Source organism: Electrona antarctica (genome assembly GCF_951216825.1).
Source record: "Electrona antarctica genome assembly, chromosome: 18".
Classification (NCBI taxonomy): Eukaryota; Metazoa; Chordata; class Actinopteri; order Myctophiformes; family Myctophidae; genus Electrona; species Electrona antarctica.
The window spans coordinates 43,294,841-43,366,929 of record NC_136799.1 but is presented as its reverse complement, the minus strand read 5'-3'; the positions used below and the strand labels follow the sequence as shown (position 1 = coordinate 43,366,929).

The window sequence follows — 72,089 nt, the reverse complement described above, 5'->3', positions numbered from 1 at the left end:
TCTAACTCATTGGTGTGGGAATTTCTGATGATCTTGGAAGCAATACGGGTAACACTGTAAAGTTTGTTTCTGTTATAGGCATGCATGGACAGTGTCCATGACAAAGAAAATATATGATGTGGAGACAATAAAGACTATTATTATCATTATTATTGAAGGTGGTAACAGTCCATTTGCTCAGTACAATATTTCGGGGGCATATTTAGAATGTGTGCAGGCTTGAGCATGTTGAATCTAGTTTGCAATTAATGAGGATTTAGTTGACACAATGAAATAAAATGGCGATAGTATTCCGTGTGGGGCAGACGGCCTGTCACAGCCAGATTTGGGAGAGCAGCAGCTTTGTTGTTAAGAGGAAAGCGGTAAAATGAGACTTTCGTGGTTGTTTTCGTCTCAGATTTAGTCTGACGGAGCGTCACAGTATAACTCTATAGAGCACCGAAGTCTGACGTCACTTTCAGTAGAGGGCGCCTATACACAGGTTCATGTATTTTTTTATTTGCAGTGAAATCTCCATAGGGCGATTTTAGGTCGCTTCATAGCCTATAAGAACTGTGTTTGAAAAATAAACCGACCACCCCGGCCTTTCTGTCAGGGGAGTGGCTGTGCGTCGTTAATGATGTCCATTCATATTTGATACAGCCAGTTTCTGGAGAAAATGGAATTAATGTGGCCGCAAAAGCCTTGAAACTACATATGAAGGCAATGTCGCTGCTAATATACGTCATGCCCAGCTGTCAACACATTGCGTTCCTGAGATTCCTCGTTGACGTTAGCTCAACTGGGGGTGACTCGACTCGTACTAACCACGAAACATTAAATATCAATAAAATTAAAATAAACGTAATTAACATTCAGTTTCTGTTGTGCGACGGCCCAGCCTGGAATTTCATCATTTTAGGGGCAAGGCCACTTGGCCTTTAGTATGGTCAACCTTTTGAGGGCACAAGGCCAAGTGCCAGGGCATGAAGGCCATCAATTAAAAAATGATTTTAAGTCCCCGGTCATAATTATTTTAGCTTAAAGGTTAAGGAAGATTACTTTTTATTTTTATTTCAAGGCGAACATTGGTTCAGAACAGTGCTTCTTAAATAAATAATCACAGCTTTAAATAACAAAATATAAGTAGCTACTGTTGTAAAATATTGTAAACATGTTTTGGGGTCCCAGGCCAGAGATGAAAATCATAATGAAATGTCCTAGCTAGGACCCTGTCAGGCTGTCACCCTAGGCTAATTCATATACATTTAATTTGGGGGTCCTTGAAATTGAAATGGCTGAGGATCATTGGGTTAAACTGTGAGTTAATTCACAGAAAATACAATGACAGCCTACATAACTTTTGAATAAGGGCTTGGTTTAGAAAAGCCTATATTTTGTGCTAAACTAATATATTGAATAACATGGCATTGTAGAGAGGTTAGTGACAGAAAAGATAATTTCTCCATTGTGGGGCTGCACCGCTGCAGGACTGAGGACTCAGTCAACACAAAGTGAAAGTGCAGCTTCAGTAGCCTACAGTTTTTTGTTCTTACCTGGAGACAGTGTGTGCTGTGCACAGGGGAACAATTGTTGAATTATATCCATGGTATTTTTCTGTCGCTATCCATAATGCGACGCAAAAGTACATTTATGTTTGTTTTGGTGGGCTAGATAGATACGGTAGGGTAGATCATATCTCCTCCTCCTTGTATGGACAGCCACGCTGTTTCGCATTAGGCAAAAATAAATCAGCTGGACCATGTCCGACCAGCGACCGACGTTAATGCATGTGACGTAGGACCGCCACACTGTCGCAACTGTAGAAAACATTATTTTGTTTTGAGTGGTAGTTGCAGTTTGACCGGATAGCTAGATTAGCTACACTAGTAGGCAGCGTGTGGGCTAAATGCCCTCTGTTTACTCTGTCAGTGCGTGTATGTGTGGCCCGGAGGAGGAGGCGTGCGGGTGTGTGTGTGTGTGTGTGTGTGTCTGCGCGTGCGCGCGCGTGCGTGTGTGTCATGACGACCAGCGGCAGCGGGGGTAGTTATTAATAACCTGACTCCGCCAGATGGGGCAGCAGAGAGTACACTGGGTTCCCCCCTCCTGCTCCCATCTGGGAACTCTCAGGCAGACTTGATGCCCGGCCACAAAACGGCCTGGCCAATCAGCAGCAGCTAGAGGCGGGATCAAGGCAGTACTGTGTATGCAAAGTACCGCAAAAGAATCAAACCACTTGGCACAGATTTGTTCTGCGCGGGACGTGAGGGGAACATTGGTTATCGTAATGACTGGAAAATTGCGCAGAGGAAAAAACGGTAAAATGAACTTCTGTGGGTGCCGGTCGGGGCACCACGGCCACTGTGGCCGTATGGGCATATACTTTTTCGAGGGGCACACGGCCAAAGAGAGGGGCAACGACGGCCATGGCCGCCGTGGCCGCCGTGAAATTCCTGCCCTGGCAGATGCAGCCACCCTGCCTACCCGGAAATGTAGTCTCTGGGTTGTTTGAATCGTTTCTAACGCTTATTTTGTTACTCTTTGGGTATATTTGTACAGTTCCACCTTCAGTCGATGCTTATATGAGTGAAAAGGCCGGGTTATTTTTCAAACACAGTTCTTATATGAGGCGATCTAAAATCCCCCTATGGAGATTACAATGCAAATAAAAAGTACACAAACCTGGGGACTGACGCCCTCTACTGACAGTGACGTCAGGACTTCGGTGCTCTATGGGGACACAAAAGCGACACAAAAGTGGGACCCGGAAGTATCTCAGGAGGGGGCGCTCACGTCACGGCTAAAATACTGGATAGAGCGTCGCAGTCCCGCCCCCTACCAGGGCCCAAGAAATGATTCCCCGTTCATTTTCCTCATAGATATTTCAAAACATATTTATTTAAAGACCTTTTAAGCCTCGTACAAAGCCAACTCGAGTTGTGAGAAATCATGACAACAAACAAAAATTTTCGGGCCGAACAAATAATTAGAAAGAAGAAGAAAACGGCAGGTTACAACACATTTTTTCTTGTTTTTCTTCTTTGTAATTATTTGTTTGGTCCAAAATATTGTGTTTATTGTCATGATTTGTCACAACTCGAGTTGGCTTTGTTCGACGCTTAAAAGGTCTTATTTCCTGGGCCTGGCATCGTCATGAAAGGGGGCGGGACTGCGACGCTCTATATTGCACATCGATTATAGACTCAGCTTGCTATTGCATAGCAGCTGGTAAAAAGTAATATATATTTTGCTTCTGAGATGTAATGGTCCTCACTAATGTTCATGATAAAATAACACAAAGTCTGTGTATCATAGGAGGGCTATGGGCAGTTCAGAAAACCGTCCACCATGACATCATTGTCAATAATAAAATATTTAGATTTGTATTATGATAAGAACCATGGCTTCCATTATCGCATTGCAACTTTTCAGGAATACAAAGCCTGCAGTTTCTATTAGCGGTACAAGCTGGTGGACGGGTTTCTGAACTGCGCACAGCCCTCCCATGAGACACAGACAGCCTGGGCACACTTGAACTTCCATGCGCGGCCAAAGGAAGCTGTATTTTGCGTAATTTCCGGGTTTTTAGACAGCTGGTGGATGGAACAGAAGCTCCACCCACACGGCAGAATGCCGCTGGGGCAAGCTCTTCCGGGAATCTGCCGCGTGGGTGGAGCTTCATTTCCATCCACCAGCTGTCTAAAAAAATCGGAAATGACGCAAAAGACAGCTTCTTCTGTCCGCGCATGGAATCTAAAGTGTGCTCAGACCCAGACCGATAGAAAACATTTGTGGCATTTGTTTTATCATGAACTAATGTTCATGTTGAGGACCAATTATATGAAGGTATAGGTTGAAAAGTGGTGAAGTGGTCCTCTAGGTATACAGTAGGCTACTTGAGTAAATTAACTGAATTGCCATCTGTACCACCGTAATTAATTCAGTTAGCCGGCGCGACATCTTTATCAGTGCACTGCAGTGTGAGTCATGCACTTCCTCTCGGCCCCTTCTGAGCAGAGCCATCTAATAGAAGAGTTAGGAATGGATATTGAGGGGGTGGAAACCGAGCGCTGTTCATGTAGCCTGAACTGAGACAAAGTTTGTCTCAGTTTGTCTTGTTTTCAACAAGGGGCGGCGCAAATAACTATACTATTTTAGGCACGTGTGCAACATGACAACTGTTTTAAAGTAATGTACAGTGACAACTAAAGTGTCTTTAATGTTTATGTTGTACAGATACTACAAAACAATCTAAAATGAAGGGATTTAAGATCATTAAAGCATGTGCTGTTGCCTGGGTCCCATGCATTTCTGCCTACCTCCGGTCCAGGACATGTCCCAGTTGGTTGTCACCATTCTCAATAGAAGTCCATGTAGAAGAGCCGCCATTGGACTGAAGCCCCATGAAGTGAACGCAGTTTGTGTAACTCTGTCTTACTCTATGGCCCTGCTTCTGAGGACCTTCCGACTTCTGCTGCCGTCCTCTTTATACATTTCAAGTCTAATGATCCCAAAGCAGTTTGTTTACAAAAAGCTTAATAAGGTGGAATGCTTCGCTGATGAATGCTAATGCAGGCGGGAACGCATAATTCGTCATTATTATTATTATTTCTTTGTTTGTTTAAAAAAAAGAGAGAATAAGCGAGAAGGCACATATCATTAAGGAAATGAGGCAGCGACGGGCGACAGTGATGACAGCCTCTACAGTCTGTCAAAGCGGGCCGATTATTCATTCATTGCCGAGGCTTGGTAATGATTATGTTCAATGCAGTGGGATGCAGTGTTGTTTTTGTCAGCAAATTTTTATTTTAGTTTTAGTCATATCTTGAAACGTTTTCATTTAGTTTTAGTCACACTTTAGTCACCTGGAAGGTTTTAGTGTTAGTCTAGTTTTAGTCGACTAAATGTCATATGATTTTAGTCGACTAAATCTACAGTTGATTTAGTCGACTAAAATGTATTTTGGCGGGCCTTGATGTTGTTGTAATGACTGTTTTTTCACTTTCTGAAAATAGCCGATCTACAAGCTCACAACGTGTTGCAGCGCGACGTGTTGTGAGCTTGTAGATCGGCTATTTTCAGCATGCAACCAAGTGTAAAATGACTTATACTGGATCTCTTGTCCACTAGTCCCTTCCTAACATTTTAGTCTAGTTTTTATTTGTTGACAAAATTGCCAGTATATTTAGTCATAGTTTTAGTCATCATGGCTTAGTTTTTATTTCGTTTCTATGTAGTTTTTCGTCATAGTAGTATTAGTCGACGAAAACAACACCGGTGGGATGATTACCCCATGCATCCAACGACGTGTTGAAATCACCCCGCGCTGCAACGCCAATGTGAGAGGTCACTTTGAGGGAGGAGCTACAATATGGAGACAGACGGGAGACATGTGGGACGAAGGGAAGGGATGTATGGGTCATCTGCCGGGCAGCTCTTATCTCCATATCTTTCGTGCTTTTTCGTAATTTAATGCGCAAGTAGCAGATATACAGTATACACAAGCTTGACGCGCTGCGCGAAGCGATGCACTTTGGGCTTGTATAGATCTGTCCCTTCATGTGGTTTTTGAATTTGAATTCTGAAAAGTAACGGTTTTGGACGAAATGAGGTTTCCACCCGACAGAGACCATAATTAAGGTCGGGTCTATAATGCATTATAAGCACATGTATAATGCTTTATAATGCTTATGTGACATTCCAACACTCATTACAAATGCATGACAACTTATAACAATGTTTATGATGTACTATAAGTGATGGTCATGATGCATTATTTGCTCAGTGGATTATAATGCATTATAAAATGCATAAACGTTGGTAAGATTGACATAATTTTGGTTGTAGGCCTACTACTATATGCTCTTCCACAGCATCTCATCGTGCTTTCGTCTTTCCTACTGTATATGTGCCCTACCGATAACAAGTATATTTGTATGTCAAAACGTGTGTGTGGTATTGCTAGTAAGTACTGCATGCGTGCGTGCGTGCGTGCGTGCATGTGTGCGTGCGTGCGTGCGTGCGGTACTAACCAAATTGTAAAGTAATTTTCATTGTGAGGTCCACATTCCTGGTCCTCACAAGAAAAAAAAGTTTGTATTAAAAAGATTATTATAATTTTTTTTAGAGAGAAGTTAACAATTAGAAAAAGATTCATATTGGGGTTAGGTTTAGGAATATACATTTAGGGGTTGGAATTATATTTTTAAAATGCTCTGGCGTAGAGTATAGCCTAATGTAAGCATGTCTCGCGTATAGCCAGACAACTGTTGTGTTTGTTTTTGTTCTAGCAGTTGGCCTGTCCTTGGCAGTATGGATGAGCACAGCTTGAGTAGCAGACGTTGAACTTGAACTTGAACTACGAAAAGTATCGGTATCGGCCCTTTTTTGGTCATATTGGGTCATATCGGTATTGGTGAATATACCAGTCTAACCACCGATCCGACACAGGGGTAAGGGGGTGACACTATGGCAGGTGAATAAAATGTTGGGGCATGTGGAGTTTGCTTTGGAGTTGCTCAAACTTCATGTGCACATTTGAGTGAGGAGTCTGCTATTAACAACACGAGATAAAATAAGTAATTTTCTTTTTTTATTATTATAAATATTATTATCTGGTACCAGTATTCGGTGTCGGTATCGGCTAACACAGAAATCAAGATCGGATCGGGAACGAAAAAAGTCGGGACATCCCTAAGCAGAACCACTTCTCAGTTCTCACACAGACAGATATTTAAGTCGACTAAGACTAGACTAAGACTAAACCATTTCAGATGACTAAATAGGACTTTTTGGAGTATTTGCATATTTTGAAAGCTTCACTCTCACAAATATTATGTGATTATGAATCAACCACAAAACAGTCACGCACTTAAACCCTTCGAATAGCGTGGAAATAGCAGATGTAGGACAAGCACACCATAGCAGAAGGATAAACTATAGGTCATCCAAAATGTGTAGACATTTCAATACAGAAATGCATTGATATTAAAAATAATAATAATAATTGTAGCCTTGAATAGGCCTACTTAATAAAAACAATGTAACATATTTTGAATACTTATAGGTATACATACTGGTAAGTACTCTGAACCAATATTTACATTATACATACATTAATATATTACACTTATGTAATATTTGACCAGGAGTATATACTGTAGGCTACTACAACTGATGACAAGACAGTAGGGCCTTACCTACTGCTGAATATGTTACATAACCAGTGTTGTTTTTGCCAGCAAATTTTGATTATAGTTTTAGTCATAGTCTCTTGAATAGTTTTCATTTAGTTTTAGTCACATTTTAGTCACCTGGAATGTTTTAGTGTTAGTCTAGTTTTAGTCGACTAAATGTCACGATGTTTTAGTCGACTAAAACTACGGTTGATTTAGTCGACTAAAATGTATTTTGGTGGGCCTTGATGCTGTTGAAATGAGTGTTTTGAACTTGTAGATCGGCTATTTTCAGCATGCAACTAATTGTAAAATGACTTATACTGGATCTCCACTAGTCCCTTCCTAACATTTTAGTCTAGTTTTTATTTCTTGACGTAATTGTCAGTATATTTTGTCTTACTTTTAGTCATCGTAGCTTAGTTTTTATTTAGTTTTCATTTAGTTTTTGTCAGTGAAAAAAGGCAGTCATTTTTCGTCTTAGTTTTAGTTGACAAAATCAACACTGCACCTAACTCCACCACCTCTCCCCCTCTCATGCAAGTAATTGACAATATATAAAGTCACAACACCAACATCGATGAGGCTGTATTGCTTTGTTTTCAAAATAATAAGGTTTTCTTAATTTCTTGAAAAAGAATATATTTTGCTAAAAAAAAAATACGTTTTGGAGTTTGTGGTTTCTTCCCGACAGCAGAGATATGCAAAACCAAAAAAACATGTTGATGTTGATCAACAAACAGCTGCACAGTTATAGTATAGCTTTCTGTCGCAGATGGTATTGGTTTAGCATTTTCACGGAATATGCTTTTTTTTCACCCTGAGGCAGTTTAGGAACTGCTCTGCTCTGCCACTTGTCTCTATAGCTGGGACTGTTTTCTTCTTGAGTGCAATCGAAGATAATCTCGGCACGCTCCTCCAATGTCAATGACAAGATTCACTCTCCGTCTTGCCTGGCTCCAGCCCCTGAATTGCTAGTCACGCCTATTAAGCCATTTTGGGCGGGAACCCCTTTTGGTGTTTTAAGAATTATGTTATACTTTAGCTATTGAAAAATAGCAGATATACAAGCTCACAAGCTGTACAAGCTGTACAAGCTGTACAAGCTGCACCGAGTGCCGCACTATGAACTTGTAGGTCTGCTATTTTTGAAAAATCGTGAAAATGTGCCTCAAATCTTTGAATATATATTGTTACAGAGTGCACATTTTAACTTAACTTAAGCTTCTGGGGAGGTCCCTGGAACAACATATTTTCAGATGGCGGGCGGAGGCATATTATACATATAATTTTTGGGGTCCTTGACATGAAATATTTTTCAGAAAACTGTCAGGACATTTTGGGTTCAATTGTTTTTACATTTCGACGTCAGGAACCCCTTTTGGTGTTTTTAAGCATTATGTTATAGCCTACTTTAGCTATTGGAAAAATAGCAGATTGGTTGGAATAAGGTGTTTCTTCCACGCGCTATACGTCCTAACGGGGAAACTCCCCCCTGCCAGGTGAGACGAAGCGGCTTGGACTCCTCATGCACTGTAAGAAGCATGAGGTAAGTCCGTTGCACTCGCCAGGTTGGCAGAGGGAGTGTAGAGCCCAGGATTACATTAGATAATTGACACTGAAATGGGTTACAAAAAGTTACGTGAAAATGTATAGCGCAAATCTTTGAATATATATTCTCTCAGAGCGAACGTGTTCAACTCAAATCTTTGCTTGGGGGGGGGGGGGAGGGTGTTCCTGGGACAACATATTTTCAAATGGGGGTTGGCGGCAAATGTCATAGAATTTCTGGGGCAGGTTTTTCAGAAAACTGTCATGATTTAGAAGACATTTTGTAGAATCTGGTCTCAGTCCTAAATGGGTTAAAAAAATGCGTCTGCGATCTCAGGGTCTAGGAGGATGGAAGGAGACTGAAAAGATGAAGTGAAACAAAATGGAGTGTCATGCAGTCTCCACCGGTGTTGATTTCGTCGACTAAAACTAAACGAAAAATGTTCGTCGACTACCTTTTTCCACTGACAAAAACGAAATAGAAACGAAATGAAAACTAAGCTATGATGACTAAAACTAAGACTAAATATATCGACAATGTCGTCAATAAAAAAAAACTAGACTAAAATGTTAAGAAGGGACTAGTGGACAAGAGGGTTAGGGTTAGTTGGTTACTTGGTTGCAATGCTGAAAATAGCTGATCTACAAGCTCACAACGCGTCGCGTTGTGAGCTTGTAGTTTGGCTATTTTCAGCAAGTGTAAAATCAGCCACTAAAACTAGACTAACACTAAAACATTCCGGGTGACTAAAATGTGACTGAAACTAAATGAAAACTATTCAAGAGACTATGACTAAAACTAAAATAGAAATTTGCTGCCAAAAACAACGCTGGTCTCCACAACAGAAAAACAAAAATCTCTCACACAAAGACGACGTGCGAAGTCAATGTTGCTTCACCAACATGTTCTGGAACAGGGCCCACTTGAAAAATATTGTCCGTGGCCCACCCATCTGATCGTCTCGTATCTCCTAATCTAAGGAGCTCTCCGTGGTTTTGATCAGATGGATATACTAAGCTCTTCATTTCAGACTTCAACATGCCTCTCGTTCAAAATATGAACGCGAGGGATTATTCAGCGACTTTATCGTAATGATAGCGAGGTAAGCAAGCAAAAACACGTTTTTGTCCGGAACGGAAGGAGGGGGGGGGGGGGTTGGGGGGGGGGGGGGGGCTCGATCGATCGAATGCACTATAAAAGCGCAATTGCCATTAATCAACGGTGTAGTGTAGTATTAAAAAATAGCCTTCAATTGACCTAGATGAATGGCAATGGCGGTGAAAGAATTAAGGTCGGGTCTATAATGCATTATAAGCACATGTATAATGCTTTAAAATGCTTATGTGACATTAATACTCATTACAAATGATTGCAATCATGCATGACAACTTATAACAATGTTTATTATGTACTATAAGTGATGGTCATGATGCATTATACGCCCAGTGGATTATAATGCATTATAAAATGCATAAACGTTGGTAAGATTGACATAATTTTGGTTGTAGGCCTATACTAAGTATATTTTTATGTCAAAACTTGTGTGTGGTATTGCTAGTAAGTACTTCTATCACTGGCGAGGATGTACACACCTGCTGCCAATCCACTCAAGCGACAGGCCCCACATCCACAACTTGAATGGCCCTGTCGTCCATACCAATGTCTCGTAGTGTGTGCGTGCGTGCGTGCGTGCGTGCGTGCGTGCGTGCGTGCGTGCGTGCGTGCGTGCGTGCGTGCGTGCGGTACTAACCAAATTGTAAAGTAATTTTCATTGTGAGGTCCACATTCCTGGTCCTCACAAGAAAAAAAAGTTTGTATTAAAAAGATTATTATAATTTTTTTTAGAGAGAAGTTAACAATTAGAAAAAGATTCATATTGGGGTTAGGTTTAGGAATATACATTTAGGGGTTGGAATTATATTTTTAAAATGCTCTGGCGTAGAGTATAGCCGCCCTAATGTAAGCATGTCTCGCGTATAACCAGACAACTGTTGTGTTTGTTTTTGTTCTAGCAGTTGGCCTGTCCTTGGCAGTATGGATGAGCACAGCTTGAGTAGCAGACGTTGAACTTGAACTTGAACTACGAAAAGTATCGGTATCGGCCCTTTTTTGGTCATATTGGTCATATCGGTATCGGCGAATATACCAGTCTAACCACCGATCCGACACAGGGGTAAGGGGGTGACACTATGGCAGGTGAATAAAATGTTGGGGCATGTGGAGTTTGCTTTGGAGTTGCTCAAACTTCATTACATGTGCACATTTCTCCAAACTATTCAAGAGACCATGACTAAAACTAAAATAGAAATTTGCTGCCAAAAACAACGCTGGTCTCCACAACAGAAAAACAAAAATCTCTCACACAAAGACGACGTGCGAAGTCAATGTTGCTTCACCAACATGTTCTGGAACAGGGCCCACTTGAAAAATATTGTCCGTGGCCCACCCATCTGATCGTCTCGTATCTCCTAATCTAAGGAGCTCTCCGTGGTTTTGATCAGATGGATATACTAAGCTCTTCATTTCAGACTTCAACATGCCTCTCGTTCAAAATATGAACGCGAGGGATTATTCAGCGACTTTATCGTAATGATAGCGAGGTAAGCAAGCAAAAACACGTTTTTGTCCGGAACGGAAGGAGGGGGGGGGGGGTTGGGGGGGGGGGGGGGGGCTCGATCGATCGAATGCACTATAAAAGCGCAATTGCCATTAATCAACGGTGTAGTGTAGTATTAAAAAATAGCCTTCAATTGACCTAGATGAATGGCAATGGCGGTGAAAGAATTAAGGTCGGGTCTATAATGCATTATAAGCACATGTATAATGCTTTAAAATGCTTATGTGACATTAATACTCATTACAAATGATTGCAATCATGCATGACAACTTATAACAATGTTTATTATGTACTATAAGTGATGGTCATGATGCATTATACGCCCAGTGGATTATAATGCATTATAAAATGCATAAACGTTGGTAAGATTGACATAATTTTGGTTGTAGGCCTATACTAAGTATATTTTTATGTCAAAACTTGTGTGTGGTATTGCTAGTAAGTACTTCTATCACTGGCGAGGATGTACACACCTGCTGCCAATCCACTCAAGCGACAGGCCCCACATCCACAACTTGAATGGCCCTGTCGTCCATACCAATGTCTCGTAGTGCGTGCGTGCGTGCGTGCGTTTGTGCGTTTGTGCGTGCGTGCGTGCGTGCGTGCGTGCGTGCGTGCGTGCGGTACTAACCAAATTGTAAAGTAATTTTCATTGTGAGGTCCACATTCCTGGTCCTCACAAGAAAAAAAAGTTTGTATTAAAAAGATTATTATAATTTTTTTTAGAGAGAAGTTAACAATTAGAAAAAGATTCATATTGGGGTTAGGTTTAGGAATATACATTTAGGGGTTGGAATTATATTTTTAAAATGCTCTGGCGTAGAGTATAGCCTAATGTAAGCATGTCTCGCGTATAACCAGACAACTGTTGTGTTTGTTTTTGTTCTAGCAGTTGGCCTGTCCTTGGCAGTATGGATGAGCACAGCTTGAGTAGCAGACGTTGAACTTGAACTTGAACTACGAAAAGTATCGGTATCGGCCCTTTTTTGGTCATATTGGGTCATATCGGTATCGGCGAATATACCAGTCTAACCACCGATCCGACACAGGGGTAAGGGGGTGACACTATGGCAGGTGAATAAAATGTTGGGGCATGTGGAGTTTGCTTTGGAGTTGCTCAAACTTCATGTGCACATTTCTCCAAACTATTCAAGAGACCATGACTAAAACTAAAATAGAAATTTGCTGCCAAAAACAACGCTGGTCTCCACAACAGAAAAACAAAAATCTCTCACACAAAGACGACGTGCGAAGTCAATGTTGCTTCACCAACATGTTCTGGAACAGGGCCCACTTGAAAAATATTGTCCGTGGCCCACCCATCTGATCGCCTCGTATCTCCTAATCTAAGGAGCTCTCCGTGGTTTTGATCAGATGGATATACTAAGCTCTTCATTTCAGACTTCAACATGCCTCTCGTTCAAAATATGAACGCGAGGGATTATTCAGCGACTTTATCGTAATGATAGCGAGGTAAGCAAGCAAAAACACGTTTTTGTCCGGAACGGAAGGAGGGGGGGGGGGGCTCGATCGATCGAATGCACTATAAAAGCGCAATTGCCATTAATCAACGGTGTAGTGTAGTATTAAAAAATCACACCCGTGTGAACTGAGTGGTGTAAGGTTTTATATAGCATGATCAGCTGTGGTCTGACGTAATGTCTGACGTAATGAAATCACACAAAATATGTTAAGTAAAAAAAGCTATCATTTTTGATAAATGTATGTATCACACCTGGATGTGATTTCACAACTGGCTGTTTTTGCGCAGAGAAAATGACCACGGTTGCTACGGTCATCCAGTTCACCCGGGTGTGATTTAATTACGTCAGAAATTATTTTGAACATAGCAACCATGGTCATTTTTTTATGCACACAAAAGCCAGTTGTAGGAGTGGTTTACACCACTCAAAAATAGCCTTCAATTGACCTAGATGAATGGCAATGGCGGTGAAAGAATTAAGGTCGGGTCTATAATGCATTATAAGCACATGTATAATGCTTTAAAATGCTTATGTGACATTAATACTCATTACAAATGATTGCAATCATGCATGACAACTTATAACAATGTTTATTATGTACTATAAGTGATGGTCATGATGCATTATACGCCCAGTGGATTATAATGCATTATAAAATGCATAAACGTTGGTAAGATTGACATAATTTTGGTTGTAGGCCTATACTAAGTATATTTGTATGTCAAAACTTGTGTGTGGTATTGCTAGTAAGTACTTCTATCACTGGCGAGGATGTACACACCTGCTGCCAATCCACTCAAGCGACAGGCCCCACATCCACAACTTGAATGGCCCTGTCGTCCATACCAATGTCTCGTAGTGCGTGCGTGCGTGCGTGCGTGCGTGCGTGCGTGCGTGCGGTACTAACCAAATTGTAAAGTAATTTTCATTGTGAGGTCCACATTCCTGGTCCTCACAAGAAAAAAAAGTTTGTATTAAAAAGATTATTATAATTTTTTTTAGAGAGAAGTTAACAATTAGAAAAAGATTCATATTGGGGTTAGGTTTAGGAATATACATTTAGGGGTTGGAATTATATTTTTAAAATGCTCTGGCGTAGAGTATAGCCTAATGTAAGCATGTCTCGCGTATAACCAGACAACTGTTGTGTTTGTTTTTGTTCTAGCAGTTGGCCTGTCCTTGGCAGTATGGATGAGCACAGCTTGAGTAGCAGACGTTGAACTTGAACTTGAACTACGAAAAGTATCGGTATCGGCCCTTTTTTGGTCATATTGGGTCATATCGGTATCGGCGAATATACCAGTCTAACCACCGATCCGACACAGGGGTAAGGGGGTGACACTATGGCAGGTGAATAAAATGTTGGGGCATGTGGAGTTTGCTTTGGAGTTGCTCAAACTTCATGTGCACATTTCTCCAAACTATTCAAGAGACCATGACTAAAACTAAAATAGAAATTTGCTGCCAAAAACAACGCTGGTCTCCACAACAGAAAAACAAAAATCTCTCACACAAAGACGACGTGCGAAGTCAATGTTGCTTCACCAACATGTTCTGGAACAGGGCCCACTTGAAAAATATTGTCCGTGGCCCACCCATCTGATCGTCTCGTATCTCCTAATCTAAGGAGCTCTCCGTGGTTTTGATCAGATGGATATACTAAGCTCTTCATTTCGGACTTCAACATGCCTCTCGTTCAAAATGTGAACGCGAGGGATTATTCAGCGACTTTATCGTAATGATAGCGAGGTAAGCAAGCAAAAACACGTTTTTGTCCGGAACGGAAGGAGGGGGGGGGGGGGGGGGGGGGGGGGCTTACAGAGTAAAAGCGGCCATGTCTGCGCGGCACCCCGAGCTGTTATTTTGCAAGAAATCCCGGCGCTGAGGAAAATCAACATTCTTGTATGTATTACGGCAACAGATTGTATTCTTCAAGACACATGCTTTTTCATCGGACAGCAGCAATAAAATATCCCTTGCAGCCTGCAGGGGGATCTTTACCCATTTCGGTAACACTTTATATTAAGGTCGTCTTTATAATGCATTATAGCGCATTTATAATGCATTATAATGTGCTTATAAGGCATTATAACACTCGTTATAAATGTTTATAATCATGTATAACAACTTATAACCACCTTTATAACATATTATAATGCATTATTATGCTCAGAGGAACAGCACATTCTAACTATTATAACTGGTTATAAAGGCACATAGAGAAGTGCTGTAATGTCTGTGTCATAAGGCATTATAACCATTGTGTTTATTAATTGGAATAAATTCTTATAAACATCAATAATATGCTATAGCAGGACTTTGAGACCTTTAAGTAAAGTGGCAACATTCTTTAATGGTTATTAGCAGTTGTATCATTTTATAATACCATATAGCATGACTTTGTGACCTTTAAGTAAAGTGACAAAACCATTGTATAATACTAGAATTTCGCCGCCCTTCGGGCGGCTCATCCTAGTTCCGTTGCAGCGCAATGGGAAGAAGGAAATTGCGAGATTTGACAGACTCCACTTCATGTTTCAGCTGTGTTTTTAAACCCAGTATTGTGCCCTTCACATGTATTAACGGATGGGTATTATTATTATTTGTTGTATTTTATTTTCACATCAAAGCAAATTCAATTAAATTAAAATAAGCACACATGAAACTGCTTTTTACTGTTTTTGTTTACTTACAATAAGTTACTGTTTTTGGAAACCAAAAGATGTTGAGAATGGAGCAGAACATACTGTAGTATATTTTTGTGGGGACCTTGACTGCATTATAGTAGGCCTACAATCTTTTGGATTGCAGTGACCCCACATTGTTTCTTCGGGAACAATATTTGTAGTTACAATGAGGGCTACATGAGCCGAAGGGAGAGAAACACGTCGCCTCTCTCCAGTCCGTGCGTATGGTGCTGCTGGTGGCTGAATAACAACGGATCGCATCGCTGACTGACATAAACGCACAGTTACAATTCAGAGGCACTTCAATAAGAAAACTCAACTAATAACGCTTGTGTGTGTTAATCTGCCCGATGCTGACGTTAGTATATAATGTTTAGATTGTTTTCCTCTTGTACATGCGTTTGTGGGCACAGTGGCAGGGGGTGAAAAGCCGATTTGTCCCATGGTGTGCACTGCGCAACTGTGCAGTGTAAAACATGCTGAAATCAAACCACACACACACACACACACAGTCACTCAGTCACAAATCCTCCACAGTGTGATTACGTGTCTGCAGTGACACTGATGCGAGGTTACAATGAGTCCGTGGTGTGGTGAGACTGGGAAAGGAATAATGCGCGGAAGAGCTTGAACGAACTGTTCAAGTCTAGGGGTTTTACTGCCCGTAACATGTATGAAAGAACAACACGGCTCATAAAAGAGTATCTGCTTTAATACTCAGTTCACAAATAACTTACAAAGTGGCATAGTGCATGATGAATGATAATGACAGAGTGGCTCTGTGAGCCCAGAATGAATGAACACTTACATGACTGAATGAAGTGGAACAGATGACCAAACAACACAACCTAACAGACAGACAAATAGAACTACAACTAAACCGGACATGAAACACATAAGCAGTCGGCTGGAGGGAAGGCCACACGCTGGAGTGCTCCCACACCACACGCAGCAGTGTTCCCACCCCGAAGTCCAGGCACAGAGTGAGCTTTATAGTCCAGGTAGCGAGGCCTGAGCTGCCACAGGACCAATCAGAGAGCTGATCAGGCTCCAAGCCAGGCCCTCCTCAGGACAGCAACACATTAGGGACAACAATGCTCAGCACCTGCAGGGGACAGAAGCAACCCAGGGATATACACAATATGACCCACAAGGCCATAACACCTCCCCCCTAAGATCAAACATTTTACCCTTAACAAAAAAAGTTTGATTATTCCACTTTCACATCACTACAAAAAAAAACACAAAACATGCTGAATATACTCCTTCCTACAGTATCTCCCCCCCACTAAGACCCTCTCTCCTAATGTCTCGACTGAGACCTCTTCCCCATGTCCACTGAGATTCACTCTTCCTACTACATTCTCTTCTGAGAACCCTTCCCAAACCTCCTCTGAGATTCAATCTGCATACTACATTCTCTGCTGAGACTCTTCCCAAATCTCCACTGACATTTCCCTCACTCCTAACGTCTCTCCTGAGACCGCAATCAAAAACTTAGCTTAGCGAAAACCAATTCAATTTGGTACGTCAGGTTACCACGTAACCCTTCTCATGTTAGAACTAGTTTAATCACTACACAGACCAATATGGTTTAAGCAAACCCACATGACAGATTAATCACAATACATTCAGATCACCACCCTTCAAAATCTCAACCCTTTTAGTGCGTAACAAAAAAGGATATCCAAGGATGAATCTGATTTACATGATCACTAAATTTGATTGGATCCACAATCACTTAACTTGTACGCCTGGTCCTACTCAGGACCCCTAAATGAGCAATCCATTGAATTTGGAGGTCTGCCACACTCACAACGCCCACACGAGGGCAGCGTTTAACAACCCTCAAATACAAGTGCTCTAATACTCTGTAGAGTGGAATAAAGACGCTTTCTCCACAATACATACTGAAACGTTCAACCTGTTCAAGGCACTAGCCGACACAAAACACAAGCCTTTACACCCAAATGTGTAAAGTGACAAGTGCTATCGAAAAACCGTGGCAATAAAAACACATGCCTGAATTCCACTTTACGTCAGGGCAATGGCTCACCAAACCCCGTCACAAGTATTTATGAATCCACGAAAAAGTGTAAAACCACCGGTTTGCAAAAACGAATTTGGTTTCTGCTCGCAAAAATCTGACTATTTCTAAAAAAAACAGCGGCGCGGACGCGCATCGAAAAATGCTACAAATATAATTTAAAGAAGCCTCTGAAGCCTCTACAACATCATGGCAAAAATAGACACAACACGCGGCCTGTCAAAAGCAAAATAGCAGCGACAAGAAGCAAGTATAGTACCTGAACAGTTTAAAACACCATATATCGACATCACATTTAGTTGTGGTAAATGCCTTGCCAACTAACAAACAAATACCCAAACTACATTCAACTTGGTACGTAAGGTTATAACATAACCTGTCACACTTTCAGAACTAGTTTGAATTACCCACCAACGGACCAAAAACGAGGTATGAAAAACCCACTCTGTTTAACTAACCTCTACGGTTGAATGCACAACCACTAAATGTACCTGAGTCCAACATAGGACAACTTGAATGAAAACAAAAAAAAGAAACGCTACAAGGTTTGACTGCTGCCGTGGGTGCCAGCCTCCGGAGTTTGCACACACCACGACACGGCCAAATAAACATTTCACCACATTCCATATCCACCCTCGTCCGTATCAGGTTATGGATTTCAGAAATATGAACGGTGCCATCGCAGCACCACTGCATTATATCAAAATTAGTGCGCTTCCAGCACAACTGAACGGAGGGCAAAAGCAGCTATATGACTCGATTTTCTGCACCATTATTTAGCATGTCAAGCTCCTCACGGGTTAAGCCAATCTTCCCGTGGCAGCAACACATTCGACACAAACGCTGAAAAAGCAGACTTCACTCTCACCTTCTCTGCAGCAAACGGGACCAAGGCAATCTCTGGGTGGTGGGGCTTAGAGCAGGAGCACCGCGCTCCAGACCGGCATTTCTCTCCCGTGGCTGTGTCATCAGGCCGGGGAGCAGGCGTCGCAGCCGGCGCCCTATCAGGACTCACCCCCCAAAGGGTTATCCCTAGTTCCCCAGAACCCCCCCAGCCTTTTTCGGCAGGTCAGCACCTCTGGCGGCACCCAGGGAAGAATCTTCAGCCTCCGCTTCATCCTCCCCCCCTATCCAACCAGTTTCACTGACCATCCGTCTCTCAGATGCCACATTCAGAAAGCCACCTCGAACTAACAGCTCCACCACCACCCTTGTCTATATCGCCTCCCAGCAGCCCCGCCATAGAGATTCTAAGAAATTTGGTAATCTAACAGATTTTAGTTTGTCCAATTCACCTATACTAAACTAACCAAACTTAAGGTGCAACAAAATACGAGCAACATACCTACCAATAGCAACTCCAGCCGATCACAAACGGGACCGAAAAAAAAGAAAACATCATGTTACTTTCTTTTAACAAATGCAGGTTCACCAAACGAATATTACTAAAAAAAAGACACCATATAGGAGTATGGGCTCAGTTTTAGCAACAACCAAACAAGAAAGAGAGACCAAATGAACACAGTACAAGCTCAACTTTCTTTTGGAACAACAAACTGACAAACAGCCACTTAATATTCACTTAACATGGGTAGGCTACTTTTGAAAAGCCAAAAAACCAGGAGAGATCCAAACTAATGGGTTAACTTTTAGAAAAAGAAATCCCAATTAACAGGTTCACTTTTGGAAAAAGACAAAAGACCGGACGAGATCCCAAATAATGTTACGAACTGTTCAAGTCTAGGGGTTTTACTGCCCGTAACATGTATGAAAGAACAACACGGCTCATAAAAGAGTATCTGCTTTAATACTCAGTTCACAAATAACTTACAAAGTGGCATAGTGCATGATGAATGATAATGACAGAGTGGCTCTGTGAGCCCAGAATGAATGAACACTTACATGACTGAATGAAGTGGAACAGATGACCAAACAACACAACCTAACAGACAGACAAATAGAACTACAACTAAACCGGACATGAAACACATAAGCAGTCGGCTGGAGGGAAGGCCACACGCTGGAGTGCTCCCACACCACACGCAGCAGTGTTCCCACCCCGAAGTCCAGGCACAGAGTGAGCTTTATAGTCCAGGTAGCGAGGCCTGAGCTGCCACAGGACCAATCAGAGAGCTGATCAGGCTCCAAGCCAGGCCCTCCTCAGGACAGCAACACATTAGGGACAACAATGCTCAGCACCTGCAGGGGACAGAAGCAACCCAGGGATATACACAATATGACCCACAAGGCCATAACAGCATCCGACTGCGCGCGTTGTGTCGATGAGATGGGCGCGTTGGGAAATACCGCACCGAAGCACACTCGCCTATTAGTTTGCATTGCATTTGCACAGTGCGCTCAGTGCGATATTTCCGAACGTGGCCGTTGTGTGTGTGTGGGTGTGTGTGTGTGGCTGGCTGGCCTGTGTTTTGCTGCGTGGGGATCGCCATGTGAGGGGGCTAGCCAATAAGGGCCCGGTGTTGCATGTGGAGAATTGTGTAGGTTAGTGTGTGTGGTGTAGCCGAACGGGGTGGTGAGAACATGAGGGGGATGTAGCACAGCAATCGGTGACCCCTACATTAAGCTGTGTTGCTCCCAGCATGCAGTGCAAATGCGTGTTGTAGCAACTGTAGCCAATGGGAAAACAGGATGCAGTGTTGCCAGGTCCGCGAATTGTAAGCGAGTTGTAAGTAGCGTGTTGAATGGCATTTTGTCTGGGCTTGTTTTCATAGACCTGGCAACAAATTAGGCGGGGGTGTCGGTGCTTGTGGCGTGTTTGTGTTTATTATTGATAGTGATATTGTTTGTGAGTCTGGACGGGAGGCGGCTTTAGTGGCAGTGCAATGACAATTTTTACGCGGGTGATGTTGAGTGTGGGCGTGCTGCGCGACATGAGGAGATCGCGGAGGGTCGACGCGGAGGGTAAGTCTGTGACGTGTTAGTGTGTTTAGTGGGTTGTTGCAGTGTGTGTTGCAGTGTGTCAGTGACGTAGTAGCTGGTGCCTTTTGTTCCTGGGTGCGAACAGCGTTTTGGGCACACCTTTTCAATTGTATAATAGATGATATAGCTTATTATTGATGTTTATAAGACATTATTCAATTTAATAAACACATTGGTTATAATGCATTATGACACAGACATTACAGCACTTCTCTATTATTATAACCACCTAAGTTATAATAGTTATAATGTGCTGTTCCTCTGAGCATAATAATGCATTATGACCAGCACTTATAATATGTTATAAATGTGGTTATAAGTTGTTATACATGATTAAAACATTTATAAGGAGTGTTATAATGCCTTATAAGCACATTATAATGCATTATAAATGAGCTTATAATGCATTATAAAGGTGACCTTAATATAAAGTGTTACCAACATGGGTCTAAACTCCTGTTCAATATTAACCGATTAGTTTCCTATTCCTCCCCACCCACCCACACACACACACACACACACACACACACACACACACACACACACACTCAATTTCACTTTTGTTTTTACCGCATCGGAGAGGAACAGCCATTTGTCCGTCAAAGTACTTTGTGATTATTATGGTGGTAAATATAAATAAAAAGCGCATGCTCCCCGACCCCCCCCCCACCCACCCACACGCACGCACGCACGCACGCACGCACGCACGCACGCACGCACGCACGCACGCACGCACACACACACACACACACACACACACACACACACACACACACACACACACACACACACACACCATTTCACTTTTGTTTTTACCGCATCGGAGAGGAACAGCCATTTGTCCGTCAAAGTACTTTGTGATTATTATGGTGGAGTACGGTACACAGTACAGCCGTTTTCCAATGATTCACCCAACCTCTCGTGGTTTCCCAGCTTCATCATGGGACAAAATCACGCACTAAATAAGTTATTGATCTCTGTGTGAGGCCAAAGTGTGAGACTCCTATGAAGGAAGCTCGAAGCCACACGGATGTAATTGGGCCGGCTAGCAACATTTATCTTGATTATGGTCAATTTGAACCCATAAGGACGAGGAAAGTATAAGCCATTTGTCAAAGTCACACGAGGGTCCCCGCAGTATACCTGTGTCATCAGATCTTAAGGTCTGAGCCTGCATGCTCCATTTTGGGATAGACTAAGACTGTGTGTAATGGTAAAGTAAAGTATACTGAGGCTACAGGTCACATCGGCAGCCCACATCAGATTGTTGGTGGATGGGTTTGGATATTATACATGGAGTCTGACCGAACAGCAAAACAGGCCACATTGCAAACGGATTTTTGTGAATAGCATTTGAACAATTTGAACAACATTGCTACAGTATATAGGTTGTTTGAAATGCAACTCAAATCTGACTCCTAAAGATAATATGTCTCAAGTCTGGCCACTTGGACACTAAGCCGGATTCATAGTGTTTCGTATGACCATGTCATGTGCCTAAAAAAAGAAATAAAGTTGATCTGCAAGTGAGCTGGGTAGATAAACATTTTTTTCAGCAAAGTGAGAATACACCCATCTGATCACTTGCAAATAACAGAGTGGAGAGTCATGGATTTAAGAAATGGATCACTGACCATTAAGAGGCCAAATAAGGCCTAAATGGTTATGGCAAAACTTAACTTAAATAATAATCACTATTATGGGTCCATAAAACATTTATTCAGCTCTTTTGAATGCATTAATTGCATACGCTATTCGGTGATAAATTTTCTGCCTATTCGGACCGAAACCGAATAGGCCGAAAATGCATTTTTAACCATTTTCTGCCGAATATTTTCTGCGGACGAATATTCGGTGCATCACTAGTTTGAAAGCATGCGCGTTTTGCAAGCTTTCATCGCCGTCTATATCCTCCCGGTTTCCAGAAGTGAAAAGCCCCGAGGCAAACCTGTTTCAGACCTGTTTCAACCTTTTGGAGGCATAAAAATGTCCACAACATCTTGTCTTGGCAACGGTAAGCGAGTTGAACTCATAACAATGAACACCTTGACCTCCTTTACAACAGAGTGTAACAAAGACACATAGACGAGACATATGGAACATATGGAACGCCTTCCAGATTCTCTTCGCCTCCGCTCAGTGGTGGAAAAAAGTACTCAATTGTTTGGCCTCACTCAGACCTTTACTGCATTGCTGTATGCTTGTTGGATGAATGTTGTGTAGTGTCATGGCCGCCCCAATGCATTTCCAATGGAAGTCACATGGTTTGTAGTCCACATTTTGGACTACAAGCTGTTGTATGGCTTTCGGCTGTGTTTCGACTGCGCCCCTCCCCCTCATACAACACAAATGTTGTGTCAAACCATGTGACTCCCATTGGAAATGCATTGGGGCGGCCATGACACTACACAACATTCATCCAACAAGCATACAGCAATGCAGTAAAGGTCTGAGTGAGGCCTTTGACTTAAGTGAAAGCACCAATACTGCAATTTAGAAGCACTTCGTTCGCATCAAAATGTACTTGAAGTATACTAAAAGTAAAAGTACTCATTGTGCAGTTCAAAATGTGTACAAAATCTATTGAAATTAGCAGATCTACAAGCTCACAATGTGTCGCGTTGCGACGCGACACATTGTATTTTCAAATGGCCGAAATGTATATAGGGTTGAAGTGGTTAATGTATGTCTTCTAATCAAAATTAAATCTCCAAAGTAACTAGTAACTAATGTTTTCAAATAATTGTAGTGGAGTAAAAGTGCAAATGTTGGCTCTGATATGTAGTGGAGTAGAAGTAAAAGTATTGGAAATTGGAAATACTCAAGTAAAGTACAAATGCCTCAAAATTGTACTTAAGTACAGTACTTAAGTAAAAGTACCTAGTTACTTTCCACCACTGGTACTCGGTGGCATCTGAGTGTATCGTTTGTGATGTTGGATGAATGTGCCTGAATGCTTCCCCCGCACTTTATAGAGCAGGGGTCCTCAACTAGAAATGCTGAAGGTCCACTAATCATTTTTGAAAAAGACTAATGATAAGGTCCCATGATAAGGCCCCAGTGTCCCCAGTGGCCAGCGGAGAGCGGGGCTCTATGCCGGTTTAGTACAGTCACACCAAGGCAAGCTTATACAAATTGGTTCCCCTCCCAAACAACAAATTCACAAATATTCCCCTCAAACCCCAAATATTCCCCTCCAAAAATGCACAGCAAATGAGAGGTATTGTGTTGAGGCACAAAGAACACTTTTATTTATTTATTTTAATTTGTCCAGGGTCCACAGAGAGGTGGTCCGCGGTCCGGTCGTGGACCGCGGTCCGCCTATTGAGGACCCCTGTTATAGAGCGTCGCAGTCCCGGAAAAGAATTCCTCGTTCATTTTCCTCATAGACTTTTCAAAAAGTATTTATTTAAAGACGTTTACGCCGCGGACAACGCCAACTCGAGTTGTGACACATCATGACAATAAACACAATGTTTTGGGCCGAACAAATAATTAGAAAGAAAACGGCAGGTTACAACACTTTTTTGTTGTTGTTTTTCTTCTTTGTAATTATTTGTTTGGTCCCAAATACTCGAGTTGGCTTTGTACAACGCTTAAAAGGTCTTTGAATAAATACTTTTTGAAATGTCTGTGGGGAAAATGCATTGGGAATTATTAGGGGGCGGGACTGTGACGCTCTATAGAATACACTGTTGGGGATTGAATCCATTCAAAGTGGGAAAGCACATGTGTCATTTTAGATGTAAGCTATATATATTTATAGTCCCTGGCCCGAAACGTGTATCAGATGGGGTTCCGTGGCCTTTAGAGAACTAAAGATTTAGAAGGCATTTGTAGAATCGGCCTTATAGGTTAACGGGTTAGTTAGTACGGTATATTACCGTACTAATTGCAACGTCACATCCTGTACCCACAACTAACATACAGGGGTGGTTGTATGTTACACCCCCCCCCCCCCCCCCCCCCCCCCCCCACGTCGCAAACAGTTTGAGCAAAGATAAATGAGGGACTCTTTGAACAAAGCCTCTCTCGGAGAAAATGCAATTAGGACAAAGAGGATCCATGTATACACAGCTATTACACAGCGCCCGGGGGCTGTAAATGGTAAATGGTGCATTGATATAGCGCCTTCATCCAAGGCGCTTTACATAGATTGTGCATTCCATTCACCCATTCACACACACATTCATACACCGATGGCGGCGGAAGCCATGCAAGGTACCAACCAGCACATCGGGAGCAATTTGGGGTTCAGTGTCTTGCCCAAGGACACTTCGACATGTAGACGGGAGGAGCCGGGATTCGAACCGCCGACCCGTGAATCATTGGACGACCTGCTCTACCTCTTGAGCCACAGTCGCAGGTCATGTCGGCTGTCAGACATGGCCTGCATATGAGGAAGATGCTGCCGCCGCTGCTTGCCAATCCTCCTCTCGTGCGAGCCCCAACCATGGTTGCATGTTCTTTCTCAAACTCTTTCCTTCACAAGGACCCCCACAGATGTATTATGTATTTGGCTGCAGCAACCTGCGCCAAAAAAAGAGCAAGGCCATGACGTATACACAGATGCAGAGGTCAATTAAGTATCGCCGGTTACAGTGTTAAAATACAACATTGACATGAATCCAACATACACTGATGATTAGTGCTGTCAAACAAGTCTATGAAGCTATATAACTGCAGTATCTATGAGCTTTATGACAGATCTTATGTAAAGAAGGAAAACGATATGCACATCCCAGTTTCAGAATACGGTGCTGGACCCAAAAAATGACTGAATGAAGAAAAAAGTGGAATGTCCGCACACAATATAGTTCTGCTCCCCGTCTTTTGTATTTCAACCTAAATACAACAACGTTTCGCCCCTCCGGGCTTTCTCAACTTGAGAAATTCCATTTAATACACATTGGTTATAATGCATTATGACACAGACATTGTGCCTTTATAACCACCTATGTTATAATAGTTATAATGTGCTGTTCCACTGAGCATATGCATTATAACCAGCACTTACTGTATAATATGTTATAAACGTGGTTATATGTTTTTATACATGATTACAATTTTTGTTTTTGTTTTTATATATTTTTTTTTATCCCACGATTGTGTAACCCATTTTTCACCCCTGTGTCAATTATCTAATGTGATCCTGGGCTCTACACACCCTCCGCCTACCTAGTCCCCATATATGGGGGACATGGGGAGAGCAACGGACTTGAACGCATGCTTCCTTCAGGCCTGAGTGTCCAAGTTGCTCCTTTACACCTGACAGGGGGGGAGTTTTCCCTGGTTGGACGTAGCGCGTGGAAGGAACAGGTTATTCCAACCAGTTCCTTTCCCCTCCATCAGGCGCCCCGGCTGGCCAGGGGGAGGCAGTTTAGAGACCAGGATTACTGCATGTTTTTTGTGAGGGTACCTACCCTAGGGGACACGGGGAGAACATGCAAACTCCACACAGAAAGGCCCTTTCGCCAACCCCGCCTCGGGTATGGGCACCGATGACGCGGAGGAGGAGACACGCCGCCAGCGCCCACAGCGCCCCGTGCAGGAATCGAACCCAGGACCTTCTAGCTGTGAGGCGACAGCACTACCAACTGTGCCACCGTGCCCCCGATTACAAACATTTATAACGAGTGTTATTATGCCTTATACACACACATTATAATGCATTATAAATGTGCTATAATGCATTATAAAGACGACCTTAATATGAAGTGTTACCCAACTGCCCTCTCCACACCGTGAATGCAGCATTTACTACATGGTGAAAGAAATGCAAATGCCACTCCTTTCCATGCCATGCCGGAAGGCAACATTCAGGGGAATTGCTTTTTTTCCCGAAGTCTCCTGAACTTGAACGCAGCATTTTGTGTTGAAAGTTCGGAAATCGTACACCTGCATCTCCAGTAGATAACGAGTGCTGGGTTGCGCCCCGAAAATAGCTGATCTACAAGCTCTCAACGCGTCACAGTGCAATGCGTTGAGAGCTTGTAGATCTGCTATTTTTGTCCTAAAGTGCCCTCTTACGTGATTTCAGCCCCTGCCTGTCTAACACTCCTGCCACTGCCTATAGAGCGTCGCAGTCCCACCCCCTACCATGGACCAGGAAATGAATGCATTTTCAACATTTCAAAAAGTATTTATTTAAAGACGGTTACACCGCGGACAAAGCCAACTCGAGTCGTGACAACTCATGACAACACAAACAATATTTTGGACCAAACAAATAATTACAAAGAAGAAAAACAACAAAAAAAGTGTTGTAACCTACCGTTTTTTTCTTCTTTCTAATTATTTGTTCGGCCCAAAAAAATGTGTTTGTTGATTGATGATTTGTCACGACTCGAGTTGGCTTTAAATAAATACTTTCTGAAATGTCTATGAGGAAAATGAACGGAGAATAATTTCCTGGTCCATGGTAGGGGGCGGGACTGCAACGCTCTATAGCAATGAGTTTGGGATCAAAGACTGAACAGTGTTCTAGTCAAAAGGTTCTACAATTAAGTTAAGAAATATGTTCCTTTCTCCAGGCATAATGTAGCAAAACATGTTTTGAACAGCACAGCTAAGTGTTTGGAACAAATGTTAAATGTGCACAAATGAACTATGTCGGTCATAGGAAACCTTTGCAACTCCATATTTCAACTTGTATAGAGTGTCGGTACCAGGAATCAGGAATAGCCCGATCTACAGGCTCACAATGCATTGCAACTAGTGATGCACAATTATTAATGTCATCTGTAGCATATCGAAATCGGCCATATCGGCCATAAAAATGCCATATCGGTATCGGATCGGTCTCAAAATAATACCGATTATTTTCACAGATATTGATGACGCAATAATAATGTGGCTCCTCCGACAACAATGGATACATATAGGCTGCCCCATTCGCACCGTTTTAGTTTTACAACGCTGCGGACGCAACTTGTGCATTCAATGGTCCATGTCCAGGTGTGTGTGTGCGTGTGCGTGTGCGTGTGCGTGTGCGTGTGCGTGTGTGTGTGTGTGTGTGCGTGTGCATGTACGCGTGTGTGTGTGCATGTGTGTGAGACAAAGTCACAAATTGACATGTCGGAACCAGCACATTTTCAACACAGTATTATGGTGCTAGTAAGTGGTAGAGTGTGTTGTTACGGTTTTATGGTTGTTAGAATTAATTTGTCACTCTTTTGTGTGTTTGCGTGTCTACAACTGTCACACTATAGCTGTCAGTTGCTCTATGTGCACGCGCACGTGTAGCCGCGCGCGTGCGTGTATACGGGCGTGCACGTGACGTCATTAAAATGCCGTGGTGCAAAAAAAAGATTTACACCCCTGCCGATCACTATGAAAGGTTCCCATATGCAATGATTAGAAGATCACGCGCACCACCCTGAGGCACCTCCTCCTCACTGCTTAATGCAGCATTATCACCGCTTAGTTCCATTCAAATAGTAGCAGGAACAAAGTCAATGATTGCTTTGATGAGACCCGAGCTGCCTCAGAAGCAACAGTTGCCCCCGTCGGGCAACAACATTTTCACTTTGTGTGTTTGTTTGTTTGTAAACCATCTCCCTGAGTGGGGCAAAAAAAATGAAAGAAAGAAAGAAAGGATTAGCCAAAATCTCCTTTTGGAACAAGTGGCATATTTCATCAAGCCTCGCGGGCCTGAGGATATATCGCAACCCTCGTCGTCCTTATCTTGCCATCTGCTCTGGGGATATGATGCACCCAATCTGGATTCGACGCCCGGCGCTTTGTTTCTGTCCCCAACCGAGTCGATATACCTCGGAGGAGAGAGGAGACGGAGGAGGAGGTGGGGGCTGTCTTTGAGTGCTTGGCAATCTTTTGTCTTCTCTTTTTGTTTTCTCCCCCTTGCTGTTTTCGCGCTAACACATGCGTGTTCAACACGATCGGGACAATGTTCATACACTCGGAGGGTTTAAAGGAAACTTGGAAAGCTTTTAGCCCGTATGACCCACCTGAGGCCGGTTCCACAAATGCCTTCCCAAAACAGTATAGCTCTCACACTCAAGGAGATTGTTTTTTCTAAAAATGTAAAACAAAATAGCAGATGTACAAGCCCTCCACATTAACAATTTGTTTATGTCCACACACAGGGAAAGCATACATGGAACACAAATAGCGTAGGTGCAGTAAAGGTTACATTCACAAACTGCATGGATATGTGACATCCTCATGATACAACACACTCAGCACTCCATGGGCACAAGCAGTGGCAGCTCCGCCATATATAGGGCAGCAGAGAGATGAGATGGCACACTTTGCCAGCCTTTCTGCCTGGTCTTTTTGGAAACCCTCCGACAACCAGTCCGTGGGTATATGTCCTTAGCCTGGCTAATAAGCCAGACCGAATCAGCCGTTGGCAAAAACAAATTGCCTGCCGGCGGATAAGTGTGATTTGAGTCTGGCTTATTAGCCAGGCTAATATGTCCTAGGCTGGATCACCATAGGAAACAATAAAGTTCTTAGTCTTGCACTGTTGCTTGGTGTTAAAGCACTCTCTGTAGTTGTTCTCATGCATGTGCCTGGAAGTGGAAGTCCACCCATTGCTATTCCGGGGTTGGTCCGACAGCGGACGGACATACCACTGGAAGGGCGCCGTGTCTATATTGCCTCTCTTCCCAGTAAGCTGTTCATGGGAGGGGTCGTCAGGTAGCGTTGGCTGTTGGTATAGATTCCACTGGTGAATAGTCCCTTCTTGTGTATGCAAGTTACATAGAACACAGAAGTTGCAAAATGCATCCATGCACCTATACTACGTTGATGATCGTAGTTACAACGGAGCAGTTTAACGTCATGCCCAGGACACACACACGCGCGCACGCGCACGCACACGAACACGCACACACACACACTTGTAATTCAGTCACACACCCTAAAATTGCATGATTTGGTAGACCTCTCAACAGCAGTTATAATGTATAAAGCACATAACAGACTGCTTCCGCCCTGTGTCCAGGAGTTGTTCGAGGCTCGAGAGAGCAGGTACAATCTTAGGGGATTCGGCATATTCAGGGGGACTAAGGCAAGAACCAACAAAAAAGCGAGATGTATAAGCGTAAGAGGTGTGAAACTGTGGAACGGCTTAGACAATGAACTGAAAAAGTGTAGCTCAATTAATACATTTAAAAGAATGTACAAATCTAAAATAACCAGCAGTGGGCAGTGCAGTAGGCTCAGAAGACTGAGGAACGGGGTACCGCAGGGGTCGGTTCTCTCGCCGATGCTGTTCAACATATACATACATGACCTACCTGATACATCGTCCAGAAAGTATGGCTATGCAGACGACCTTGCCATCATGTTGAGTCGACCAACATGGAAGGCGATGGAAGAGGGCCTGAATGAAGACATGAACACCATGATAGCATACCTTCAAAGGTGGCGTCTACAGCTTAGCGTTGGAAAGACAGTCGCTGCGGCATACCACCTTAGCACCAGGGAAGCAAGGAGGGAACTTGAGGTGAGTGTCGACGGCAAACGCCTGGAGGTCCAGCAAGCCCCGAAGTACCTTGGCGTGCGTCTGGATCGGACACTGTCCTTCAGTTTACACCTCAAAGAACTCAAGGCCAAGGTGACATCCAGGGTTGCGCTGATCCGCCGCCTCGCTGGAACAACCTGGGGAGACGCTGCGTATATCCACCCAAGCCCTGGTCTTCTCGGCAGCGGAATACTGCGCCCCAGTCTGGAGCAGAAGCCCCCATGCAAGAAAGGTCGATGTGGCAATAAACAACGCCCTCCGGATCATAACGGGATGCCTGAAGCCCACCCCTGTGTCTCACTTGCCAGTCCTTGCTGGAATAGCTCCGGCCGGCCTCCGACGGGAGGCTGCCACCCTCGTCCTGGCCAGGAAAGCCCAAAAGCAGGACTGGCACATCTAGCATGGCACCACCACAACTCCAGCGCCTCCAAGCAGACTCAGGTCTCGTCACCCCTACAACAGGGCAGCACAGGAGATGCTCAACTCCACCTCTGAGGACATCTCCAGAGATGCATGGCTGGCAGCAGCGTGGAAGCAGGAGTGGGAGTCAGCCGGGCCCTCCCGCATGCATCGGTACATCTGGGAACCAGGAGATGGCGCCATAGGAGGAGATGACCTACCTCGTCAGCAATGGACCACACTGAACCGCTTAAGAACTGGGGTTGGGCGCTTCAATGCATCAATGCAGAAGTGGGGATTGGCGGACAGTGCGGCATGCGAATGCGGTGACGCTGAGCAGACCACCGACCATATCATATACACCTGCCCCTTATACAGACCACCCTCGGAAGCCAGCCTCTTTGACCTGGGACCAGAGATGCGGGCGTGGCTCCACGACACCGAGTTGGACCTCTGACGTTACACGAAAGAAGAAGTAAAATAATAGATAAGTATAGAACATTATTATAACCTAGTATATTTTTGAATCATATCTTAATCATATTAGTACACAACTATTATGATAAAGTAATGTAATAACTATATAATAACCATATAAATAACATTCTTCTCATGTGCGACTCTGGATTCTGTGTGATCAAATCTGTCTTTCTGTTTTATTTTTTATTTTTTTGTCCGTTGTTTTTTGTTGTTGTTTTTGTCGTTTTATTTTTTTGTGTTTGTTTGTTTGCTTGTTTTCTTGTTCTGTTTTTTGTTTTTTTCTTGTTTTTTGTTTCTTCTGTTTGTTTCTCTGTCAGTTTTATGTCCCCCCCACTCCCCCCCCTGGGATAGGCACAATAAGCCATTGGTTTCAGCCTATATATAGGCTGAAGGCTGTAAATCCCTGGAACATGTGACGCGTTTAAAACCTAAACACCAGTTTGTAATAATAAAATGCCAAATGTTTATTCATTTTCATAAAATACAGTAGAACACGAGTTCACTCAAACACCTCACGAGAACACCTAGTGTTCAAATTCTAAACACCTATATGACTGACTCACGTTTATGTGTTTAAAAAGTGTTACTGGCGATTAAACATGTTCTTCTGTTTATAATCTAAACACTGTGACACGTTTAAAAAGTGTTACAAATAAGTGTTTAGAAATAAACGCTTTGGGTTTAGTCGTGTTTTTTTTACACTTAGACCAAAAGGGTTTATAAACCTTTTGGTCTAAGTGTAAAAAAAACACGACGAAATGAATACATGTAATGTAATGTTTTTTGTGTTTTTCTTGTTTTTTGTTTCTTCTGTTTGTTTCTCTGTCAGTTTTATGTCCCCCCTGGGATAGGCACAATAAGCCATTGGCTTCAGCCTAAACCCTTTTGGTCTAAGTGTAAATGGTAAATGGTAAATGGTGCATTTATATAGCGCCTTTATCCAAGGCGCTTTACATAGATTGTGCATTACATTCACCCATTCACACACACATTCATACACCGATTGCAGCGGAAGCCATGCAAGGTACCAACCAGCACATCGGGAGCAATTTGGGGTTCAGTGTCTTGCCCAAGGACACTTCGACATGTAGACAGGAGGAGCCGGGATTCGAACCGCCGACCCATGGATCATTGGACGACCTGCTCTACCTCTTGAGCCACAGTCGTAAAAAAAACACGACGAAATGAATATATGTAATGTAATGTTTTTTGTGTTTTTTTTTTAACCTAAAATTTTTTATCCCACGATTTTGTAACCCATTTTTTTCACCCCTGTGTCAATTATCTAATGTGATCCTGGGCTCTACACACCCTCCGCCAACCTAGTATGGGGGACATGGGGAGAGCAACGGACTTGAACTCATGCTTCCTTCATGCTTGAGTGTCCAAGTTGCTCCTTTACACGTGACAGGGGGGAGTTTCCCTGGTTGGACGTAGCGCGTGGAAGGAACACGTTATTCCAACCAGTTCCTTTCCCCTCCATCAGGCGCCCCGGCTGGCCAGGGGGAGGCAGTTTAGAGACCAGGATTACTGCATGTTTTTTGTGAGGGTACCTACCCTAGTTTTTTGTGTTTTTATGACCAAAATAAAACGGAACTGAACTGAACTAAAGCGACTTTGAGTACTCGGAAAAGCGTTATATAAATCCCCAGGTACTATTATTATTTATTATACTGACATGCCCAAAAATAGGGACACCTGCATTGTTTTCTAGCACATTAAATCAATTTAAACGACACACTTGTGAGGAGTGTGACAGGAACCTTCCACACCCCGAACATCCAGCTTTGGCTCCTGAACTGACAGCAAAATGTAACGTGAAGCTGAAATGAAGTGATGTTTTGTGTTGATGCCTAGGGTGGAAGCTGAAAACTACAGACACTCCTGCATTTTCACTTCTCTCCTGCACGAGGAGAACACACTTGACAGCTGAAAAACGGGGCCCTGCTGGGGAAGCACGACGAAAGTAGTATCAAAAATGTTCTTAACCCATTTTGGCCTGAAATTTAAAAAAAAATCTTCTAAATCCTCCAGTTTTCTGAAACGGATATTTTCACGATTTTTCAAAAATAGCAGACCTACAAGCTCGTAGCGCGCCACTCGGTGGCGCGCTATGAGCTTGTAGATCTGCTATTTTTCAATAGCTAAATTATAACATAATGTTTAAAACACCAAAAGGGGTGACAGTACTCACTATGCAGAAGGTGCAATTTTACAAGTTTTCAAATGTATACAAATCGTTTGTAAATATAGTATTATTAGAACAAAAGGCCAATTTTGTGACGCGAAAAATCCCCGACCTCCCAGTTTCAGGGCGGACACTCTAACCACGAGGCCACTGATTGGTTGCAGTGAGGCTGCCGGACGGGTCACACACGCTGCTGCTGCTGCTGCTGCTTCCCAGTGTTGCTTTTGGCAGCACATTTTAGTTTTAGTCACAGTCTCTTGAATAGTTTTCATTTAGTTTGAGTCACCTTTTAGTCACCTGTGTGAATGTTTTGGTGTTTTAGTCGACTAAATATCATAAGATTTTAGTCGACTAATTCTACAGCAAAATATATTTTGGTGGGCCTTGATGCCGTCATAATGTTTATTTTTTTCACTTCAATAGCATGCTATTTAATTTCATTGAAAAATGACTTATACTGGATCTCTTGTCCACTAGTCCCTTCCTAACATTTTAAGTCTTGTTTTTATTTGTTGACGAAATTGTCAGTATATTTAGTCTTAGTTTTAGGTCTTAGGTTTTCGTCAGTGGAAAACGGTAGTCGACGAACCTTTTTCGTCTTTGTTTTAGTCGACGAAATCAACACTGCTGCTTCCGGCCCTGTCCGGCTGTTTTATTGCAATAATTTTTATTTTAAAAAGAAAACTGTACATTGGTGACTATAATCTAGCTAAGAGAAGAACTGTTTACTGTACATATTTGTCTACTTGTTTATATGATGTTTTTTTGCATATTATTGTATAGTCTGTCATTAAAGGGATAGTTCAGATTTTTTGAACTTAAGTTGTATGAAATACTTGCCATTAATATAGTGGTTGCAACTGTATTAATTGCCCGAGTCCCATGGTGGGAGTTCTGCTCTGGTTTTGGTCAATATTAAGTAGTTCCGGTCATTTTGTGGGGGGCACTGGGGCCACGCAGTAAAAGTAAATTAATCCACAAAACGAACGTAATTTGTATTGTTGGCCTATTTCTAAAATATTAGCGTGACTTTCGTTCAACTTTGACCCCTCTAGCACATGTAACTATTTTTTGGGCGTAGTGATATGGACACAAAAAACATAGTTCTGTGTGATAGAGGGGTAAAAAAAGAACGGAAGTTGCACTAATATTTTAGAAATAGGTCAACAATACAAATTACGTTAGTTTTGTGGATTAATTTACTTTTACTGCGTGGCCCCCAGTGCCCCCCACAAAATGACCGGAACTACTTGATATTTCACCAAAACCAGAGCAGCACTCCCACCACAGGACTCGGGCAATCAATTAATACAGTTGCAACCACTATATTAATGGCAAGTATTTCATACAACTTAAGTTAAAAAAATCTGAACTATCCCTTTAAAGATTTAGTGCCGTGATCTTTGTCTCTGTTTTGCATGTGTCTAGGATCACTTCACCACTTTTCAACGTATCTTCATATAATTGGTCCTTAATTAATAATGATCATGATAAAATAGCACAAATTATTTTTTCTACTCGGTCTGTGTCTCATAGGAGGGCTTTTGGGCAGTTCAGAAACCCGTCCACCAGTGACATCATCGATGGGGAATCCAAGCTAATAGAAACTGCAGGCTTTCTATAGTCCTGAAAAGTTGCAATGCGAAAATGGAAGCCATCGTTCTCACGATAATACAAATCTAAATATTGGCCAATAATTTAGCAAGGGGGGGGGGGGGGGGGGGGGTGCGTGTGTGTGTGTGTGTGTGTGTGTGGGGTGCGTGCGTGCGTGCGTGCGTGCGTGCGTGCGTGCGTGCGTGCGTGCGTGCGTGCGTGTGTGTGCGGGGGGGATTTGCACCACTCAGTTCACACGGGTGTGATTTTATTTTACCCCCTGCTTTTAACTCAAATAACTAACATGAGTGATGAGGTATTTAATCCCACTCCACCAGATAATGCCTGTGAAACCGCACGTATAGGCCTCTATACAATGTGACACGTTAAGGTTGTCCACTCCCAAACACGGCAAGATCTGGATGATCTGCTGTCACTGGCACTGCGCCATTCACACCATCGCTGTCGGACGGAAACCTTGTATGTCCAAAAAGCCGTAACACTTCAGCAAGTTTTAATATGTGTTCCAATTTACAATTTACAAATAAGCATTTAGCAGACGCTCTTAATCCATAGCGACTAATTAATACATCAAATGCATTGAAATAGTCATCAAGGATCATAAGTAATATATAATAATAAATAATAATACAAAAGTATACACTATAGAATGCTATAAGTCTTCATAATATGCTATCTAAATTTCATTATTTTATTATTATTATTGTTTATTTTATTATTTAGCCTTTGCATACGCCTGCAAGGTTGTCGAGGCTATAGGGCAAGTGCAACGGCAAGTGCTGCGGGTTAAGGTGGAGTCTGAAGAGGTGAGTTTTCAGACTACGGCGGAAGATTGAGAGTGAGTCTGCAGCTCTGCTTTCAAAGGGGAGTTCATTCCATAGTTTGGGAGCCAGAAGGATCCAATGTAGTCATGATGTAGTAGTCACAATCTCCTCTCCTGTTATATCCTGATACCTTTCATTGGTTCACTATTTCTAAAAACCCACAGACGCACTTAAACACTTTCACTTTTGAAATTCTTCTAAAATAGCCCTGCATTTTTCACACCTGCCTTTTATAGCACCATCAGGAGGCGGACAGATGTAAAAAAATGTGGATAGAAAATATAACACAAATCGGTACACATGATCAAGGTTATAGTCATCAAGGTGGATCTGTGTGATTATTTATATTCTATCGTGGTTGGCTAAGATTGTCATCTAAAGTTTGCAGGTGTGGCCCGTTTGGAACAAAATGCCTCAAATCATGAACGCAGCGATGAATTGCTGTGAAACTTTGCACGCACATTTGCACTACGTTGAGGAACAATGAATGCCATCCTTTCAACATTGCTCTATTATAGCGCCACCAGGAGGTTCATTTTAGCAAAAAAAATAACCAAAAAGAAAACATGTTTATATTACTCCTACTCATGTGTATATATTTGTTTTCGTGTTCTTTTTTATAATATAAAAGGTTTGGAATATGGGAGATACAAGGTTTCTTTACAAGGTTTTCGATATGTTGGATCTAAAGACAGGCGTCGACACAAGCAGCGCTTTTCTTCTAAAGGCCTTTCCCGGATTCTTTTTCATCCACGTCAAGCGCCTCCACGGATTCTTGGGCTAGTTAAGGGTGTCACATGTCACCGCACAGCACGCTCACTCATTAGGTTGCGCTGGCACTTGTTGGCACCCCTTTTTCTCCCTCATTACGGAAGCCAGCGGGCTGATTTCTAGCAGAGCAGCAGTGCACGTTTGAGATTGTGCGTGCTTGTGTCAGTGCATGGCAGTTGCATAATATGGTATCACCCATGCCGGTGTCGAGACTATAGGGCCGGGGCGGTTCCGACTAATGGATGATTATTTGATTCTTATGAAGTGAAAAAAGGGCATATCTTAAAGCTCACAATGCGTCGAATAGGCCTATCTCACAGCCCGTTTTTCACGCCCACTTCCGGTAAATAGTGGTGTCTTTAACATTAGCATTTACACGTTTTTTTCTCTGGAGAATCTAAGTACATTTTCTAATGTAAAAATGTGACAGACCAATATTATTATGAAGCAAACAAGATGGTAAATCAGCTCGAACAGATAGAACAAACCTTACCTTGAGAAAACAAAAGTTGTAGACTTGTAGACTTAAATTACCTAAATTAACATGTAGCGTCTATGGAGTGACGTCACGCTATCACCACTAACCCCAAAAGGGGGCGTATTAAGGGGGGCGGGGAAATTCTGTGAGATAGGCTTATTGCAACATGTGAGCATGTAGATTATTTTTGCTGTATAATACAGGATTGAAGTGGTTATTCAGGCTATGTGATCTAGTCGACTACAAAACACAGCTATAAGGCCCAGGGACGTGCACACATAGACATCAAAGGGGGCTTCAGCCCCTGCCCTTTCACCCGTCTTTTGATTGATTGATTGAAAATTGTATTAACAGTTTGCAGAATTACAGTACATTTCAAGCACAAACTCAATACAAAGGCTGTTAACTGTGAGTGGACGACCCAATTAAGCATTAAGCATTTACAACAGGGTCCACCATGTTCAATTCATCAAAACATTTAGAGACGTACAAATAGACACTTCTATATAGACAAAGAACAGAACAGGAATTCAACATCGTAAAACCACTGCCCTTTCCAGACCACGAATGCAGCATTTACTATGGTGAAAGAAATGCAAATGCCACTCCTTTCCTATATATATATATATATATATATATATATAAGGCAGCATTCGGGATAATTGCTTTTTTTCCGAAGTCTCCTGAACTTCAACACAGCATTTTGCGTTGAACTAATTTGTTTTGAAATCCATGTCCACCGCATCTCCACTAGATGTGTTATAGATGTGTTATTAATATGAGTGTCGTTAGGTTTGTAATCAAACGTTCTTAAGGTTTTTTGCACTTTTTTGCACTCTCAACTGCTGTTGTTGTTTCAAGCTGCACGACAATGCTTTTCACCCACTGTTTTACTTGTAATTCATGTGATGTGACAATAAAGTTCTATTCTATTCTATTCTAGATAAGGAATGCTGGGTTGCGCCCCGAAAATAGTCGATCTACAAGCTCTCAATGTGTCGCAGCGCGACTTGTTGTGAGCTTGTAGATCTTCTATTTTCGCTATTTTTTGTCCAAAAGTGCCCTCTTACGAGATGTCATCCCCTGCCTCTCTAACACTCTCTGCACGTCCCTGCTAAGGCCCCAGGTTTGATTCCCACCGGAGACGCTGTGGGCACTGTGTTCTCTCCTCCGTGTCATCAGCACCCATTGGTGAAAGGGCCTTTCTGTGTGGATAGCTTGCATATTTTCCCCGTGTCTCACACATCAACAAACCTTTTTTTGTTTTTTTTAGACCTGCAGTCGATGTCATATTCCAACTAGAAAAAGTGCCCTTCTGGGCACAGGTCTCCACCAGGAGGATAGGAGTGTGTGTGTGATGTTTGGCAAAATGTTTAGGAGCAATATAAACGTGTGTGTGTGTGTGTGTGTGTGTGTGTGTGTGTGTGTGTGTGTGTGTGTGTGTGTGTGTGTGTGTGTGTGTGTGTGTGTGTGTGTGTGTGTGTGTGTGTGTGACGCGGCTTGGCCTGTTGTAGCGCCACCATGAGGCTGATTTGAAAACTGTCAAGTGGCATTTCTTCCAAAGCCTAGTGGGAATATGCATGCACAGTTTCACCACAATCGGACGCTGCGTTGAGTAGTTGTGGCGATTTGTACAAAACGGGTACAAAGCGGGCTACTCCTGAAAAGTTTAGAAGCCAATCGTAGCCAATGAGGGTGGATTATGAGAAATCAAACAAACCCGTCTTGATCACATGACTATGAAGAGCATGTGTACCGATTTGCGCGAAATTTGGATAAAATCTGAAGGAGTAATATTAGAAAATGTGTTTTACATATGTCAGCCTCCTGGTGGCGCTATAAAGAGCAGATGTGAAAGATTCCAGGCAAAGGTAAAAACCTTTCCTTGGCCTCTAGGGAGTTGGCATACAAAGTTATCCACAGATCCGTGCAGTTAGAGGTAAAAACACTTTTCGGCCAGTTATAGCGCCAACATGAGGCTGAGTTGAAAATGTTCATGTGGCATTTCTTCCTTGGCCTAGTGATAATGTGCGTGCACAATTTCACGGAAATCACACGATGTGTTCATGATTTGCAGCATTTTGTTTGAAACTGAGCACTCCTGCGAAATTTGGAAGCCAATCTTAGCCAATCAGGATGGAGTCTGAGAAATCTGAAAGACCCGTTTCGTTGAATGGCTCTAGAGACACTGTGTACCAATTTGCGTGATGTTTGGACAAAATCTGTAGGTGTACTGTCCAAAAACTTGTTTTGCACAAAGCGGCCTCCTGGTGGCGCTATAACAGGCCGTTCTGGAAATTTTGGGGCAGAGGTTCATCGTTGGCATCCAGGGAGTGTGTGTGCAAAATTTGGCATCGACCGGGTTAACGGTGCCGGAGATTAGCTGTTCACAGACGGAAGGACGGACGGACGGACGGACACACACACGCGGACACACAGACGGACGGACGGAGTGCAAAACATACTCTCTCCCCATTAGGCATGCCACGGTATACCGAATTTCGGTAATACCGCGACAGGAAAAGCCACGGTGTTGATACCGTGAGATTTCCGAGCTGACGGTATTTTAATACAGCGTCGGTGGGCGGCGCATGCTGCGCATATGCAGTGCAACTCCACTTGCAGACTAAGGCAAAACATTTATTTTCACCACACAGCTGCAGTAGATTGAAAAGTTGCTTCCTACCTTTGAGTTAGTGTTGCTGAAAGACACCCAGATCCAATTGTATATTCCATATTTCCATATGTAGCCTACTATGTGTGAAGTTGTGAACTGTCAACACGGCACACAGAGTTGTGATCATGCGCAGTTGAGATTACGCACTAGCTCTGCTGCAGCGTGCAGGGTACAAAACGGCCATTAGGGGGAGCCATAGTACAGTGAAATACAGTGGGGAATAGCTATTGATTAAATACTTTATTGGCAGAAATGTAATCAGTATAGGGTACAGTCAAACACATGTCCAAAGGGATCACTGAAAAAAGTCCTTGCAGTCTTGTTTCCATTCAGGTCCTGGGTAATCAATTCATAATCATGACAAGTCACATGACAAATAACAAAATTGAAATTATCATAAAAGGTAAAAATACAAAATAATATGTAGGCCTACAGGTTGGGGAACAAAGAAGGGCTTATAAGGAGGTAGGGGTAGTCACTATACATAGATGGGGGGGGCAATCTTTTTTTTTTTATTATATATAAATACCGTGGAATACCGAGGTATAGGTTATCAATACCGGCACCGTACCGTACTGTAAAATATCATACCGTGGCATGCCTACTCCCCATGCGCCCACATGAGCAATAAGATTAAGTTGGTTATTGGTTCTAAATGTCACTTTTGGTACTTTTCCAGCTAATTGCCCGGCCCTGTAGTTGACATTAAATCCGGCTCCTGTGTGTCACTATACAACCGGCCTGAGCTCCCTTCTTGTTCCTGTGGAAATTCCGCCAATTAACGTCCTGTGAAAGAGACACTTGAGGGACGGCAGAGAAGGTCATGTGCACAGAAAAATAATTAGGCCCATATGGTTCCACAAACAACCATCAACCAACTAAAGAACCTTTTTGAGGGGCGGTGGCCCTTCCTATTGGCCCATCTTTCCGGGTTTGTGTGAACACAAATATTGGCTTGTGATTGGCTGATCACCCCATAGTGATGGTTTGATTGGCTGCAGAGCAAAGTACATGTTGAAGCTAAAAGTGAGGACAGAAAAGTGAAGACGGATAAGTGCGGACGCAAATTGTGATTGGCCAGAATGCGATGATGTATGATGATGTATGATGATAAGAGCGCCCCTCACTTCACACGGGTGTGATTTTCATTGAATTAATGGTTCTGTCTAGAGAACCAATTTTGTCAAAAGCATTGTCAAAATGTTTCCTCAAAGAATAAAATGTTGATGGCACTTTGAGGTTTCTTTGTGAGAGTAACTAGGGCGTAATGGCGGTGGTGGCTCAGGGGTAGAGTGGTTGGATGGTAACCGCAAGGTATCAAATATCGAAGTATTGTATTGTATTGTATTGTATCGTTTTGCCAAGGAAATAATCGTTATCGAATCGTTTTGCAATGTAAATAATCAATATTGTATCAATACTACTTGTGCATTGTATTTAGCAATTTTAAGAAGAAGAAAAAAAATCACACCCGTGTGAAGTGAGTGGTGCAACTCCGTGTGGGGGTTCGCGGGGGGGGGGGGGGGCGGGGGGGTTCCAGACCCACAGGAACGCACCCAGGGTGCCGGCCCGGTTCCGGCGAGCCGCCCCGCGTCCAAAACGGTAGAGAAATGACAGAGTTACTGTGTGCCGGTCCCTCTACTGTACCCTCTACTGTACTGTACTGTACTTTCACTGTACTTTACTGGCACACCCGAAATCATCATATATACAGTTAAAATGTGCGTGTGTGTTTGTGTGTGTGTTAGGTTGCGCACATGTGGTGAAAAACAACCATGCTGTTTTCATGCTCAGACGCACCCAGCCAGCCAGCCAGGCAGGCACCCACACACATAAGTCCGTAAGGGAGTGGCTTGCACCACTCAAAAATATGGGTTTAATTACTTTTCCATTCCATATCGCTACACTGGGTCTATCGATAAATGTGTGTATTCTCTGTGTTCATGTCAAGGCATGGTTTGTCCATATGTGTTCAAATACAATGCCCGGATCTATTTGCCAGAGAATCACTGTGTTTACTTATTTATATCCATACTAATAAATATTTCCCTTAAAAACCTGCACTATCCACAAGTTTCAAACATATTTAATGTAGTTATTAAATAGTTACTGTATCGATTTTAAATCATTGAATCGTATCGTATCGTAGATAGATACCTGTAGATATTTTGAAAATAGCATATCTACAGTTTTCAAATAAATGCAGTGGAGTAAACGTACTATAGACTTTTTGTCCCCTCTGAGATGTAGTGGAGTAGAAGGAGAAGTAATGGAAATACACAAGTAACGTACAAATAAGATTGTGCTTGAGTACAGTACTTAAGTAAATGTAGCCTACTCAGTTCAACGTTTTATTTATTGTATTTATGTAGTCATTGTCAAATGTGAAATGGGTGAGAGGTATATAGAGCCAGCCATAACAGTGCTTACTATCGCCCCTGTTTGTGCAGCACTAGTCTAATGTGGTTCATCAAATGAGTGGGGTGGGGAGAGGGGGGACACACACATTAAAGTTACCCCTAAATGACCACCTGCCCGTGGGTCCTTTTAGGCATGGAATGATTGGAAGTGGAGACTCATTGAGCACATAGAGGAGGACTGTGTTGAAGTGTGATGCGTTAGTGCCATCTAGAGGCGAAACATATACACTTCAACAGTGTGAAATAAAGTTTTATGTCAAACTATGTATAGCCTACATACCTGAGAGGACTCAACAAATTAACAAAATGTCATTATAGGAAAGTGATTATAATGACTCTGTATAGGATTTGTCTCATTTCCTCAGCGTTGAAAGGAGAGACATTGAACCCAGCAGCTTGCTACGAATTCTTCTCTGAGTCATCATTACAAGCATTGAATGCATAATTGAATGTGCATCTATAGCATGTTTTTCTCTTTCTTTCTCTCCACGGATCGTTTTGGCCGATACTCAAACCGACGCAGTGTCTGTCTGCTTTCAGGAAAAAAATGAACCGAGTTGATAAAATGTATAGTTTTTGTGTTGGAAGCCATTTAAAACAGCCTGCATTTACAGTGTTGTACTATTCATAGGATGAGTTCAGAGTAATTCCCGTTTGAAGTTTTATTTTCCAACTAACTTTTGTTCTGCTGGGCATACATACCCATGCCATATCTCATTTTAATAGTATTCAAATGTTAATGAAGTGATATTTGAATTAAGTGAAATCACTGAATATACCTTTAAAGGCATTTGAAAGGCATTTGAAATTAAATAAAAAAAATTACTTTTCAGTTCCAATTAAAAAGAATAGCAAAAGAATAAAGAAAAAAGAAAAATCAGCATTGCAATTCAAATATACAACAGTAATATGACAGGTGGCCCTGTGGAGTGAGTGTGGAAATATTGTGGCCCTCTCCATTGCCAAAGTTGCCCAACACCATGGTCTAAAGTGCAGCAGGTATATGAGTGAATAAATATAGATGTGCAGCAGGGCTGTCCCTCAGTCTGTTTAGCATCTGATACTGTGGTATCGATCAGTCTGTTTAGCATGTGATACTGTGGTATCTCATGCCTGTTCATATTCTTCCTATTACTTATGTAAGGATGAGGATGTCTAGACTGTTGTTGCTTTGTCTGTTCACAGTACATTATGCGTTACACTGCATGTCATGCTGTTTACAAGTTTGTCCACCAGGGGATGCTCATGTAACACACTTCTAGGTTTGCTCATGAACAGTTTAGCTGTCACGTTAGCAGTAGTCTCTCGAGACAGACTGTTGACTGGCAAAGAGGGCGCTGTTTTTCCTTTATTGTTTGACGATGGGTTCTCAGGTTGTTAGCAGTGACAGTGGTGACCCTGCTGATGGTTCTACATAAAAGAGAACCAGAAAACCACAAGGTGAGTCTTACACACACTTGTAGGACTGTACATGCCCACGCATGCATAGGCTACTAACATACACACAAATAGCCCTGCCTATAGTCCAGAAGACTATATATATATCTCGTTTGGCCAGGGGGACTGAGAACAAAATGCATTTATTTTCAGTTAGAATGAACACATGTTTTGCATATATTTTCCAGTGGCCCCGGCCTCAGTGCCTGCAGGAACCCCCCTGAAGATGATGGAGAGGTGAGTATTATGATTATTTCTGATTCTTCATCGTTCTTTGCTCTGGTGTAACGTGTGCGCTATTGTGATGTTTTCACTCTGCATTCATTGTTTTCGTGTTGTTTTGAATGAAAACGAGGATCTTCCATGGCCAAATCCCTCTTGAAAAGGGTTAGTGTGTGTATTAATCCACGTTGGCACTCTTGAAGGTTTTTTTTTAAAATTGCCAATAAAGTATTTTATCTATGTTAAAATGTCAGTTTAGTTACCGTAGCAGCTTTCAGTTTAGATAATTGTAAACACTGTGTGTCTCCTGCTGCTCCTGTTGGATGCGTTTGTGTTCATGGTAACCAATGGGAGCTTCCTCTACTACACACAACACATTGGAGAGAACATTCTTCATTTTCAGGACTTTTGTCTTTATTTCAAAAGGCACAAAGAAACAAACATTACATTATATCATCAATTCAACTGTTTAAAACTGTATGAATAGTTAAGTCACAACCGTCGACTTTACAGTAATGAAGGCACATTCAGTTCCAATGCGCTTTTGAAATCAATGGACTTTGAATGGGTTTCATGCCTTCATAATGGACTATATGTACAGTAGACCAACTTCAATGAGGTGTTCATCCAACAAAAAGAGATAAGTAACACAAAGAAAAGGATACAATACAAAGTAAAGTTGCTTAACTGTGATTTAAAAAAAAACTTTAAATCTTTAAAAAAAAATCAAAGAACAAAAACATGGTAATATATCAAATACATACAAATTGTTATCATGAATCATACGTAAGCAAATAACCTAACAGTGGAATATCTATATAATTAAGCTATGCGTATACACTATAGAGTGCTACTGTATGTCTACATAAAATGCTATCTAAGTTACATAAGTTGAGATATGCAAAGGAACAATAACCTCCTATTTACACTATGGCTTACTGCTCATAACAAACACTGTTCTGTAAAAATTATATAAACAAAACACAAAGCAAAAAATTGAGGGATTACACATTAGCTTGAATGACAATGCAAGATTATTCATAGTAATACCCTAATCGCATAAAATATGTAACAATTGTATAGCAACCACTGACTATAGCCCTTCATCAAGTTGACTATTTTAATTCTCCTACACAACTATTTACGTGTTGCTGTTGCCTGCTTGGAATATTAATTCTTGGGGCATGGTCCCATAATCTTCTACAGAGGAACCACAGAGAGCATCCTGACTGGATGCGGTCACTGCCTGCATAGGCGGCGGTTGAGCCTGACGTTTGGGACGGCTAATATTTGTAGTATTATACAGCGCCAGCATGGATGACTGACATTAAATGAATTGATTTAACCATGCCCCCATAACCAGCTAAATAACAACGCAACAAGGCTTCCGTTTCAAAATTACATCTTCTGTCTGTCCTCGTCTAGCTTTGGTCTGTGTGGACTGGGAGGAATTATTTCTATTTACAACCACAAACATCAGGTAAAGTACAGTACTTGTTCTTCTGTCTGTCTGTTCCTGTCAATCTTTTTTTTCTTTTTTTGCCCCTTTTTGTCCCCAATTTCTATTTACAACCACCAACACCAGGTAAAGTACAGTACTTGTTCTTCTGTCTGTCTGTTCCTGTCAATCTTTTTTTTCTTTTTTTGCCCCTTTTTGTCCCCAATTTCTATTTACAACCACCAACACCAGGTAAAGTACAGTACTTGTTCTTCCGTCTGTCTGTTCCTGTCAATCTTTTTTTATTTCCCCCCCCTTTTTTTGCCCCTTTTACCCCCCAATTTACTCATTATGCCAATGTATTGGCACATTTCTGTACATTGTCACAAGCTCACCTGGAGCTCCTACCGGGAGGATGTAGAGCCTTCATCTTACTCCTCTCACCCAACACTCCCTGCTGACAGGAAGGAATACTCTGTAGGATTATGTGCAGTGACTATATATATATATATCACCCTCTCCGCCCGGCTTCTCTACCCCGAACATGGGCCAAATGTGTTCGTGTAGATGCTCGACAAAGCCAGATGCATTGTGGTGGATTCGAACACCCAAAGACTCCGCAATGGTGGTCACACATACTTGACTGTGCCACCCGAGCGTCTCAAGGGTCTATGGGGCCTGGACTCCAGTCTCAGCACTGGGTCCAGCTTCAACAACTACTTGTTGATCTATCTCTTCATACTGGTGGTATTCTGTCTCCTCACTGGGTCCAGCAGCTTCAACAACTACCTGTTGGTCTATCTCTTCATAATCTGAGTCTTCTGCCTCTTCAATGGGGCCAGATCCAACAACTACTTGTTCATCTATCACTTCATACTCGAGGCCAGATTCAGAATCAGAACCAACAACATTATAATACTCGATATCAATGTTCTCATTTCCGACATTATAATGAACCGTCGCAGTGTCCCACTCTCCTGCATTATGTCTTCTGGTGGCCTGGAGAAACACAGAAACACCCAACGTTAAGTCACTGAATCATCATCTGCCTGAGAACCCTCCTATCTCTCTATTGTTTGTTTGTATATGAAGACACTTGAACTCTGGTTTAACTGTCATTTACATTCCAGTCTTGTGTTGTGTAAAGATGTATTACCTTCCAGAGACAATAGAGGGCGATGGGTACCAGCATCAACAGCAGCAGCACCACTGTGACTGTAACTTTGATGCTGTCGGTCGGAGGGACTGTAGGAGGGACTGTAGGAGGGACTGTGAAAAAAAAAAACATCACCATATCATGTAAGAACATTATCATTTGATAAACCTTCATGTTTGATTGAATCATGCCTGACGGAGATTCATATTGTGAGTTTAACCCATTTAGACCTGAGGCCGATTCTTAAAAAAGGGCTTCTGAATCTATGTCAGTGGTGCTCAACCTTTTTCATGTCAAGGACCCCCAGAATTATCTGTATTGGGCCCAAAATATGTTGTTCCAGGGACCCCCCAAACACCCCCCCGCCGCCAGAAGCAAAGATTTGAGTTAAAAACATTCACTCTGAAAGAATATATATTCAAAGAATTGAGCCACATTTTCAAGATTTATCAAAAATAGCAGACCTGCAAGCTCGTAGCGTGTCACTCGGTGACGCGCTACAAGCTTGTAGGTCTGCTATTTTTCAACAGATAAAGTATAACATAACGCTTAAAACACCAAAAGGGGTTCCCGCCCAGAATGGTTTAAAGGTAATTTCATTCAGGTTACCTGTGACGGTGAGAGAGAGGATGTCGCTCTCAGAGGAGACATTGTGAGAAAACACGTTGGTGTGATTTAAAACAACGTCGACGTGATAAGCACAGCTGTAATTCCCTTGGTGGCCGGGGCCTGCTTCGAAGAACAGGAAGTTGGCAGAGTGATTGACAGCTGGCTGGGTGTGGTTGTGTGTGCTGTTGACTCCAGTGAAGGTGAGGTGGAAGGAGCCGTCTGGGTACTGTGGCAGGATGGAGCAGCTGATGCTGAAGTTGGAACCTTCCAACACCTGCTGCCCCTGCTGCTGGCCCTCAGAAACCCCGTTTAGAGACACCTGCTGCCCCTGCTGCTGGCCCTCAGAAACCCCGTTTAGAGTGGGGAAGACGCTGATGTTTGGCTTCAACAGAAGATCTGTAACAAGACACGAGTGATTGAATTATAGTACAGCAGATATTTACATACAGTATAGAGTAGCCAATGAGATGGGACCAAGATTAGAGATCCAACATATTGTAAGGCTTTTGTATGGCTTTTGCTGAAATTAGACGATGCAAAAAAAGTTATTTTAAATTAATTCAGAAAAAGAAACATCCCATCCTGTTTCTATGCTGTAGATAGGTAGGTTAAGTAAGTAGGCAAGTAGACGGACGTTACTGTTTGTGTTACCTGAACAGATCACCTCCAATGTGACAGTGGAATTCTGAGGCAGTGTCATTCCACACTCCCTCAGTGAAGACTCGGTTCCAACACAGTCAGCTGTGATCCACCACACAGGTTGAACCGTTGAAGCAGGACTCCTTTGTGTTGAAACGTCAGAGCCACAATCCATCTGCCTACACACGACAGAGGATGACTTCAGGTTCCAGTCGGACTGACCATCCACGGGTCTCCAGTCTCCCTGGTGTTGCATCTCCAGTACACCGCTACAGTTACTGCTTCCTCCCACCAGCCTGACGTCATCAGGCTCTGTACAGAGACAAGACCGTTACAAACCATTTAGAGCAGACATGCCTTGTGAGCCGAAAGTGTTCAGTTCTCCCACTCCATGTTAATGGATGGTGGTGTTCTGTTAACAGATGGTGGGGATCTATTCCTAACACTGTCTAACACTAACACATGGTGAACTGTCACTCCCAAGACGGCAAACGGGTGACTTCTTGGAACGGATTTGACCAAACGTCAAACTCAAAACTCAAAGTTTGAGCACGGAATATGCACGGAATATGCAACTTCCGTGCAACTTATATATAACGGGTGTCCCTGGCTGTGGCACACCCTCATGCCATGCTCAGCCAATCACAGTGCATAATGGGAATAATGGCACACCTTCCAGCCAATCGGCCAACCACATCGCCAATGTCGGCCATACATGGTTAATTTTGCTGCAATTCCGTCCTCAAAGTTTGGCGGCATAGATGGTAATTTTCCCTCCTCATACTTTGAGGACATTACTAAAATTATTAGATTATACCTGAGCAGGTGAGTCCAACAGTCTTGTCAGGTGAGCAGGTGGTGTTTCTAGTTGAGTCTGAGGTTCTACAGTCCAGGAGAACAGACTCGTCGCCTTCACACTGGAACTCTTTGGTCCACATCGAAGCGTTCACTTCTCCATAGAGCGCCCCCTGGGGGACTGAAGGAGCCCCGCAGCCAAGATCCCTACAGACCACCTTTGCGTCCTGCTGGTCAAAGTCATCTTCACACACTGAGACCCATGACTGGTTAGACTTCACCTCCAGTCTGCCTGAACACACACTGGTCCCATTCACCAACCTCACAGACTCTGGAGAGAGAGAGGGGGGGGGTGGTTGTCAACGTACGTTTATCTTATTAATGGCAATTCTTGCAACATGTTTCAACACGCACGCGCATGCACGCACACACGCACGAGTTGTGCAGGTGAAGTGGAGTCCACATTATTGTAATAGTTGAGGTCACTGTTTATGTGTTTTACCCGAACAGAACACCTCCAGTCTCTCAGTGGAATTGTGAGACTCCTTTGCTCCACACTCCCTCAGTGAAGATTGAGATCCAACACATGGAATCTTCCACACAGGTTCAACGGTTGCATCAGACCTCCTTTGTGTTGAAACAGCAGAGCCACAGTTCAGCTGTCTACACACTACAGATGATGACTTCAGGTTCCAGTCATAAATAGAACCCGCTGGTCTCCACTCTTCCTGGTGTTTCACCTCCAGTATACCAGAACAGTTACTGGTTCCTCCCTCCAACATGACGTCACCAGGCTCTGTACAGTGGCAAAACGAGGCAAAGAATAAAATAAAGTACTATTACTTTCATTGTTAAATAGGAATCCGAATTACAAGTATAGTTGGTATTTTACTGTTTTATCTCAGGCTAGCAGTGTCATTTTCATGTTTTAAACTAGAAATATGTGCTCCTCTGAGCACAGGACTCCACCGACAATATAGTAGAGGTCAATCTTAGCCAATCAGGATGAAATATGAATTATTGGACAGGTCTCCCTTGATGACATGACCATAGAGGTAATCAGGGCAGCTGCTGGCCATTTGGGTTCCCTAAGCATAATATATTTGTGGTGCCTTGTGCTTTGTGATATTCTTTATTCAGATGGATCCCCATTAGCTGCCACCAAAGTAGCAGCTACTCTTCCTGGGGTCCATGACAAACAATACATAATATAACACAACACAATCAAAAATAACACTGCACAATAAAAACATTCATAATACAAAATACAAATGCATTTAAGACATTAAAAATACAGAGAAAATAAAAACACTAAACAAGACATCCCCTTAAATGATGTCAATTAATTAAAATTTAAATTGGGGTAATTGATCAGGTGTCTCTTAAGGAGCCTCTTAAAACTAGCCTTACTGGGTGCTTCCGTGATTATAGTTGGTAACGTGTTCCATACTGAAATAGCACTGAACATTACAGATCTGCAAACCGCATTTGTTCTGGGTTTTTCTTTGACCATGTGGCCACTAGTAGCCTGCCTGGTAGCATGACTATGACGATCTCTCACATACTGTATTTGTGAATACAGACAAACTGGTTGTTTACTATGACAAACATTCCTAAAGAAACTCACTAAATTGCATGCCAACCTCTCCTCTACTCTGAGCCATGAGAGACTGGCATGCAAACTTTCTGTACTCTGCCTCACACCCACAATGTGGTGCGGTGCTGGATTACTTCTTCAATTCGACCAATTCCACAATTCAATTGGACTACGGTGGCAGCAGGAAGTACAAGGTAATAGCCTAAATAGCTCCAGTTTTACCACCTTGGTGATTCACAAATTATGCTTATATTGGATGTGATTTCTCATCCCATCAGAATCAAAGTAATCACAGACATGACAGTGTCTGCAGCTAGAGTACATTTCACTCACTGCACAGGGAAGTGAATGATGCCAGGCTGCAGGTGACCACAAACCAGTCACATAATGTGAAATGTTCTTTTCTAGTTATGATTATTATTACCTGAGCAGGTGAGTCCAACAGTCTTGTCAGGTGAGCAGGTGGTGTTTCTAGTTGAGTCTGATGTTCTACAGTCCAGGAGAGCAGATTCGTTGCCTTCACACTGGAATTCTTTGGTCCACATCGAAGCGTTCACTTCTCCATGGAGCGCCCCCTGGAGGACTGAAGGAGCCCCACAGCCAAGATCCCTACAGACCACCTCTGCATCCTGCTGGTCAAAGTCATCTTCACACACTGAGACCCACGATTGGTTAGACTTCACCTCCAGTCTGCCTGAACACGCACTGGTCCCATTCACCAACCTCACAGACTCTGGAGAGAGAGAGAGAGAGAGAGAGAGAGAGAGAGAGAGAGAGAAAGAGAGAATTTTTATCAAAAACAAATACATTACACTTTTCCAGGACTGCTCCGCTCATCTCTGAAATGCCATTTTTTTTAAGAGTGGGGGATCTTAGTTGAGATCATTCAAGAATACATTTTCCAACATCACTACGCACAAATAAGGAGTTGTCTAAATGTAATAACTAATTTTTGTGTATTTAGAATTCCTAACATGTCTCTGTAATGGACAGTCAGGACTCGGTAACCTATTAATATGTGAGCATTTTGTTGGTGGTACTTTATTTAGTACTTCAGGTTAATAAAAGTAAAGATGTTTGTGTGTATCAGAACACAAGGGAGGTGTGTGTTCTGTGTGTCTGTGTGTATCAGTTTTGGTGTCTCAGGTGAGGCACAGACAGACAGACAGACAGACAGACAGACAGACAGACAGACAGACAGACAGACAGACAGACAGACAGACAGACAGACAGACAGACAGACAGACAGACAGACCTGAACAGGTGTTACCTGAACAGATCACCTCCAGTCTGTGGGCTGAAGTATAAGACGCATTTGTTCCACAGTCCTTCAGTGAAGACTCAGAGCCAACACAGGGAGATGTTATCCACCATACAGGTTGATTTGTAGAACCAACCAGTCTTAGTGATGAAACAGCAGAACCACAGGCTAGGTGTCTACACACTACAGATGATGACTGCAGGGTCCAGTCAGAATCATCCACTGGTCTCCACTCATGGAGTTTCATCTCCAGTTTTCCAGCACAGTTACTGGTTCCTTCCACCAATCTGACATCTGTACAGAGACGAAAGTAAGCAGTAAAAACAAAAAGAAAATTAAAAAAAATGTTAAGTATGTTTTAAGACTCTACACAGTCTATCCTGCAGGGGACACAGAAAGCACCACCGGTATGTTCCAAAAAGATCTGTCAACCTAAATCAGAGTAAGTAACGGGGCAGTGGCTCAGGGGTAGTGTGGCCGGTAGAGTAGCCGGTTCGATCCCCGGGCTCCCCCAGAGTTAGTGTAGGTTCTAAGTAGGTTAGAGACTAACTCTGCCATCGGTGTGTGAATGTGTGTGTGAATGGGTGAATGTAATGCACAATCTATGTAAAGCACTCTGGATAAAAGCACTATGTACAGTAAATGCACCATTTACCATTTAAAGCAAATCACACGCATGTTGAAAAGAATGCTAATTAAAGTTTGAAATGATAGGCTGCTGTCATAGCACATTGTGATGTAGGAGGAGGAGGCAGAGGAGATGGGTCAGGTGGGTGTGTCCACATAACTCATCAATTTTAACATACTGTACAGCAGCGCTACTCAACCCGCGGCCCACGGGCCCCATGCGGCCCCTGCTTCATGTCTCTGCGGCCCATCGTGGTCATTCCAATGAAATGATAGTTTTTGTACTTTCAGTGTGGGGAAAGCATTTGCAATCGTGATGAGATTCAGCTGATATAGGAAAGTGACCTGGTATGACTGTTCTAGTCTATTTTGCGTTGTTTGTTTCATTAACCCATTTTGGGCGGGAACCCCTTTTGGTGTTTTAAGCATTATGTTATACTTTGTCTTTAGCTATTGAAAAATAGCAGACCTACAAGCTCATAGCGCGGCCGCGCTATGAACTTGTAGGTCTGCTATTTTTGAAAGATCGTGAAAATGTGGCGCAAATTTGGAATATATTCTTTCAGAGCGAACATTTTTAACTCTAACTTTGCTTCTGGGGGGTCCCTTGAACAACATATTTTCAGATGGGGGTCGGTGGTCAATTACATATAATTTTTGGGGTCCTTGACATGAAATATTGAGCACCACTGATACAGAAACATGAGGTTTTTCAGAAATACCTAATTATTTTAATTTCGACGTCAGGCCTAAATGGGTTAACACAATCAGTGCCGGAAGTCCTTCAAAATAGGAGCTCTGGGGTGCCGGAAAGACATGGCCGCTTTTACTCGGAAACCCACGACCCGGAAACAATCCACTAAAAAAAGTTTACTTTACATAGCTAGCTTACATTGCGATCGTTTTAGTTTATACGATATATGATCCAAAAAGCGTTCATATTTTGTGGGAGAGACGGATGAGGAGCAGAAATGAAGCGCCAGTATATCGATCCGTTCAACACCACGGAGAGCGCCCTGGATTAGGAGAGACGAGTCATTCTTTCTGCCGCGCTAACAGCTAAGTCAATGATAAGCTAACAATTGCCTAGAGTGTAGCATACGGTTAACCTGACTCCGCCAGATGGGGCAGCAGAGAGTACACTGGGTTCCCCCCTCCTGCTCCCATCTGGGAACTCTCCGGCAGACTTGATGCCCGGCCACAAAACGGCCTGGCCAATCAGCAGCAGCTAGAAGCTAGAAGCTGCTGCTAGAAGCTGCTAGAAGCTGCTGCTGATTGGCCAGGCCGTTTTGTGGCCGGGCATCAAGAAAAAAATCAGAATATTCTTATCTCGCCCTGTATCATTGAGGATGCGCTAGGACGTCCTCAGACGTCCTATGTACGGGTCGATTAGGACCCCTAGGACGTGTGGCGACATCCTATGTACGGAAACGGTTAATGTATAAGTATTATTTTTGTTTGAGTATATTGGCTTTACTGCATCATTGCACTGCGGTTACAATTTGTTCTAGATTCCTAGTGTTCATTCAAAATTAGATATTCCTCTAAATCTGGGTATAGTAAAAAAGAAAAGAATCAGGCCACAGCTCTCCTGGTCCCTCTGCACGTCCCTGATTACCTGAGCAGGTGAGTCCAACAGTCTTGTCAGGTGAGCAGGTGTTTCTAGTTGAGTCTGAACTTCTACAGTCCAGGAGAACAGACTCGTTGCCTTCACACTGGAACTCTTTGGTCCACATCGAAGCGTTCACTTCCCCATAGAGCGCCCCCTGGAGGACTGAAGGAGGCCCACAGTCAAGCTCCCTACAGACCACCTCTGCATCCTGCTGGTCAAAGTCATCTTCACACACTGAGACCCATGACTGGTTAGACTTCACCTCCACTCTGCCTGAACACACACTGGTCCCATTCACCAACCTCACAGACTCTGGAGAGAGAGAGAGAGAGAGAGAGAGAGAGAGAGAGAGAGAGAGAGAGAGAGAGAGAGAGAGAGAGAGAGAGAGAAGAGAGAATTTTTATCAAAAACAAATACATTACACTTTTCCAGGACTGCTCCGCTCATCTCTGAAATGCCATTTTTTTTAAGAGTGGGGGATCTTAGTTGAGATCATTCAAGAATACATTTTCCAACATCACTACGCACAAATAAGGAGTTGTCTAAATGTAATAACTAATTTTTGTGTATTTAGAATTCCTAACATGTCTCTGTAATGGACAGTCAGGACTCGGTAACCTATTAATATGTGAGCATTTTGTTGGTGGTACTTTATTTAGTACTTCAGGTTAATAAAAGTAAAGATGTTTGTGTGTATCAGAACACAAGGGAGGTGTGTGTTCTGTGTGTCTGTGTGTATCAGTTTTGGTGTCTCAGGTGAGGCACAGACAGACAGACAGACAGACAGACAGACAGACAGACAGACAGACAGACAGACAGACAGACAGACAGACAGACAGACAGACAGACAGACAGACAGACAGACAGACCTGAACAGGTGTTACCTGAACAGATCACCTCCAGTCTGTGGGCTGAAGTATAAGACGCATTTGTTCCACAGTCCTTCAGTGAAGACTCAGAGCCAACACAGGGAGATGTTATCCACCATACAGGTTGATTTGTAGAACCAACCAGTCTTAGTGATGAAACAGCAGAACCACAGGCTAGGTGTCTACACACTACAGATGATGACTGCAGGGTCCAGTCAGAATCATCCACTGGTCTCCACTCATGGAGTTTCATCTCCAGTTTTCCAGCACAGTTACTGGTTCCTTCCACCAATCTGACATCTGTACAGAGACGAAAGTAAGCAGTAAAAACAAAAAGAAAATTAAAAAAAATGTTAAGTATGTTTTAAGACTCTACACAGTCTATCCTGCAGGGGACACAGAAAGCACCACCGGTATGTTCCAAAAAGATCTGTCAACCTAAATCAGAGTAAGTAACGGGGCAGTGGCTCAGGGGTAGTGTGGCCGGTAGAGTAGCCGGTTCGATCCCCGGGCTCCCCCAGAGTTAGTGTAGGTTCTAAGTAGGTTAGAGACTAACTCTGCCATCGGTGTGTGAATGTGTGTGTGAATGGGTGAATGTAATGCACAATCTATGTAAAGCACTCTGGATAAAAGCACTATGTACAGTAAATGCACCATTTACCATTTAAAGCAAATCACACGCATGTTGAAAAGAATGCTAATTAAAGTTTGAAATGATAGGCTGCTGTCATAGCACATTGTGATGTAGGAGGAGGAGGCAGAGGAGATGGGTCAGGTGGGTGTGTCCACATAACTCATCAATTTTAACATACTGTACAGCAGCGCTACTCAACCCGCGGCCCACGGGCCCCATGCGGCCCCTGCTTCATGTCTCTGCGGCCCATCGTGGTCATTCCAATGAAATGATAGTTTTTGTACTTTCAGTGTGGGGAAAGCATTTGCAATCGTGATGAGATTCAGCTGATATAGGAAAGTGACCTGGTATGACTGTTCTAATCTATTTTGCGTTGTTTGTTTCATTAACCCATTTTGGGCGGGAACCCCTTTTGGTGTTTTAAGCATTATGTTATACTTTGTCTTTAGCTATTGAAAAATAGCAGACCTACAAGCTCATAGCGCGGCCGCGCTATGAACTTGTAGGTCTGCTATTTTTGAAAAATCGTGAAAATGTGGCGCAAATTTGGAATATATTCTTTCAGAGCGAACATTTTTAACTCTAACTTTGCTTCTGGAGGGTCCCTTGAACAACATATTTTCAGATGGGGGTCGGTGGTCAATTACATATAATTTTTGGGGTCCTTGACATGAAATATTGAGCACCACTGATACAGAAACATGAGGTTTTTCAGAAATACCTAATTATTTTAATTTCGACGTCAGGCCTAAATGGGTTAACACAATCAGTGCCGGAAGTCCTTCAAAATAGGAGCTCTGGGGTGCCGGAAAGACATGGCCGCTTTTACTCGGAAACCCACGACTCGGAAACAATCCACTAAAAAAAGTTTACTTTACATAGCTAGCTTACATTGCGATCGTTTTAGTTTATACGATATATGATCCAAAAAGCGTTCATATTTTGTGGGAGAGACGGATGAGGAGCAGAAATGAAGCGCCAGTATATCGATCCGTTCAACACCACGGAGAGCGCCCTGGATTAGGAGAGACGAGTCATTATTTCCGCCGCGCTAACAGCTAAGTCAATGATAAGCTAACAATTGCCTAGAGTGTAGCATACGGTTAACCTGACTCCGCCAGATGGGGCAGCAGAGAGTACACTGGGTTCCCCCCTCCTGCTCCCATCTGGGAACTCTCCGGCAGACTTGATGCCCGGCCACAAAACGGCCTGGCCAATCAGCAGCAGCTAGAAGCTAGAAGCTGCTGCTAGAAGCTGCTAGAAGCTGCTGCTGATTGGCCAGGCCGTTTTGTGGCCGGGCATCAAGAAAAAAATCAGAATATTCTTATCTCGCCCTGTATCATTGAGGATGCGCTAGGACGTCCTCAGACGTCCTATGTACGGGTCGTTTGGGACCCCTAGGACGTGTGGCGACATCCTATGTACGGAAACGGTTAATGTATAAGTATTATTTTTGTTTGAGTATATTGGCTTTACTGCATCATTGCACTGCGGTTACAATTTGTTCTAGATTCCTAGTGTTCATTTAAAATTAGATATTCCTCTAAATCTGGGTATAGTAAAAAAGAATCAGGCCACAGCTCTCCTGGTCCCTCTGCACGTCCCTGATTACCTGAGCAGGTGAGTCCAACAGTCTTGTCAGGTGAGCAGGTGTTTCTAGTTGAGTCTGAACTTCTACAGTCCAGGAGAACAGACTCGTTGCCTTCACACTGGAACTCTTTGGTCCACATCGAAGCGTTCACTTCCCCATAGAGCGCCCCCTGGAGGACTGAAGGAGGCCCACAGTCAAGCTCCCTGCAGACCACCTCTGCATCCTGCTGGTCAAAGTCATCTTCACACACTGAGACCCATGACTGGTTAGACTTCACCTCCACTCTGCCTGAACACACACTGGTCCCATTCACCAACCTCACAGACTCTGGAGAGAGAGAGAGAGAGAGAGAGAGAGAGAGAGAGATAGAGATAGAGATAGTGAGAGAAAGTGTGGGTGTGTGTGTGTGGCGGGGGGGGGGGGGGGGGGGGAGAGGGTGTTAAACATTTTCATTCATTAAAGGTAGGCTACAACAGACGAGAACATGAGGACACATACACAGTCACACACGCACGGCACACACACACACACACACACACATGAATCAACGGATGGACAGACGTATGGGGACAGACGGACGGGGACAGACAGACAGACAAGCCAGATCAATTAAATAGCAGACTGTACAGATGACTGTTATTGTTGAAGTATTGTTTGTGTTACCTGAACAGATCACCTCCAGATTGTAAAAGAATCTGGTAGACCTCATTGCTCCACACTCCCTCAGTGAAGACTCAGTACCATCACAGGAAGATATAATCTCCCATACATCAGTATAATCAGGAGAACTCCTTTGTGTCGACAGAGCAGAGCCACAGTCTATCTGCCGACACACTACAGATGCTGCCTTCAGGTTCCAGACAGACTGAGACTGACCACTCCCTCGTCTCCATTCTCCCTGGTGTTTGATCTCCAGTCTACCAGTACAGTTACTGCTTCCTCCCACCAACCTAACATCATCAGGCCCTGTACAGAGACAAGTGAGAATACCGTAAGTACATTTAAACAAAGTACGATTACTTTCCTTATAAAATAACAATCCTAACAAAGAGTGTAGATTGTTATGTCAGGCTATCAAAACCACATCCTTGTGTTTGTTTTCTGTTTTTTTAACTGATTCTGTTCTATTTTCACCATAATTTCTCATGTTGTTTAATTTTGTCTTTTGAGGGACGCTAGCCCCTCCCACGTCCCACGTCCAGTGTCCACAGTCATTGTGTCATAGTGTCTGAGCAAATAGACAATGTGTCGAATTTTACGTCATGCTGATGTGCCCCTCACTTCATTCACATGGGTGTGATTTTTCAAATAAGATTTTGGTTTGTAAAGCATGTAACCTTTGTCCTATTTTTGAGGGACACTAGCCCCTCCTATGTCCAGCTTTGAGTGTTTGTGTAAACACCAACATTGAAGACAAAAGTGTGTAAACACAAACATTGAGGACGCAAATTGTGATTGGCCGGAATGTGATGATGTATGTTGATAAGAGCACCCCTCACTTACACACGGGTGTGATTTTTATTATTACCTGAGCAGGTGAGTCCAACAGTCTTGTCAGGTGAGCAGGTGGTGTTTCTAGTTGAGTCTGACCTTCTACAGTCCAGGAGAACAGACTCGTTGCCTTGACACAGGAACTCTTTGGTCCACATTGAAGCGTTCACTTCTCCATAGAGCGCCCCCTGGAGGACTGAAGGAGGCCCACAGTCAAGCTCCCTACAGACCACCTCTGCATCCTGCTGGTCAAAGTCATCTTCACACACTGAGACCCACGACTGGTTAGACTTCACCTCCACTCTGCCTGAACACACACTGGTCCCATTCACCAACCTCACAGACTCTGGAGAGAGAGAGAGAGAGAGAGAGAGAGAGAGATCATTTTAATCAAGAACATTAATGAGTGGGGGTCTTAGTTGATTTGAATAGAACGAAGGTGTGAACGAAGTATGCCATTGTTACAGGAGGCTATTGATCTGTTATCAAGCTAGGCAAAGCAGTAGCCATGCAGTGGGAAATCAGCTTTCGATGGGCACAGTCTAAGATGAAATAAAGATTACTTTTGTGAGGCAGGTTGTCGCAAACCCCCAGTGAATGGGCTCCAATTTTGACAACCCGCGCCCTGCCAGTCAATAATCAGATCCATAGACCCGTCCAGTCACCAGTGATTATATCAAAATACAAACCAGACCTGCCCGTTGTTCGCCCTGTTACCCATGATTACATGCAGTAAATAGCCTACAGCCAGTCACTCAATTTAAAACTGTGTTAAAATGCTTTTAACACAAGACTGCAGCCGTCAACCATAGCAGTACATTCAGTGGTCAAGTTCGTTCAAAAATCTACACGTCAAGTGAAGAACGGACGAGTGAGCTTTCCATATAGCCACGCGCGAGAACGTTCATACATGCAGTACGCGTGTCGTTGTTTGCATTGTCAGATGATTTTAATTTGAAGGTTAAACAGGATGTTAAATGTGTTTTTGTGAGTTAAGTCAACTGACCGGCGTGCTGTGTTAAGTTACGTGCTAGTGCTATGAGGATGATATCCCAAAGAGCCTTCCCGCTCATAAAACATGTGTTGGACTCGGGCCGTAAATGAAAGCCCTTTATAAGTTTGCAGCATGTGTGTGTGTGTGTGTGTGTGTGTGTGTGTGTGTTGTGGTGTTCACTGTGAGGCAGTGTCTGGCCAGCAGCTACGATCTGAATGTCCTTTGTCTTTATGATGAATTCCTGTACTGTTCTTTGTCTATATAGAAGTGTCTATTTGTACGTCTCTAAATGTTTTGATGAATTGAACATGGTGGACCCTGTTGTAAACAAGTGTAATGCTTAATTGGGTCGTCCACTCACAGTTAACAGCCTTTGTATTGAGTTTGTGCTTGAAATGTACTGTAATTCTGCAAACTGTTAATACAATTTTCAATCAATCAATCAAAGTCCGGTGTTTACACAGAAACGCTAATAAACAGCTTAAATGTTAAAAACAGGCGTTGTGGTTGTGTGCATATGCTAATGGTCAATGCCCATGTGCAGATCAATTGCTCAAGCCACTGAGGAGAACCATCCAGAACAGACAGTAGTGACTGACTGACCGGTTTCCTTATTATAGTAGGATAGGATAGTGAAGGTAGCAGATCTACAAGCTCACAATGTGTCACATCGCAACATGTTGTGAACTTGTAGATCTGCTATTTTCACTGTATTTTAAAGTGCATTTAAGTGGTTAAACTTTTCCCTTCCTAGAGATGTCTTTGAAATGTAGTGGAGTAAAAGTATACAAAAATAGAAGTACTTACGTAATAGTACTCAATACAAGTAAACAAGCTACTGTCCACCACTGTGCATAACAGACACGGACATGCGTTTCAACAAAGACACAGACAGACAGACAGACAGACAGACAGACAGACAGACAGACAGACAGACAGTTCAATTAAATTAACTGTACAGATTACAGTCATTGTTGAAGTGATTGTTTGTGTTACCTGAACAAGATACCTCCAGGATCACATCGGAAGTATCAGACGTCTTTGTTCCACACTCCCTCAGTGAAGATTCAGACCCATCACAGGATACTGTCATCTTCCATACCGGTTGTGTTGAAGCATCACTCCATCGTGTTGAAACAGCAGAGCCACAGTCCACCTGCCTACACACTACAGAGGATGACTGCAGGTTCCAGTCAGACCGACCATCCACAGGTTTCCAGTCTCCCTGGTGTTGCGTCTCCAGTCTACCAGTACACTTACTGCTTCCTCCCACCAGCCTGACAGGCTCTGTACAGAGACAAGGGAGTAAGTAGTAAAACAACGTTTTATTTCATCAAAAACTAAAAGTGTCGTTATCTCAGAGAGTCAGTGTCTTTTTGAATATCTTCATTTGTTTTAAGTTGATACTTTTTCTCATGTATCTCGTTTGTGTTATATTATAGTAAAAGTTCTATCTTGTTTTGTAAAATGCTTTAAATACATTTTGGAAAAGCGCTGCACACAGTGCTTGTAAATTCTTAGAAGCCCAATATTTCATGACATGAAATAAATTGATTTAACCATAATAACCGTCACAAAAAGGCCAATATAACTGCTCGAGGAACGCTTAAAACTATTTATTTATGAACGTGGAAACCTCTTCCTCTCTCTTGTCTGTGCATAAACCCTTGTTTCTCTTCTGTCGGTGCGTAGGGGACGAATTGTTACGGCTCGCTCCTCCTCCTAACCTTCACATCCATGTACTGTGACAATGTGCACGTGCAACAGGCTTTATCACACTAAACACAATGTGCACGTGCAAACACGCTTTATCACACTAAACACAATGTGCACGTGCAACACGCTTTATCACACTAAACACAATGTGCACGTGCAACACGCTTTATCACACTAAACACAATGTGCACGTGCAACACGCTACATCACACTAAACACAACGTGCACGTGCAACACGCTTTATCACACTAAACACAATGTGCACGTGCAACACGCTACATCACACTAAACACAACGTGCACGTGCAACACGCTACATCACACTAAACACAACATGCACGTGCAACACGCTACATCACACTAAACACAACGTGCACGTGCAACACACTACATCACACTAAACACAACGTGCACGTGCTACATGCTACATCACACTAAACACAACGTGCACGTGCAACACGCTACATCACACTAAACACAACGTGCACGTGCAACACGCTACATCACACTAAACATATGAAATACTCTCACTATTGTCAAGCATTATGACAAAGAGAGAGATGCATGTCAATGTAAAGTTACTTTGATTTATTTACTGACATCAACCTGGGAGAGAGAACACAAGTTCCACTTAATCCTCTCATAAAGTTGTAAAGTTGTAAACATTGACATAAAGTTGTAAACATTGACATGATGTTGTGAACAACATTGATAACTGCTTTGACAGCAGGGGGAGGCGGGGCTGTGTGTTATTTGCAGAAAAAAAGCTGAATGAATATATATATATATATATATATATATATATATATATATAATTACCTGAGCAGGTGAGTCCAACAGTCTTGTTAGGTGAGCAGGTGTTTCTAGTTGAGTCTGAGGTTCTACAGTCCAGGAGAACAGACTCGCTGCCTTCACACTGGAACTCTTTGGTCCACATTGAAGCGTTCACTTCTCCATAGAGCGCCCCCTGGAGGACTGAAGGAGGCGCACAGCCAAGCTCCCTACAGACCACCTTTGCATCCTGCTGGTCAAAGTCATCTTCACACACTGAGACCCATGACTGATTAGACTTCACCTCCACTCTGCCTGAACACACACTGGTCCCATTCACCAACCTCACAGACTCTGGAGAGAGAGAGAGAGAGAGAGAGAGAGAGAGAGAGAGAGAGAGAGAGAGAGAGAGAGAGCTTCACAACAGAGAACGTGGATTGTCTCTATTACTCTAATACATTGTCTCCACCAGGTCGGGCGTTACATTTTGGCCCATAACTCTTGAACCGTAGGTCGTACAATCAAAACATGACTTTCCCTGGATTCCTTGGATCATGACAACTACCCACACAGTCAATGCCCATCTCAGAATGAGTATCAGAATCTGTTTAGTTTGTCACATCACAGTTTTGCAGGTGTAAAGCAATGGTGGAATTATATTTTTCTTGTGTGAGCTTCATCCCAGAAAGTCTTGTCAGGCCTACATGTGTCATTGTGTCATGACCCAAGGAACCTATAGGGGGTAAAGTTTGACTTTATGTACGGCTGTACGGTTCAATACTTACACCCTGTCCTCACTGCCAGCGATGTGAGCAAAGAAAAGTCATAAGTGTCGGTCCGTACTGAAATGAACTGGGCCTTCAACAATCTAGAGATCGTCTGGGACGGTCGCGGAACGGCCGCGCGCGCGCGCACACACACACACACACACACACACACAACGGCATAACAATGCACATCAACGTTATTATACTGAAAGTCTGGAACAACGAAAGCACACAAACAATAATAATAAGCTGCAGCTTGTCAACCTGTCACCGGGGGACTAAACACACACACACACACGCACACCGAGAGAGAGAGAGAGAGAGAGAGAAGAAGCTCTTTGTCTATCTATAATCTATGATGATTTGTAATCTTTGTTTACCTGTTGTGTTGTGTGTTTGTTCAGCCTGGAGAGCTGAAGGGAAAAAATAACACAATAAATTAGCTTCACAACAGAGAACGTGGATTGTCTCTATAATACATTGTCTCCACCAGGTCGGGCGTTACATTTTGGCCCGTAACTCTTGAACCGTAGGTTGTACAATCGACATTCCCTGGATTCCTTGGATCATGACAACTACCCACACAGTCAATGCCCACCTCAGAATGAGTATCAGAATCTGTTTAGTTTGTCACATTACAGTTTTGCAGGTGTAAAGCAATGGTGGAATTATATTTTTTTTGTGTGAGCTTCATCCCAGAAAGTCTTGTCAGGCCTACATGTGTCATTGTGTCATGACCCAAGGAACCTATAGGGGGAAAGGTTTGACTTTATGTACAGCTGTACGGTTCAAGACCTGCCGCACTTCATATTTGAGGATTGTTCACGGTACATCACGGTATGGTCAGAAGTTTAAATAAATTGTCAGAAGTTTAAATAAAGTTTCAAATGGCATAGTGGACGGACAACACATTTTGTTTCACTACGGTGGACAATCCTCAAATATGAAGTGTGTCAGGAACAAAGTGAGGGGTACATTGTTCCTGCCGCACTTCATATTTGAGGATTGTTCACGGTACATCACGGTATGGTATATTATTTCATATCATGTGTAGCCTATAGTTCAAACGACCACCATCAAGCAATATAGGCTACAGTGAGTAAGAAAAATCTCTGCTGTGTGTCGTCAAAGGACATTAATTATCACCTGGCTTTCAGTCCATCTGGTAAGCTGATGTCTTACCTGATAAACTGTGATGGCATGAGGCCAGCTGCTGTGTGTCGTCAAAGGACATATTATCACCTGGCTTTCAGACAGAAGTATCCTACATAAGCTGATGTCTTACCAGATAAACTGTGATGGCATGAGGCTACAAATGGAAACACAAATATGCAGAGGCAAGGAAGCAACCCGGTGCTCAGGAGGTGTGCAGGTATACAAAATATAAAAATAGTAAAAAGGTGCTCCTGGATCAATCGGGATGACACATATAGAAAAAAGCGGAGATCCAGGCACACTTAATATTAAAAAGGAGGAAAACGTTATTAAACCGACATGTTTCGGCCTATACCGGTCTTCATCAGGGCTCAGCCCGGAACTCTGCTTTTTTCTATAATGAATTGTTTAGTCCAATCATTACAACTCACAGGACATGTTTCATAACACTGTGTGTAAAGTTATTGTGTAATTGCCCAACAGGGGAAGCCATCAGTTCTAAATGTGTGTGTGCACTGTGCATGGCCTTAAACCCATTCAGGACGGAACCCCTTTTGGTATTTCAAGCATTATGTTATACTTTAGCTATTGAAAAATAGCAAATCTACAAGCTCATAGCGCGGCACCGAGTGCTGGGCTACGAGCTTGTAGATCTGCTAATTTTGAAAAATCGTGAAAATGTGGCGCAAATTTGACTATATATTCTTTCAAAGTGAACATTTTTAATTCAATTATTTGCTTCTGGGTGGTCCCTGGAACAACATATTTCCAGATGGGGGTCCACGGCCAAATGCATATTATTCTGGGGGTCCTTGACATGAAAAGGTTTGAGCACCACTGACATACAGAAACAGGATTTTAAGAAAACTGTCATGAATTAGAAGACATTTGTAGTTATATATTTAATGCAGGTGTCAGAAACAGTTAAAGGACATTGGAGTACAAAGTAATACTAAGTGTAATCAGTGTAAACACATGTAGTAAGATAGTGTTTTAGTCTCTGAGTCTCTACTCACAGCAGTCTGCAGATTCATCTGACCCGTCCGCACAGTCATCTGCCGTGTCACACTTCCACCACAACGGAATGCACTTGTAGTTCCTACAAGCAAACTGATGGGAGAGACGACACACATCTTTAGAATGACTAGTAGTGTATCGACAGCACACACTGACATATAAGTCATAGAGCGTATAACACAAGTGAACTGGAGGTGAATCACCTGGCTGGCAGTGCAGCTGGACATGCACTGCTTGTTGTCAGCTGCCAAGTAGAAGTAGGTTGGACAGGAACACTTGTAGCCACCTCCAGGTGACAGCAGACACAGGTTACTGCAGCCTCCATTGTTGGTCTGACACGGATGAGCAGACACTGCAGGAAAACATGTACACATGTAACGAATATGAGAGCCCTGAATACTACTATACTACTATGATACAATACTGCTACTACTACTACTATTATGTTACAATACTATTTAGGGGTGCATGATTATGAAATTATGATCGATATCGGATTATGTGCAGGGTCATATCTGCCGATATTATACAGAGGACCACAATGGAAACAAGCCTAGGCCCTATAGGGGCTTGGCCCAAAGCCAAATATTCATTCAATCATTAATAGCCTATACTCTTTTTCCAAGTGTCCGTTTTCACTACGTTGACTACTGAATGAGATCAGTACACAAGTTAAATGTAGAATTCTTTATTTATTTTGCTGGTGAAACGAACCGAATAAATAATCTGTATTATTTTGAGACCGATCCGATACCAATATGGCATTTGTATGGCCGATTCCGATTATGCTACCGATTATATCGTGCTATTACTATTACTACTACTATGTCACATTATTATTATTATTATTATTATTATTATTATTATTATTATTATTATTATTATTATTATTATTATTATTATTATTATTATTATTATTATTATTATTATTATTATTATAGGGTGTATTTATACTGTATACGTAATGCTTTTCAAAACAGATCAGATAATAATACAATGATAGACAGTTAATAGAAGTCATAAAACATTAAGCAGAGTCATAATGAGAGTGCTGTGTACAGTAGGTGGTACAGACCCTCAGGTTGTCGATAGGGGTGGTAGATCTGGATGTCCTGTGGAATGTTCAGGTATCTGATGAGTCTGGTGGTGTTGGTTCCCTGAGTCTTGTGAGCTCTGTAGATGGAGCTGGAACTCCAGTCTGTCCAGTATATGTACTCCTCAAACAGGGTAATATGATAGATATAGATGTTCTGACGCAGAACTACAGACACACAAAACCAAAAGTGTAAGAATATTATTAAATAGTAATAAGACTATATTTATAATAAGATATACAATGTTTTAGTAAAGTGTACTAAAGTAAATCATGTTCTTACTGCTTTAATTACTTTTTCTTCCACTACTCATGGACAACATTTACAAACGCTGTTCTTAAACACAGTCAAATCTGGAGCATTCGTTTAACACTGAGAGTGTAAAATGGACCTGGAATTGTGTAATTACAGTGTCTTATCAAAATGTTACCCACGATAAATATGTATCAGTATGTGAGTATGATGTGTGTGTGTGTGTGTGTGTGTGTGTGTGTGTGTGTGTGTGTGTGTGTGTGTGTGTGTGTGTGTGTGTGTGTGTGTGTGTGTGTTGTAACGGTTACCGCAGTTAATGGTTATTTGTCTTAGGGGTGCCAGGTAGATCTAGTCTACCAGAGAAATGTTATTTCTCCTTTTTGTATGAGTTCTTCCTCATCTGGGTTAACCACTGGCGAAACCAACACAGGACTTACATATTAAAATGTAAACCCTTACACCAAGAAATAACACACACACACGTTATCAACTCAGTCTCAAGTTATTATATATTGAGATTTCAACCAACATAAACACAAACAGTTCATCAGTTCATGAAACAAGACCCAACAGTTTGCAATGTTTGTAAATAAACACAAAGGAAACAAAAATAAATGTCACAACACTCAAAGAAATGGGGTTACGTCCGTAACCTTTCAACCAAAACCATGCGTCAATTCATTTCATGACAACCATTTGTAGCTTAGTGAGTTACCGTGCGCAGTTCATAAATAAATAAATAAACTGTTGGTATTGTTCCAGATCCACGCAACGCCGACGCAACGTGAATGTTAGTAAATGTTATGAAAGTAGTCCGTCTGTCCGAGCAGAGCGGCTCTTTAATTAGTCTCCAAAACAACAAAATAATAAACAAAACAAGCTCTTGAAATAATAGGGGGGAAATCAAATACCACCGCACTGCTCCGTGCGTGACAGCTGAGCCAAGGAGAAGGGACACACCAGGATGCGGGGATCGTCAGTTGTGGGTTATTGTCGTCCATTTGAATGCTTGTTTGTAGCTCTGCAGGTTTGAGCTACGCCACATTACGGACCAAAACGGCACGGAGAATGAGGGGCTAACTTGCTCGTTCACTAGTGACAGGTCCAACGCTGACGGTTCTCTCTCACTCTCTGTCTGTCTGTCTGCCTCCACACTCGCACTTAGCCTGGCTATTAAGCCAGACCGAATCAGCCGTTGGCAAAAAAATAATTGCCTGCCGGCGGATTACGGTCTGGAGAGGCTCAATTGTACGCCCATTTCCTACACCAGAGAACTGGTGTGGCCAATCGGGACACGGTATGCAATATGGGCGGGCTTTGGTACAGTGACGTTCAATGCTTGAGACCTTTGACTGACAGTAGCTCTGACCAATTGCGACAAAGAGAAAATGTTTGAACCCGCCCCCCAGGAAACAAGATCCATACACAGCATCTCCAGACTCAAATACCACACGTGATTTGAGTCTGGTTTATTAGCCAGGCTAACTCGCACTTGCACCGGCGCAAACAACGGGGCTTTTCACAATAGGCGGTTCCCGCAGGGGTGAGTGACAGCTTGTCATGAACAGATGGCTCGGGGACCATTTCGGGCCGTCACAGTGTGTGTGTGTGTGTGTGTGTGTGTGTGTGTGTGTGTGTGTGTGTGTGTGTGTGTGTGTGTGTGTGTGTGTGTGTGACTGCGTGTGTGTGCACGTACATGTGTGCGTATGTGCGTGCTTGCACGCGTGGCTGTGTGCGTGCTTGCGTGGCTGATTGCATGCGTGCGTGAGTGTGTGGCTGCGTGTGTGTGTATGTGTGTGCAACTGTGCATGTGTGCGTGTGTGTGTGTGTGAGTGTGTGTGTGTGTGTGTGTGTGCGCGCGTGCGTGCGTGAATTATGCCTTACTTATTTAACTGCACAACGGTGTCACTCACCAAGAATAGCAGATCTACAAGCTCACAACGCGTCGCATTGTGAGCCTGTAGATCAGCTATATTTGGCTCTCTATGATTTGTGTTGACCAAAACATTTGTAAAAATGGCATCCATTGAATCCCCATACTAAAATCTGTGTGTGTGTGTGTGTGTGTGTGTGTGTGTGTGTGTGTGTGTGTGTGTGTGTGTGTGTGTGTGTGTGTGTGTGTGTGTGTGTGTGTGTGTGTGTGTGTGTGTGTGTGTGTGTGTGTGTGTGTGTGTGTGTGTGTGTTACCTGTGTGTCTGTTGGTTCCATCCAGGTTGGCAAACTCAATGCTTATCTCTTTCTCCTTGTTGTCGCTCCAATAGATGCGATCATTGATGTAGTCTATCGTCAGGCCCCTGGGCTGGGTGATCTTATCCTTCACTATTATGCTCCTGTTGGTGCCGTCCATCCCTATCCTCCCTATGTGGGGGTTGCTGCCCCGGTCTGACCAGTACAAGTAGCTGTCAGAGGAGACACTGTGTCAGGTCACTATTCACAACAAATCACACATACAGTACTGTCTGTACAACAGTGGTTCTCAAACATTTTTGTCTCAGTGCATCTCGATCGGCAAAATAACGTTTTCGTTATTCGTCTCGTTGAGACGTGTTGTGTGAGCTTGTAGATCGGCTATATATAAATATATATATATATATATATATATATATATATATATATATATACTCATGTGATACATCCTAGTACTAGTCTATGACTTTTATTTAATTAGATCTGCAAGACTGTTAATTATGTTGTGTAGTCAACTAAAATAGGACTCAGATGACTAAAATAGGACTAAAACAAAATGCTGTGTTGTTCAAAAGACTAAGGTCACATTCCCACCTAATACTTCGGTAGACTCGATGCGAATGGGAGGAGAATTTTGACTTCTTGCATATTTAATTTGCTGCGGTTTGCCTTCACATTGTCATCCGCAGCTATTGGAAACGCAGCAGGGGGGACCTTTATCAATGTGTTCCATTCATAAACTATAGCCTACACAGTGAAATCTATGGTGATCAAAATTTCAAATTATACTCATAACGTGCATGTGTCGTGCCGTCTGGGACTGGACCCCCCCCCCCTCTCTCTCTCTCTCTCTCTATACGCACGCAGCCACGCACTGTTCTTTTGGGCATGGAAGGAACAGCGCTGAGCGCACCGATATAAGTTAACAGACAGCAGCGCAAAATGTTTACAAGTTTATCGAGATTAAAGTCCCTACTCCACAGTCCCCACAGTGACAGCACTCCATGTTTACGGCACGCACAGACAGACAGAATATTCTGTAGTGTAGGCTATAATACACTGCAGTGTTTTTATGCGTTTCCTTAAAGGACCACTTCGCCACTATTCAACCTATTCTGTGTGTTTTTAATCATTAGCATATATGCTAAAATGCGCCCGTTTATTATGATTGGTGTTCTGTAGCTCCGTGGGCGCACTTCCAAAGCTGTCCACCATGTACGTATTTGTCCAAAAATGACGTAGGTGGTGGACACTCTTTAGGCTGTCAGAAACTACAGAGACAATGGACAGGTAGGCTTGCCGTAGCTAGCCTAGCAGCGAAGGACACCCCCGCCTACACAACAACAAACGAAAACAACGAGTCAGTATAGCTGCTCCAGGGGAGTTTTTGGACGAGATTATTATTATTTTTTACATATTGGCAGAATCTGCGTTAGGGTCGTTATATGAACCAGACATATACGGAGGAAGAAATGCAGTGACGGGGACAAGAGCAGCTTGTCCCCGTCACTGTGGATGTGTGGACTGTTGCCTGCTGGAGCGACCTAGCTAGTAGCTTTCCCTGGTCCAGTGCGTCGCCCACGCAAACCTTTCTGCCCAGGAAAAGTGTTTTTCTGCCCAGATAGTGTTGACTGTGTGTGTTACTGTGAACCTGCGTTCAGGATGCCTAAATAAACTGGAAGTTGCAACCGAAGCCCGATGGACCAAGAGGCACATTCAGATTGAGGTAAGTGTTCAATGTATTTACAGCTTATTTGTGTATATGTGTGTCGCCACACCGTATTGTTTACATAAGTGTCAGAGGCTAGGCACGGCTATCTATTCATTCATTCAATTCAAAACTGTATGGCATGCCATCTGAAGCAATGCATTTGCCATGGGCATGGGCTCGTATGTTTCAGGGCTAGCAATGTAAACATTCAAGTGTTATACCCGTGTCCACTGTCCATTCACTTAGGTCAGCCCAGATGGGTACAGAAGGCTGATGAAGCTGAAGATGTCTTTGATGGACTGATGGTGAGCCATACATACTCAACTCAAACTTTATACATAAAGCACATGACTGTATTTGCTGTATTTTGTTTGACCCCCTAGAAAACTAGATGACACGTCTCAAGGGAATATCATTTTCAATAAAGGTTCACATATTTATATATGCTTTTACAAAGACCAGTGGTCAACCAAAGTCCTGTAAAATGTAGTAAATATACTGCCATTTATACTATACTGTGTCACAGACAGTTTCCACACTGTAGAATTGAATTGTATCTGTAAATCACACTATGACAGTGAATTGACTTTTAACCTTTTGTAATATCTCAAAAAGATCATTACTGCATCAAATGTAATCAACAAACTATACTATAAAACTGATAACATTGTACAAAAAATTACACAAGCAAAGTGCCTTGCACTGATTAATAATAATACAACTATTTGTATAGCACCTTTCATGACATGCAATGCAGCTCAAAGTGCTTTACAGAGCAATGGTGAAAAAAAAGAAACGCAAGGCATAAAACATTGAAATGGCAGTAATGCAATAGTGAGGACATGAATAAATCTAAACGCAAGAGTGTATAAGTAGGTCTTGAGCTGTGCTTTAAAAATGTCTAGAGGCTGCCTGTCAAAGGTACAGTGGGAGTTTGTGCCACGCCGTCGGCCCGTAGAAGCTGAAAACTGCTTCACTGTTTTTTTGTTAGGCACATCGAGCAAGCCAGCTGTGAGGACCTGAGGGGGTGGTTTGGGACATATCTAGGCAGGCAGTCATGTAGGTCGGAAGGTCACAGATGCGAGACCATTGAGAGCTTTATAAACAAGTAACATAATTGTAAAATCAATCCTAAAAACAACTGGAAGCCAATGCCGTGACACTCTTAGTTTTAGTTAAAACTCTGGCTGCCGGCCTGCCGCAAGTTGTAATATGTCAGTTGTTTTCTTTGGCAGTCCAGAATAAAGTGCATTGCAGTAATCAAGCCCAGAAAAAACAAAGGCGTGGATCAGTGTTTTTGCATCATCTAATGACTGACAGGCTCTGATTCATACAATATTTCTAAAGGTGAAAAAAGCAATCTTGGTAACATGATTGTGTGAATTAAAATTCAATTCAGAATAATGACCCCCCCAAGTTCATTACTTTCTAGTCAGGTTGTCAAGTCTGCTTATTATCCTATAATAATCAATTAGCCTACCTACTAATTTGGTCAGTAAACTTAACAGTATTGTATCACATGAAACATACTGTACATACACACTCAATTGTCCATTCCAGTAATCCTTGAGTGCTTTCACCATTACTGACTCTACGTCTTCTCTCACCACAGCATGTGCGTCTGCTCCTGTCCTGTCCTGTCTCCTGTCCTGGCCAGAAGCAGCTCCAGTGACGTGTCCTCATGCAGAAAGCCTGAAAAACCACCTGCCTCAGTGACCTCTGACTATAGTACATCTAGTTTGTTAGTTTCCAGTTCAACCATAGACCTGTTTTTGTAGATTTATATAAATCAGTACTATTAAAATATAGTTGATTTGATGTCAAGTTTGTTTTATTTTATCTCATGTAGGCTTATGGTATTTATACATTTTGACCAATTCCTAATACTCTTTGAGGCTCAAACTGTCATGATATTGCATCAAATGCCACCGTGATACAAATCATTCACATGTCTGTTTATACAAACAAGACCACAATGGAAATAAGTCTGACTTCATTTCAGTGAATGTGTTTTATTGTACTGTATCATAAGGTTTAAAAAACAAGGCCACACAGGCAAAGTTTGTCCTCTACTCAGATTACAAAAATCGGACAGTGTGCAAGAATCCCAGAAGAAAAAGTATCAATATTGCTATATAGAAATACTCTGTTACAAGTAAAAGTCCAGAATTTAAAATGTACTTCAGTAAAAGCACAACAATATTGGTAAAGGCTTAAGAGTAGTACATGTCTAATATTTGAAAATGAGATCACATTGATGTATCAATCCAGATTGTGTACAACAGCAACATACAAAGTAAACTGTATCTATATAATATACTGTATACATGGGAGTTCCTTGAAAGCCATTTCTTCATCTCTTGAGTCGAAGACAGCCACCGAGACCTCAGCTCCTGCATCAAATAAAGTATTATGCAATTATGGGCCTCTGACCAATCATGAGACAATATGGTAAACAATAAGGTTTTTCATTTTTGCAAAAATGTTGAAAAATAGCAAATGTACAAGCTCGCAGCACGGCACCAAGTGACGCACTGAGCTTGTATATCTGCTATTTTTGCCAATTCAAATGCAGATGCTTTCCCGGTTTTAAATGCTTTTATGTTTGGTTTGTAGTTTGATATGG

The 72,089-nt window shown here is 42.7% G+C and overlaps 1 protein-coding gene across 1 annotated transcript; it reads right to left on the bottom strand.

Moving 5' to 3' along the window:
- Positions 1-45,588: 45,588 nt before the first annotated feature.
- On the bottom strand, positions 45,589-48,020 carry LOC306941913 (uncharacterized protein; the record flags this gene model as incomplete). The annotated part of the gene is made up of 5 exons (XM_079527551.1): positions 45,589-45,918; positions 46,076-46,188; positions 46,685-47,080; positions 47,336-47,635; positions 47,996-48,020. 5 exons carry the CDS (start codon positions 48,018-48,020, stop codon positions 45,589-45,591), a joined length of 1,164 nt encoding a protein of 387 aa, XP_079383677.1.
- Between the last annotated feature and the right edge of the window lie 24,069 nt (positions 48,021-72,089).